This window comes from Schistocerca nitens, chromosome 6, assembly GCF_023898315.1.
Source record: "Schistocerca nitens isolate TAMUIC-IGC-003100 chromosome 6, iqSchNite1.1, whole genome shotgun sequence".
Taxonomy (NCBI): domain Eukaryota; kingdom Metazoa; phylum Arthropoda; class Insecta; order Orthoptera; family Acrididae; genus Schistocerca; species Schistocerca nitens.
The window spans coordinates 64,004,276-64,076,364 of record NC_064619.1 but is presented as its reverse complement, the minus strand read 5'-3'; positions in this window follow the sequence as shown (position 1 = coordinate 64,076,364).

Below are 72,089 nucleotides of genomic sequence, written 5' to 3'. Positions count from 1 at the left end.
AAAAGTGTTCCATAACGGCAGAGGGATAGGCTGTGAACTTTTTGCCCGCACCTTGTTTGTCTTATATGCGTCGTCTGGTTCTTGTCGCACAATGGAACGTTCGCGTTTTTATGAAGAGGAGGCATTTGTCTCCTACGTCGTAATCCTGGGGGTCTAAGGTTGATTGGTGATTTTAACTGCGTTCTGCACCCTGTTGATCGGTCTCCCAAACTGCAGAAAACTTCGCTGTCGTGAAGTTCACAAACGTTGAAGAAATCTAGAGCTACATACATATCTTTCTGCACTCTCCTTTCGTATGTCCAACCTTTATCACATTTTCCCTGGTACTGACAGTTACTCAACGTTTACCCATCCTTTTTTAATGGTCAGCTTCCCGGGCTATTAATGCCATCTCTGTCTGGCCTCAACGTCAACAAGATACCTTTAGCAGTACACCATAAGGTACTCGTATTGTGCTTCAAAGCTCTAGGAGATGGAAAGTTTTGTAAATGAACACACTAGTTCATTGAAACACCATTTCTCAAGAGTTTCTCAGTCAACTACGTTTTCAGTTCCCCGTCACGCTTCTAACAGAAACACGTTCGTAACACAATCCTACCATGCTCTTCAACACGACCACTTCCTTTGGCGGGGCTTAAACCCGTATCCCCGATTCGAACGGCCACAGTGTCTCAAATGGTCCATAGTTCGACATACAGTAAACGTGCCCACTGTAGTCGACAACAACTTCCCGTTCTTTTCATCCACGACGGCGATATTGAATCCATGTGCATTCCTCCGTGTACCATGAACCCACTGTAGGTACCTGAACAGAGTCCAAAGATTGCTCTGTCGGCCTCGCCTGAGAGCCCACTACTCATCTCTTCTGTCGTTGAATGCGCAGTGGAACTCGCTGTCGCTGAACAGAGACCATTCTTCCAGCCAAAGCGGCTATCGTCTCTCGAAGTCCGATTCTTAACACAGCGATAACATCCTACACAGCAGAAGGCATGCTCGGGAATATGAACCAGCGCCACTCATATGACAAAAAATAATCGATTATACAGGGTGAGTCACCTAACGTTACCGCTGGATATATTTCGTAAACCACATCAAATACTGACGAACCGATTCCACAGACCGAACGTGAGGAGAGGGGCTAGTGTAATTGTTTAATACAAACCATACAAAAATGCACGGAAGTATGTTTTTTAACACAAACCTACGCTTTTTTTTAAATGGAACCACGTTAGTTTTGTTAGCACATCTGAACATATAAACAAATACGTAATCAGTGCCGTTTGTTGCATTGTAAAATGTTAATTACATCCGCAGATATTGTAACCTAAAGTTGACGCTTGAAACCTTCGACGTTCAGTTGCGTGTTGTAACAAACACGGGCAACGGTCGGCGAGCAGCATCTGCAGGGACATGTTTACGATGACGACCGTGTTTACGAGTGTGGCTGTAGTGCACTGTTGTGGTTTGGTCTAGCTTTCGCAGTGTCCGCATGTAGCGCTTGCTGCTATTGTTATTTTGCATTCGTCTCCGCACACAGACCAACTGTAGTACACCGGGTTCCAGAGGTCTGAGATCGTGTAGTGTTGTAGGAACTGTGACCATGGTGTATTCGAACTCATCTATGGCGAGTGTCGACGAAATGTAGCTGAAGCCTGCAGGGTGTATGCAGAACGGTACCCGGACAGAGAGCATCCAACGTGCCGCACATTGCAAAACATCTACCGCCAACTGTATGCAACAGGTATGGTCGTAGCTCGCAAACGGGTCCGTAACAGGCCCGTCACAGGAGAAGCGGGTGCAGTTGGTGTGTTATCTCCTGTTGCCATGAACCCACACATGAGTACACGGGACATTGCGAGAGCCGGTGAACTGAGTCAAAGTAGTGTCATGCGCATACTGCATCGTCACCGCTTTCACCCGTTTCATGTGTCGCTACATCAGCAATTACAAGGTGATGACATAAATCATCGAGTGCAATTCTGTCAATGGGCATAAACAGAGAAAGCGTTGCAGTTCTACCTGTTTACCGGTGAAGCGGGTTTAACAAACCACGGGGCAGTGAATCTACGGAACATGAATTACTGGTCCGTGGACAATCCTCACTGGCTGAGACAGGTAGAGCGACAGCGACCGTGGACTGTAAATGTATGGTGCGGAATCATTGGCGACCACCTTATTGGTTCTCACTTCATTGCAGGGGCCCAAACAGCTGCAACAAACATCCCGTTTGTACAGAATAATCTGCCAACGTTGCTCGAAAATGTCCCACTGGAAACGCGTCGACATATGTGGTATCAGCATGATGGAGCACCTGCACATTCCGCAATTAACACTAGGCTGACCCTTGACAGGATGTTCGACGGGCGTTTCATAGGACGTGGAGGACGCATAAAATGGCCAGCCCGTTCTCCTGATCTTACACCTCTGGATTTCTTTCCGTGGGGTACGTTGAAGGAGAATGTGTACCGTGATGTGCCTACAACCACAGAGGATATGAAACAACATATTGTGGCAGCCTGCGGCGACATTACACCAGATGTACTGAAAGGTGGCTACACTGAGCCACAGCGCCAGAGATCGCTAGAGAGCATTGTTCCGCCCGCCTCCACTGGCAGTGATTATTGAGATGTCGTAGTGGTCAGTGCTTGTCGAGGACTGGTAGTAGTCAGTTCGTGTTGAGATGTGCTAGTAGGGAGTGCTTGCTGAGATGTGATACTGAAAAGTTCTTGTTGAGATGTGGTAATAGCGAGTCGGTGTGGAGATACATTGTAATTATGAGAGTGATTTTGGTCAATATATGAAGGTACGAAACTTGATTTATTTTTCATTATTTCCATGTTTTAAATAATGCGTCATTACAGGTTCAGTCAACAAAGCATCTGGCTTGTGTTCTTGGATTAGAGTGTAATTCTGGTTTTCTTGAGTAATTATGGTATTTTTATTTCCTTTAATTAATTCAGTATAAGTGATATTTAAAATTTCTTGTGTTGTTGAAGAAGAACCGTGCCAGATGCGTACGTTGAGTCATACTTCCACACACAGAACAGTTACACTTGTGCTTTGGTTTCGTAGGTTTTATAGTTGCTGGGGACTTAATTAATTAATTGTGTTAATGAAAATTTCCATTTCATTCTTTGTTGTTGTTCTATGCAGTCAGATAGCGTAATAATAACAGTCAGGGCCAACCGTTACGAGACTTCGTAACCGAACAGACAGCTACTAAAGCAAAAATTAAAATTATTTGCATTCCATTTAATTGAGCCCCCATGCACGTGGCGACCGTTGCTTCGGATCGTCCCTTGGAATTCTTCTGATTGTGTAGACAGTAGTATTGTTGTAGTAATTGGTAGTTTAGTAATTGTAGTCTATATTGCATGTGTAGATTTGGTAATTGTCATTCTTCTAATGGTATTTATTTTGCAAAATTTCATTTCTGTTGTCTTGTCTACGGGTTTGACAATTAGTGCAATTATTTCAATTGTTCGATTAATCGTGTTTGAGGGAAACATTTCGTGTGAATGGTATTGTTGGAGATAAAGTGTCATTGTGTGTAATTTTCATATAGTGACGAGTTTGTATGTTTTGTAAATGATTACGCGGTCGATGAAAAAGGCAAAAATGATGGACAGTGAGAATGACGAAATTGTTAACATGGCGAACTCGCCAACAGAGGAAAACAGTATGATGGATAATGAAGTGGAAAACAATGTAATAAGTCGGGAAAATAGTCCGGAACCATTTCAAAATTCTTCTCAATCAGAAAATTTACAGAATACGAGATTAGCGACAGAAGATATGGAGCAGTTGATGAGTGCTATATTAAATTTGGGAGCACGAATGGAAACACGGTTTGACTCACAAATAGGAACAATTAAAACAGAGATTGGAACAATTAAAACAGAGATGGGAACTTTGGGATCTGAATTAAAAACAGTGGGATCACAGTTACGATCTGAAATTAAAACAGAGATGGAAACAATGGAAACACGGTTAGATTCACGAATAGGGACTTGTTTCAAAAACATGAAAGATGAATTAAAGAAAGAAATCAGAGAAGAAGTGCAACCGATTTTGAATTCTCACAATAATAGATTAATTGCAGTAGAGATTAGACAAAGGGAACAGGATAGAGAACAGGAGGAGAGAGATCGCGTGATAGTACAGAAATTTTCAGAGTTAAATTTACAATGTGCACACGATAAGGATGAGATATTTGAGAGAATCGAGGAATCCGTACCAAATGACAGAATAAATAATCTAACACAACAATATGAACAGTTAACTACCAAATGTGTCAACACTGAAACCCGAGTCGCGACACTTACGGAAGACGTAAATAAACAGAAAGAAAAAATAGGTGACTTATCGGAAAGAGTTGAAGAGATTTCAGATAAATTGACAAGTCTTAGTTTACATGGGGGAAGAGATTCGGATGATACAGCTCCATTACCATTTGCAGAAACCGAAGAGTACCAGAACATAAATAAGCATGTTGAAAATCAGGGAAAATTTAATGAACGTGTTAAAAGGGAAGTTGAGGCATTACGAAAGCAAGTCAAACAAATTGAAGGGGAAATTGTAGGAAAAGACAGCGAAAGAAATTTGGAATCACAGATAGCAGAGGGGTTTGAAGAAAATAATTTGTTTCATTTACGGGATGCAACAAGAGAGCGCCAGGCGCGCGAACTTGACAATAATCGACATTGGGACTGGGACAGACGCGGTAGGTCTTTGTCGCCACGAGGCGAAAACTTTGACTATAAACACTTTTTGACTGTTCGGAAATTTAAGATCTTCCGCAATTCTAAGAATGACATACATCCATGTGCATGGTTAGATCAATTTATGTACGCACTCCCACCAAATTGGCCACTAAGTCACAAACTGGAATTTATGTGTGGATATTTAGAAAATGAACCGGCGACGCGGATGCGCGCACTCATTAGAGATTGTAATAATCTGAATGATTTTTATCATGCATTTCTATCGGCATATTGGTCCGAAAACACGCAAGACAGAGTCAAACACAGTCTTATTATGCAGCGTAATTTCAAACAGTCTGAGTTCCGCACGCCAGCGGAATATTTTGAAGACATGATTCGAAAGAATCAGTTCCTGTCCAACCCTTATAGCCCGACTGAATTAATTCGCATTTGTTTAACTAAGCTGCCACAATCCATAAGACAAATTGCTTTAGCTGGAAGATGTAAAGACGACATCGAGACTTTTAAGACTTTGTTACAAGAACTTGAGTATGACAACGACGACGGGACTTCTTGTAACTTTTTCAGTAACAGTAATTACGATAGATTTTCAGAGAAAAGGGATAGTGATCGGAACGGGCGTTATATGGGTAACTTTGAGAATGACAGACGTAACAGACAGGACAATAGATACCAGCCTTATGACAATAACAGACGTTCTAACAGAAATTACACAGACAATTATAATAACGGTAATTCGTACCGGAATGATCAATCATACGGAAACAGTAATCGGTATCATCAAGACAGAAATTTTTCATACGATAATAGAAACTCTTACTACAGAAATAACCAGGGTAGTAGGTCTAACAATAATTTCAGAAGTGACAGTCGAAATTATACAAGAAGTAGTTATGCAGACAGACAGGAAAACAGAAATTTTAATAACAGACACAACCAAGAATTTGCATCTAACAGACAGGAAGGACCTAATTGGCATCCTCCGCGTGACAGAAATTCAGAGAGACAAGTGGAAATAGTAGAAATTGATCCGCGAAATGTCGGGAATAATCAAAGACGTGACGCAAACAATCGACAATGACTAGCAGCTTCGGCTTCTGGCAGCAATATAGACGGTTCAGAAAGTAATGACACTACGACTTTACACTACGTACGCCTGGAAGACATGAGAGACATTTTGCTAGATGAAAAGGAAAATAATATAGATACATTTTTACATCCTGTTATTGAAGTATGTGTGGGTAAGAATAAGTTCACTGCAGTTTTAGATTCTGGGAGCCCATTGAACGTCATTAGTGAATCAGTTTTTCGTATATGTGAAAGAACTATTGCCTGTCCTGTGTTACCTATTTCTAAAACTACAATTCGAGGAGCGATTTCTGGAAAAGGTGTGGAAGTTAAACAACAGACCAACCTAAATTTCATTTGTCAAGGATACGAATTGTCTGCTAATTTTATTATTGTTCCATTACTCAGTACACAAATTATATTAGGTATGGAGTTTCTTAACGCACATAAGGCAATTTTGAACTTTAAAGAAGGAAGTGTGAATTTGACTGTTGCCGGAATGCCGAAATGTTTGAAATTTTTCGAGTGTTTAGCAAGATCTGAATCAGATACAAAATGTTTAAGGTTTCTTACTTCTGATGTTTTCGCTGAGCGTTATGACGACAGTGTGTTTATTCATGACAATGACAATAGATACAGAGACGCGATGGAGGATATAATTAATAGCGAAGAATTAATTAATGAAAAGGTTAAGAAAGCTGAAGTGCCAGATGACGTTGCAAGAGAAGAGCTGCACCACATTTTGACTTCACATGCTACAGTGTTTAGTCATCACACAGGAACTATACAAGGCTTACAATATTTATTTAAAGTAAAAGAACACACACCATTTCGCGGGAAAACGTACGCTATTCCTTTGGCTTACAGAGACAAGGTTAAGAATGAACTTCAATACATGTTAGATCAGGGCATTATTGAGCCAGCAGTCAGCCCTTATACCAGCCCATTACACGTTGTTCTTAAAAAGGATGGGTCAATTCGTTTGGTTCTGGATTCCAGACAGATAAATAATATTATTATTCCTGAAACTGACCGTCCACAAAATTTAGATGAACTTCTTCAACATTTCCATGGAATTAAAGTTTTATCCACGATTGATATGCGCGCAAGTTTTTGGCAAATAGAACTCCACCCTGATTGTAGAAAATATACTGCCTTTTTAGCCTTTGGTAACTGTTACCAGTTTCGGAAATTACCGTTTGGACTTACTGTATCTTCAGCAGCATTCATTCGTAGCTTAAATGAAATTTTACCTGTTTGTCTTCGTGACAATTTTACTTCTTATGTTGACGACATTCTTATTGCTAAACGTTCTTGGAGTGAGCACAACAAAATTTTGGATTCATTATTACGTATTTTTGCACGAGTTGGCATGACAGTGAACTTGGAAAAATCAGAATTTGGTCGTTCTCAGGTGAAATTTCTCGGTCACATTATTTCTACAGAAGGTATTCTTCCCGATCCAGAGAAACTAGATGCTATTCGTAATTATGCTGTTCCTACCACAAAACGTGATGTTCGTAGTTTCCTTGGTGTCTGTAATTTTCTTAGACGCTTTGTTAGATTGGACAATTTGGCCACACCTCGTTTATGTGAACTATCTGGAAAGAATTCTAATTGGTGTTGGGATGAGGAAGCTCAATCAGAATTTGAACAACTTCGTGACGCTTTAGTTGCTGCTCCACTTCTTTCACATCCGGATTTATCTAAAGATTTTTGTTTGGCGACGGACTCATCATACAAAGGCCTAGGTGCACATTTATTTCAAGAGATAGAAGAAAACGGCGTTGTAGTACAGAAGACTATTGCATTTGGAAGTCGTGTTCTCTCTAAATCCGAAAAGAATTATTCGATTACGGAACTTGAAGCTTTGGCTGTTGTATGGGCTTTCACAAAATTTCGCACATTTTTGTTTGGCAGACATACTAAGGTTTACACCGATCATCGAGCTCTGGAATTTCTTATGTCAACAAAATTAACTCACGGCAGATTGTCACGATGGGCGTTGTATCTACAGGAATTTGATTTTAGCATTGTTTACATACAGGGATCTTCAAATATTGTTGCTGATGCTTTATCACGTGCACCTATGGGTTTGAAACAAAGAGCTGAAGAGGACTGCAAAGAAAACCATTATTGTTTGATGTATATTCAAGGTGTTGCGTTTGAGAACTTTATTTCGTCTTCGCTCCAGGACATCGCTAAGGAGCAAAACAAGGATCCAATCTGGAAGGACATTAAGGAGAAGTGGAGGAGAAAGGAAAGCGTAGCGATTAGACAGCATTATTTAGTTCGCAATGATATTCTTTTTAAACGAAAATCGGTCGAAAACTCTGTTTGGTTAGTTTGTATTCCTGATGAGTGGGTCAATAAATTGATTTGGTACACACATTTCAGTTATGCGCACTTTGGTCCCAGAAAATGCTTTCATAAATTACGGGAAAATTGCTACTTCAATAATATGGAAAAACGTATTCGATCTGTTCTTGCCAAATGCAAATTATGTCAGCAGGCTAAGCCGCCAACAGTTTCTCACAGAGCACCGTTGTTTCCTATCATTCCAGCGAAATTAAAGGACATGGCTGCAGTTGATTTGTTCGGTCCAGTGGTTCGTTCTACTAATGGTTTTGCGTACATTTTCGTAGCAGTGGAATTGACATCAAAATATGTGTGTTTTACACCTTTACGCAAGGCAACAGCTCGTTCAGTATCTAATGCTTTCATCAAACATTTTCTTAAAGAAGTTGGTCATGTTGATAAGGTTATATCAGATAATGGATCACAGTTTCGCTCTAAAATTTGGCTTCGTACTCTACGGCGTCGGAAAATTAAACCAATCTTCATTTCACTTTTTCACCCTCAGTCTAATGCTTCAGAGAGATGGATGAAGGAAATCAATAAATTGTGCCGTCTTTATTGTCATCAGAATCACAGAACTTGGGATCAGTATCTTCATATTTTTCAAAACATTCTGAATGAACTTCCTAATGACTCAACTTCTTTACCGCCTCTATTGATATTAAAAAATAAAGTACCAACAAATCGCATTTCTGAAATCGTTCCTTTTCCGCCTTCACGGAAACTGCGGCATTCTGAAGTTGTGAACCTGGCTCTGCAAAATATTGCATCTGCAGCTGCTAGAAGAGAGAAATCAGCTAAGCGTCCTGGTCGTTTAAAAACTTTGTCAGTTGGCCAGAAGGTGTTAATTAAGTCCCACCGTTTGTCTCATAAAGGAAAAGGCTTGTGTCGCAAATTTTTTCTGCTTTATAACGGTCCATATAGAGTTCGCAAAATTATTCATGATAACACTGTTGAAGTAGAAACTCTTAAATCACGACGCTCTAAAGGAATACATCATATATCGAACGTAAAAATTTTTGTGGAATGACATACTTTAGAGAAACTAACAGCTACATGTAAACATGCGGAGAATACAAGGATACCGCGCCGTGTTCCGGCGGCGGCGCCTACTCAAAGCAACAGTCAGTCTGCGCGCCGCACGAGGCAGTCGTTGACCGCAAACAATGAATTCCTACGTCACGCGCCTACAGCTGATCGAGCGCTCAGTGCGAATGCACTGACAGACGTAAACAAATACACAGTCTAATTTCTCGGATTAAATTCAGTATAAAGCTATGGTGACCTCATAAATTATGTTATTAACGTTCAGTATTTTTCAGGATACGGTTGTATAAAGTATTTAAGACCTTCAGGTAAATTCTGTGCGTGTCCGACGTTAAGACGACTTGCTTTGGAGAAAAATTTTCAGGAAGAATGTCATTTCGAAGAAGAAAGTAATAGACAAAAAAAAGGTAACGGTTAATTGAGTTTATTTTTCAGGTAACATAATTCCACTTAGGTACGTACTTTAGACGTAATTTGCTGCTCGCGATTACGTGACTCATACTTTGTGCTAAATTTTATGTTCTATGAATTTACTTGTGAAGCGACGTGCTTGTGTACATTTACTGATTTTGACAATTATTGATTAATGAACAGTGTTATTACTTGTGTATATTATGCATCGCTTGGCTGCTATGCTTTTTCACTGATGTCATATTTTTTTTTATTATGTGCCTGCTGTGCTTATTTATTTAAATTATAATTGTCACCTGATTAATTGTGCTGACTGTAGTTATATGTAAGTTATACTTTGTGATTTGTCTGCTTGCGCCTTCATGTGTACTTATTAAGATTACATATGAACATTTATTTGCTTATGTCGATGTGATGCTAATGACCTGTTTATTGTGTAAGGCATGTTTGCTGCTGTGCGTATGGATTTCATATTTACACATTTCTGTTTTGTTGTCATAACTACTCTTCAATTTAGAATATAGCAATGCTGATGTACAGTGTACGAACATAGAGTTTAGGTTACACTGTGGTATTAATTGTAGATTGTTCGCTTGGCAGAGCCTTGTTATAGGGATTGTGCTGCATCCACTTGTTGACATTCTGTTCTCTACTGGTATATTTACTCGCTATTGCATGTTTTGCTTACGCTCAGTGCCTTATATTTTTAAGATAAGAAAATGAACTGCTATAATTCGACGAACGACATTAGTAAAAGAAAGTCATAGAAGTCACATGAGCTGAGGTTTTATGGAAGCTGTATAAATTTATGCTAATAGGAAGGAAGCTAACGACATGACAGACCAAAACTAGGTTTAGACTATTGACAGTCATTACACTGCATTTTTCGTGAGCAATTGAAATAGGAAGTGACACTTGACACAAAAAATTTTCCACATGTTTGCTTCTGTTTGCCATAATTCTTGAAGTGGTGTACACACTGTGAAATATTATGATTATTCACACTCCGTAATCGTACTTAATTACTGAGAGTTATTCGAACTAAGTCTGTTAGAGGTCATGTATGTATTTCTTTTATTTAATGATGGACAAGGAACCAATATGTATCTTATAATTTATAATGAGTAGAAAATTTGGGTCAGATGGATTACACAGAGGTTGTGTGTGGACACTGTGTCTTCGGATTGTATGGGATGCTGAATTGAAGTTGCACTAGGATTTTGTCTGTACTTGTTCGAGGAGACTGACTAGAGGAAAGAGTTGTTATGGAAGTGAAATGATATTGGCAATAAGGTTTATAGGTATCGACGTATTGAAGATTTATTATTGAGGTATTATTGAGATTATGTGAAGTTGAAGAGGTATTAGTGAAGTATTGAGATAAGATTAAGTGATGATTATTGGAGTTTTCGTGGACAAAAGGTAAGGTAAATGATATTGAAATGATATTGGTGCTGAGGTTTATATGTATCGACGTATTATTGAGGTATTGAGATTAGGTGAAGTTGATGATTATTGGAGTTTTGGTGGATAAGAGGTAAAGTAAATGAGGAGCATATTGTTTTTGTTGGTTTATATGGAACAAGGAGGATGAAGATGGCAGACTAGAACACTAAAGTGGAAGGAAGATTGTCTATACACACACTTTGTTAAATCACTAAGCAGTACATATTTTTTTTGGGAGAGAGGAAGCAATTGCATATCTTGGCTCACTGACAGTTGTTCAGCAACAGTACAATTTGATCTGGCTTGGCAAACATTGGTCTTGACATGATGACTATGACGTTGACTAACTATTATTGACTGTTATACATTGCTGCCACTACTACTTGATACACATGATGAACATAAAATTTTGACAGAATTGCATTTACACAGTTAACACTTTTCAATTACACAGTAGCACTAATGTGGATGAAAGATGAGTGAGTGTGTTTTGTGTGTTTTCCTTTTATAATCCCAGAGAAGTGATCCCAACCTATCTCCTAAATATTATTTCACTTGTTTGTTGTGGCTTGCACTGACACCCATAAATATTATAGGTTAACTGTTATTGTGTACTGTAATAGTTAATGTGACAATTACCTGATATCATTTGTGTGTTTATTATGATTTGTATGTTTAGTGTAAGAGCATTGATTATATTTTGTTAAAGAAATTGTATGTGCATTCAAACTATTGTTCATGACTGAACTGTCTCAGTAGTTATGGTGAATAGTATGGACTGTTACTTGCACTTTTTCTACATGATTGGTGCCACAAGGACATGTTTAATTTCTGCTGATGAACTGTGTGATCAGTGATTGTAAAAAAAATTATGGACTGTTACTTGTACCTTTTCTACAATATTGGTGCCACTAGGACATGTTTAATTTCTGCTTATAAACTCTGATGAACAGTGTGATCAGTGACAGTGTATTTTATTGAACTGCTTCTGCTGAGAAATGTGACTTGTTGATGTGTGTACCTGCTCAACATTGCTGGGTACCACTGATGGACTGTTTCTACTGAAAAGATGTCACCTGTTGCTGTGTGTACCTGCTCAACATTGCTGGGTACCACTGATGGACTGCTTCTACTGAAATGGTGTTACTTGTTGGTGTCTGCACCTGCTCAACATTGCTGGGTGCCACTGATGGATTGCTTCTACTGAAATGAAGTCACCTGTTGCTGTCTGCACCTGCTCAACATTGCTGGGTGCCACTGATGGACTGCTTCTACTGAAAAGATGTCACCTGTTGATGTCTGCACCTGCTCAACATTGCTGGGTGCCACTGATGGATTGCTTCTACTGAAATGAAGTCACCTGTTGCTGTGTGCACCTGATCAACATTGCTGGTGCCACTAATGGACTGCTTCTACTGAAATGGTGTTACTTGTTGGTGTCTGCACCTGCTCAACATTGCTGGGTGCCACTGATGGACTGCTTCTACTGAAAAGATGTCACCTGTTGATGTCTGCACCTGCTCAACATTGCTGGGTGCCACTGATGGATTGCTTCTACTGAAATGAAGTCACCTGTTGCTGTGTGCACCTGCTCAACATTGCTGGGTGCCACTGATGGACTGCTTCTACTGAAATGAAGTCACCTGTCGCTGTGTGCACCTGATCAACATTGCTGGTGCCACTGATGGACTGCTTCTACTGAGATGATGTCACTTGTTGGTGTCAGCACCTGTTGACCATTGCTGGGTGCTACTGCTGGAACTGTCAACTGCTTATTCTTGAGCTATGGAAAGCGTTTATGTGAATATTTGTATAAACAGATTTTTTGTGTATTACTGTTTGTGAAAAGATATGAGACTCTTACCTGCACATATTCGTCATTGCTGACGCTATTGATTGAACTGTTTAACCACATAATACTTGTGTAAACTGTTATGTAAAGTCACATGTATGAAAGAATTTGTATTGCTTACTGTATTTTATATATTAGGTTATTGAAAGGTCAGTGCAAAGCCAAAATTTTATCTAGTTATATGATATTTACGTATTAATATTATCTTTTATTTTTGTCTGTATTTCTTTGACGAATTTGGTGGTATTTTCACCACCAATGCTGGCAAAAATACCATCAAATTCTAGCCGTGGAGGAAGGGCATATGAAAGGTGGCTACACTGAGCCACAGCGCCAGAGATCGCTAGAGAGCATTGTTCCGCCCGCCTCCACTGGCAGTGATTATTGAGATGTCGTAGTGGTCAGTGCTTGTCGAGGACTGGTAGTAGTCAGTTCGTGTTGAGATGTGCTAGTAGGGAGTGCTTGCTGAGATGTGATACTGAAAAGTTCTTGTTGAGATGTGGTAATAGCGAGTCGGTGTGGAGATACATTGTAATTATGAGAGTGATTTTGGTCAATATATGAAGGTACGAAACTTGATTTATTTTTCATTATTTCCATGTTTTAAATAATGCGTCATTACAGGTTCAGTCAACAAAGCATCTGGCTTGTGTTCTTGGATTAGAGTGTAATTCTGGTTTTCTTGAGTAATTATGGTATTTTTATTTCCTTTAATTAATTCAGTATAAGTGATATTTAAAATTTCTTGTGTTGTTGAAGAAGAACCGTGCCAGATGCGTACGTTGAGTCATACTTCCACACACAGAACAGTTACACTTGTGCTTTGGTTTCGTAGGTTTTATAGTTGCTGGGGACTTAATTAATTAATTGTGTTAATGAAAATTTCCATTTCATTCTTTGTTGTTGTTCTATGCAGTCAGATAGCGTAATAATAACAGTCAGGGCCAACCGTTACGAGACTTCGTAACCGAACAGACAGCTACTAAAGCAAAAATTAAAATTTATTTGCATTTTATTTTAATTTAGCCCCCATGCAGTACTGCGGCGTGTACGACATTCATTACGCCAGAGATTGCAATTGTGTGCATCTAATGATGGCAACCACATTGAACATCTATTGGCCTGACATGTCGGGACACACTCTATTCCACTCCGTAATTGAAAACGGAAACCACGTGTGTACGTGTACTTCACCCCTCATGGTAATGTAAATTAGCGTCAGTGAAAAAGACCAATAAAAAGGTGTTAGCATGTGGACGTAATGTGCTGTTCCAGTCTCTTCTGTACCTAAGGTCCATCACCGTTCCCTTTGGATCCCTACGTAATTCGGTGCTCTCCGATACACACGATCGAACAGCGGAGGAGTGGTACTCAAGCGTCAACTTTAGGGTACAATATCTCCGGATGTAATTAACATTTTACAATGCAACAAACGGCACTGATTACGTATTTGTTTATATGTTCAGATGTGCAAACAAAACTAACGGGGCTCCATTTAAAAAAAAAACGTAGTTTTCTGTTAAAAAACATACTTCCGTGCATTTTTTTATGGTTTGTATTAACCAATTACACTAGCCCCTCTCCTCTCGTTCGATCTGTGGAATCGGTTCGTCAGTATTTGATGTGGTTTACGAAATATATCTAGCGGTAATGTTAGGTGACTCACCCTGTATAACACAGTTAAGTTTCGTGTAAGTCGGTCAATTTCGTTGAAGTAATTGAGCAGTGTACTTGTTCTTGTGCACCACAGGACCACATAAGTGGCCGAGGTTCATCAAAGCTTGGCGGAAAACGACTTATGATTTGAACTAAGGAAGTATCGAATGTAGACTAGCGTGAACTCAGATTGCGATCCCAGTTAAATAAGCATACTTTGTAAACCCACAGATTAACAGTATTAATCTCATTTATTCTGTACCACACCCCGTACACGAAATATTTCGGTAGGGCACTACAGTCCTTCTATGTAAACTGCTCCTCTACCGCCACTGAACTCGTCGTTTGAAATTGAACTTCTGACAGCGATAGACGCAGTTACACAGCAAGAGACAGTCATGCACTAATATGCCAAAAAGAATATCTTGTTAGTGTGCTGTAATGGACACTAAGCCGTTGAATTCAAGTTAAATTTCTCGACAGCACTATCCGGCGAGGGCGCTGGGCGATATTCAGGGCACCGACGTCACCACCTCGGCGGAGCTGAAGAGATAACGCGCCGCCACAAAGTGACGTGTACGTAAATAACTGTCAAAAATAGATTTTTTAATATTTGTTTTAAAAATTCTCTGTAGTTTTCTGAACGAGAAAAAGTTTACTTCCAGGAAAATGGACCACAGAAAGTGCCAAAATTAGGGGAATTTAAGTGGCTGCACGCACCACGACGTCCCCAAGGCACACATTCAGCTCTACTAAAAATAAAGTTTCACTCTGATTTGTTTCGTTTTTATGACTTTTTAGTGCCTTAAGATGGCTAACCTGCGTAAGATTTAGTTGCTTATATTTTGTTTACCAGTGTACCGGTATGAAATGTGCGTTAAGATACAAATGTGTCGATAGGGAACATTTGTTTTTTTTTTTTTTTTTTGTTTGGTTGATATGGCATCTGTCAAAGATATTTAGTATACGTCAAGTCATGGAACAAACAACATCATATGTTTTCATCGTGTTAACAATGTCGAATTTTGTACCAGAAAGTTATGATCTGCGGAAAGCATTAATTTTTTGTTTTCATTTGAAAAAAAAAAATGTACTGCAGAGTCGCATCGAATGCTTGTTGAGGCATATGGTGATCATGCTCTATCAGAAGCAACATGCAAAAGATGGTTTCAGCGGTTCAGAAATAATGATTTTGATGTAAGACATGAAGAACGTGGAAGACCACCAAAAAAGATCGAAGACGCCGAATTGCAAGCAATATTGGATGAAGATGATACTTTGAGTCAGAAGCAAATGGCAGCAGTGCTAAATGTTGCACAACAAACAATTTCTGACCTTTTGAAAGCTATGAGAATGATCCAAAAGTGTGGAAAATGGGTGACACATGAATTGAATGAAAGGCAGTTGGAAAACCGAAAAACCATTTGTCAAAAATTACCTCAAACACATGAATGAAAATTAATTTTGCATCGAATTGTTACTGGTGATGAAAAATGGATTTATTTTAAGAATCCTGAACGGGAAAAATCATGGGTTAATCCGAGACAACCATCAACATCGACTGCATAACCAGATCGATTCGGCAAGAAGACAATGCTCTGTGTTTGGTGGGATCAGAAATGTGTGGTGTATCATGAGCTTCTAAAACCCGGTGAAACTGTGAATACTAATCGCTACAGACAACAAATGATCAATTTGAACTATGCATTGATCGAAATAAGAACAGAATGGGCCAGAAGATATAGCAAAGTAATTTTTTTACTCGACAACGCACCTGCACACAAAGCAAAACTGGTTCAGGATACAATCAAAACACTTGGCTGGGAGCTGCTACCCCACCCGCAGTATTTACCAGACTTGACCCCTTCCGACTACCATTTGTTTTCATCAATGGGACACGCATTGGCTGAGGAAAACTTCGATTCCTACGGTGAAGTCAAAAATTGGGTGCCTGGTTGGTTTGCTTCAAAAGACGAACATTTCTATTGGCGTGGTGTCCACAAATTGCCAGAAAGGTGCTCAAGATATATAGAAAGCAATGGTCAGTATTTTGAATAAAATGTTTTTACTTTCCAATTCAAAATTAGTGTTTCATTTTCACAAAAAAACGCTCATTTCATACCGGTACACCTGGTATGCCGAAAGTTTAGTCATTGTTTGCTGTTCTTTTGGCGCGAATATTTTGTTTACAGCGAAGTAACTGTGTGTGTGAGTCTCTTATTGTGCGCGTGAGTTTCTTATTCCACTTGAAAGAAATGGGAAGAATTGAGAAGTTCGGTGTTAAACAACATAGTTTTTTTGGAAATGGGTTAAACAAACGAATAAATTCTTTTAATACTGAAACACAACATGATACAACACAACACTTGAATCAGCTTCAAATACTCCAAGTGATTCGAAGCTAAAACAAATATTTGGACTAAGGGCTCGACGGTATTAATGCTAATAATGTAGAGACGCCAACTATTCATTGAGATTGTGTTATTGTTGAACTCTCTGCTCTATGTGAACTAATAAATAAAGCTTTGCAGTGCAAGGACTGTGGCAACAGTGGCGTGAAAGTAGTTCGTCCGAGATACTTGCTAGAAGGGATTGTGTATCAAAATTAAGAATAGTTTGTAATTTTTGTGATTTAAGCGAATGTGGCTATACTTGTGGCGTAACTAAACAGAGAGTGTATAACACAAATATTGAACTTGCTTGTGCTATGAGGTGTATAGGCAAAGCGACAGAAATGCACAAGCTTTCTGTGCTCTTATGTACTTACCTCTCCGTACAAGGTTGACAGGTATAACAAAATTTTTCTACAGGCTTTAGAAGAAGTAGCAAACGATAGTGTGAAAGATGGTGTTCAGGAATGTGTAGACATAAATGACAGCAAACATGGATGTCTGCAACCCTGGATGCATCCTGGCAACGAAGCGGCCATAGTTCCCTAAAAGGTGTAGCCTCGAGGAGTGGCCTCATGGTTTGAGGCGCCAAGCCACGGATTGCGCGGCCCCTCTCGCCGGAGGTTCGAGTCCTCCCTCGGGCATGGGTGTGTGTGTTTTCTTCGCATGTCGTGTGTAAGTCTAGGGACCGATGACTTCAGCAGCTTGGTCCATTAGGAATGCACATACACATTAGAACAAATGATGTAGTGACAGCTACCTCCTTGGACAATGGTAAAGTCACTGACGTGGAATATATTACCAAGTACTGTTATGGCTATACAATAGGAACTGAAAATCATAAATATTTGCTTAATTTTAATGGTTATAGTGGAGGAATGGAATCTGAGGGTGTTGTGAAGTTATTTCACAGGTCAATGGAGAAATATGGTGTGATGTATACATCTTACCTAGGAGATGGAGACTCAAAGGGGTACCAAAAAGTCTGTGAATCCAAGCCTTACACTGATACAAAAACTGAAAAACTCGAATGTGTGGACATGTGCAGAAAAGGTTAGGTATAAGACTGAAGAGGAATTTGAAGGGAAATAAATTATATGATGGTAAGTGCGTCAGTGGGCGTGGTCGGCTTGCAGACAAAGAAATAGACAGGCTGCAGTATTGTAATGGACAAGCCATAAGACAAACTAAAAATTACCTTGAGGGAATGAAAAAGGCAATTATGGTATACCTTCTTTCATAAATCCTCTACCGATTATAACCCATGTAATGCACTCTGCCCACCTGGCAGTCATTCATGGTGTGGCTACCAGAGGACCGTTACTCAAGGTGAGGCCTACACCCATTGAACATTCTTAGCCATTTGCTATAATGGAAGTTATAAAACCTTTATATGGGGATTTTAGTGACAAAAAATTACTAGAGAAATGTTTACATGGTAGGACTCAAAATCCAAATTAAAGTATCAACAGTTATAAATGGGAACGGATACCGAACACTGTTCTTGTAGGACAAAATACCTTGAAAATAGGTGTGATAGATGCTGTTCTGTGTTTCAATGACGGTGCAGTGTCAGGGCTTAATGTTATGGAACTGATGGGAGTGTCTGATGTACTAAATATGCGTAGAGCTGTAATAGCCATTGACTGAAGGAGAGACTTCGAAGCAGAAAAATTAGTGTTAGAAGCCACCAAAGAAGCAAGAATAAGAAGAAGAAGAGCGAAAAAAAAATAATGGAAGAAGAAAAACACAGGAAACAAGATGAATATGGATCTGGGATGCATTAGTGCCATGCAAGTGTAATAGAAAAAGCAAGCTTTAAGTTGAATTTCCTGGAAGTTGAATTATTTCATGTTCTGGTACCCTTTGGCTAAAAATTATTAAGGATACAGAGCTGAAATTTTTTATACTGTTTTAAAACATGCTTAACTAAAAAGTAGTGTACTCTTCTGACTTAACTTTGAAAATAAAATTCATTTTTGAAGGAAAACCATGAATATGATCCCAAAATTTTTGAGAATCTTACTTGAAGTTTTTCGCAGTGCAATTTATGACTGCACCATATTTTTAATGATCTGCTTTAAAGATAACAGCGTAAAGACCTCACAGGAAAACAATAACTTTGTAGATGTACATAAAAAATGAGCATGGTTTATTTCACTTGCAACAAAAAATACAATTAAAAAATGAATGGGATCTGAAGACGTGGTTCTTACATAAAAATGTTTCCAAAAGATGTCATAAAAGATGGTAAGCATTGTATGGGCTTACAAATCTTATTCCTTGAGTTACGCTGTTTAGAAAACTGACAATTTTATGAAGGTTTCCCTGGCGTTCACGGACCACTCCCTTTAGCACACTTCGGCCTGAGTTGACCGGTCAGCAGCCAGCTGCCTGGTGCATCCACACAGGAAGTGACTGCGCAGGTGCGAGCGGCACTGACTGACTTCATTGCGTCTGCGATGTAGCCACAGAATGCTGTAGATATCCTCCTTTGGCATTTACACGTATTTCGGGTCTGTTGTTATTCGAAGTAATCTGCTTAGGACAGTTCCATTGTGTGGCTACAGTCGCCAGTAGCGATGCAGACAAATAGTAGTAACTAGCTTTAATATTCTGCTGATGGTATGTTACACGTGCCATCACCGATATGCATTATAGAGGTTGTAATTAAGCTGTTGCCGTACCTCAAATTGTTGATATGGATATTTCTTTGTCATGAAAGTCAAATCCTCATTATTAACAAGGTGTTGCTCTATGTTTCGCATTTTACATCTTATTAATTGAATCTTCAATTTTTAAATAGTTTAGTGTCTTCAAAGAAATTTTAATATATCAGTATCATGTGTTTCGCATTCTTCATTTGTGTTCCCAAACTGTCATCAGTTGCTTTACAGTTGTTGAAAGTATTTTAATTTCGTCATCACAACAACAGAACTTGCTCACCAAAGGCGTTTCGTTCTACTGAAATAAAATATTATCAGTAGTCTACAGTTGGAGATGTTTGTAAATAGGATTTATTTCCAGATCTAAAACAGTGCCCTAAAAATGATGTTGCTTTTAGTTTCCCTAACCAATCTTCCATTTTATCATCTCTCATTCTATCTCTCCACCTTTTATTTCACCTCACGATCCTCGCTGCTTTTCTTTCAACACATTCTACATTAGAACACATGAGTCATATGTAGCCCAAAAGATAAGAACAAACAGTACGGTATTGCGGTATGTTTTACATCGAGAAATGCATAGCCCTGCAAAGCAGTTTCGGATTAATCAAAAATCAACAGTGTCAAAAGTAACAATATTTAAAACCTATGCAAGCATACAGCGATTCCTGATCCGAGCGAAATCCAAGCTTGAAATACAGTAAGTAAAATAATATAATTTTTCATAGACTGCTTTAGATCTGAACAGAAAACAATTTTGTAAATATTCCTCCTCACAGACGACTGATGACGTTTTATTTCAGTGAAACGAAACGAGTTGGGTGTCAAAAACACGCTTTTCTTGTAGTTTCAAAGACAGAATTAAAATATCACCTGTAATTATGTACTTTGACTTGTTAAAATATTTAGTTTTCAGTTTGGAGCAAGTACAGCAGTTAATTTTACCTTGACTATTGCTTAATATTTAACAAATTATTTGGATGTTATTGTAAAATATATAGCACATGATCTGCCCACCCAACTTTTCCCTTCTGAACAGTACAGAGAACAATCTCGATTGTTTGCGATCGTGGGTCGAATTCGGCCTAACGTGCTCAAAGATGAGGTTCGAAGTTCATCGGCAGTGTGCTGGAGACAGTATTCTATCCCATTCAGTCTCTGTTCCATGCTCGTATATACACCAGATTCTTTCTGACTTCATCTATATATTCATTTAAAAGTCTGCTGCATATTGCCTAAACCACTCATAAAGCTTCATATTATTCCCAGATTGACAAATCTTTATTGTAAAAAATCAGTATTTCTGAAACACGACCCTTTTTCTAGAAGGAAGAAGAATTAAGTCCATACGTGGACATCAATAAGAAAGAATAGTCCAGATGAGCAACTGGGATAGCTTTATGCAGGCCTAGGATGGGAATTCATCTTTAGACTTTAAATTAAAATACATACTGATAACAGAGTGAAGTACTTTGTAGCACGAGTGTAATATTCGAAAATATTTTCTTTGTTATTTTATTGACAGAAATTACTTACATTTAAAAGTGTCAACGCACGCATTACAACGTCATGTAACTCATTTGCACACTCCCGCACAGGACACTTTTGCCTGTACTACAAGCTGTCAGATGGGTGGAAGCCTATCACCCAGGTCCTCTTCGGTATCAATTGAGTGTTTTGTTCATCAACTACTACAAGTAAGTCCTAGAAAAGGGTCCATAAGACTGACGTATGGCGAACGAACTTGTCATGGCTCCAGCTCACCAGTTTGGGCAACTGTTGTAAAGGTACACATGAAAATTAATATGCAAAGGGCGTCATGTGCCGTCGTGTTGGAAACACGTCATCCTCCAGCAAACAACGCCAGCCACTTCTACAAATGCATCACCACGTCGCGATTGAAAACATGGTAACGTTCACCATTCCAAAATCGTGGAAACAATTACGTAATTGTGGTGCTACTGTTCGATCTTGTACAATTGCAGTCAACAATGTGACAGAGGCTTGTTAGAAACGATATAAGACGAACGTGATGTACGTGTCTTCAGCACAAGGCAACTGAGCACATTATCATCAACGAAAGAGGCCTCATTCGTGACCAATACGAACTGTAGGTATTTCAGTACTGCACTACTCTGCTAGACAATCCTTTGAAAGAACTGGATTGTGGGTTAGCAATAAAATGGCAGCAGTACCTCCACACGTTGTTCACGCAGGGTGTATACGACTCGGGAAACCGGGGATCCGGGTAAACCCGGAAATTTTTTCATCTGGGAGAAAACCGGGAAAAACCCGGCAATTGTTTATAATTTCGGGAATTTTTCGTTGTTTTAGTTTTCAGTTAAATTGTTGTGATTTTGACTGGTAAGAACCAATAATCTAACAAAGGATATTAATGTATCCCGTAACTGCAGAATAATACTGCAGCAACAAAAGATGAACGAGAGAAAAAAAAAACGAAAATAAAACTTAAGTTGCAAAGGAAATGCGCCGTATACAACAACAAAACAGTGCTCATACAAGCGTCTGCCAGCAGCAAAGTGTGTCAAAGGCTTTAGGAAGGCTATACAATGCTTTATAACAACAAACTGCCTCCGATGAGCCTGACGTGACAACTTTTTAAATTAGATTCGTTTGAGCAGTTGTGGGCGGGCTCTTGCGCATACGCAGTTGAGTCACGTATGACTACTACCTTCTCCCTCTTCTGTTTACAGAAGTGTGGCTGGGCGCCACTACTTAGTATTGCCCCGATTCTGAAATATAGTAAATCTGGTGCTCATTCACAGAGCAGTCTGAATTGTGGTGGGGAGGTGGATCGTCTCCACGTGACCTGTGTTTACGTTCAGTGATTTTTTTGTTTCCTCTTCGTTAATTGCTCTCACGTTATATGATAACAAAACGGATTTTTGTGACCAGGAGGTACCAAATACGTTGGCATAATTACAGAAGGCTAAAATATGTTATTAGTTTCAGATTTTATTTCCATCTTTCTGACAGTCAAGCATTAATCGCCTTACAGAACAATGAAGTTATTTTTGCCGGTTTGCTAAAGAGATTTGGCTTTTATTAATCTTCTCTGCTGAGGCAGTAAATTTATTTAAAACGAAGTGTTTAATTTCACACTATTGGCTAGTTTCATCTGTTCGCTGCATTTCAAGTGCACATATGGCATTATGCCGTAATAAAGAACCAAACATGAGATAATACAGTAGTGGTACTCCAAGAAAATTTACATACGAATGTGCATTTTAAGCCGAATTATGCATTTTAGTATGGTTAACGAAAATCCGACGCTTCTGAAGTATCCTCTGATGCCTTGTTTCTTTTATGACATATTGTAAGATCTTTTAATGTTTTACGCATACGTACATAATGGGCTTCCTGCGTCATCGTAGCTGTGCAAGTGCGGTGACGCCTGTTATCTGGCGCTCTCTTGCAACAGCTTAAACGAACCTATTTCTTACGGGTCGCGGGAAACTATTGCGAATGGTGGTTTGAAAAGCGTTACATTCAAAGTAGATTTCCTTTTACGCAAGATGATGTGCGAGAATGCGCGATGAATTTCTTAAATCACAAAGCGTTTGACTCTCATTTAAAAATCAACTCTCTGAGGACGACCATTTAGAAGAATTTCGAGCCCAGAAGATCAGAATCTGGAGCCCAGAAGACCAGACATTTACGTCGTTATTAAAAATTTTACTGGCACATTTGTGTGATGTATCTTAAAGTGTAACACACGCTAAAAAGATCAACATTATATGTGCAAGCTTAGTTTCTCTTCCAGCTTATTAATTTTCGAGACCAATATTATATAAGAATGCCATGTATATTAATTTAAACCATTAACTTTTCTTATTTGTATGTTCGCTCTACTTAAGAGTGATCTTGCTATTGGCTGACTACATCACGTGTCCTATGCTGTCATCAGCTAACGAGATCACGTGACATGACTGGCTTACAAAAGTGCATCGCAATCTCGATTTCAGTGCTTCGGAAAGTGACATGCACTGTTTGGTGGAATTCAAATTTATACCTTCATAATACGAAAATATGCAGCGTACATGTTGCTATACATCAAAGGTTTTTCCAAACGTGTTTTTCCCCCCTGAGTTTCTTTTTCTAAAGTTCCGGGAAATTCTATGTTGGTATATAAAACCATAAACATTCAAAGGATTGATGAGTTTTACAGTGCCGAGGAAGAGTGCACTGTCACTTACCGCTGAAAAAGTGTATTTTCACCAGGGAGAAAGTGTATTTTTAACTGGGAAATCCTTGAAAAATTCGGGAATTGTTTTTCCTTGACCACGTATACACCCTGTCGTGGTAGAGGTGATGTTGCTGCTATATCACCACTTCACACACTAAATCTTCATGTCTCACACGCGCTGTTCATACAAGATGTACTACCCGAGATACTGATTTCTCACCATTGACTCCTTTGCTCTGTACACAGGGTGATTTACGAAGATATGTAAATATTTTAATATGTTATCCTACAAGTAAAACTAAAGAAAAAAGTTCATATAAACATAGGTCTCTAAATGTTTAGTTTTAGAGCTACGACTAATAAAAGATTTTGCCTAAAATTCAGCAATGTCGCTAATATGAAGCCATCGCAAAAGTGTACAAGGTTAAAGTAAAGCAGGATTTCGATTTATTTTGTTGTTATTGATCTGGTGAATCTTTGTAAAACATGTCCCAGACGTGTATATGCAGTAGTTTTCAAGAAAATCCAGAGAAGCAAAGACGTAATTTCCTAATTTTTTTAATTATTAATTACTTGGCTCAGTTTGTTTCTCAAATTACAGACAAGTGCACAAGGTTTCTGTAGAAGTAGTATATAATTTAATTTAGGAAAAATTATGGTAATAACGTTAACTGAAACTGTATGAATGTGTCAGACAATCTGTTCTTATCAAGACGGAAGCATACTTGAATTCAGGTTATACCGGAAAAGACAAAGCTCAATGTTAAGGAAGTGGTCCAGTGTACGTACAAATTCACAATACATTCACAGTAAATGTTCAAAAATGTCTCCAACGAGTTCAATGCATTTAGCTGTACGTGTGCGAACAAATTTTATTTCCCGTTTTAGTTTCATAGGGATGTTTTTAATTTCGTCTATTGCATTCGTAATGCGACCAAGTAATGTCTCACGTGTATTGAATTTGTCCTCATAAACTGAACAATACAGAAAACTAACTCGTTTCAGTGTTAGGAAAAGATTGAAACAATTCACTAACGGCTGTCAACAATGAAATAAAAGTTTTTATATTCTTAATGGAAAGTAAACAAATTTACTTGTATAATAATCTTTGCTTCTCAGGAAGTTCTGGAAAACTACCGCAGATAGATGTCTGGGACATGTTTTATTGGATTCAGCAGACCAATTATAAGAAAAGAAATGGAAATCGCGCTTTACTTTAATCCCATACAGTTTTGCGATTGTTTCATATTAGCGAAGTTGCTAAATTTCAGACAAAATTTTTTATTAGCCATAACTCCGTAACCAAACATTTGCGGGCTTATGTTTATAAGAACTTTTTTCTTTAGTTTTACTTGTAGAATAACATATTAAAATGTTTGCATATCTTCGTTGATCAGCGTGTAGTTTAGGATGTTTCCTTCTGTCTGCGTAATTTTGACCCCCAAGGTTTGGGACAGCCTCCAAGAAATGAGGTTAATGATGATAGACATTTAAGTAGAGCGCCTGCTTCGTAATGTAAACAAATGAAAACCTAGAAATTTCTCGTGCAGGACGTTATACGGAGCTCAGAGGACTGTAAAATCTGGATGAACGACAAGAACTTCGGCGAGAACATTTTAGCTAGGCAGTGGCTATTGTCTACTGTGTCTCCTCTTTTTTTTTTACTTTTTTGTGAAGAGAGAGATGGCACGGGTCGCAGCGGAAGTATGTCACTTCTTCCTGTGGCGCTCAACTGACGATGTTTCCAAACAAAGGTCGGCCGAGTAAAAAAGCGGCGCAGTGACTGGTACAGCCGGCGGGGGGTGGAGGGAGGGAAGGAAAGGGGGGTGGCTCGACGAGTGGACAGTCAGAGCGTCCGGAACGTTGGCCCCGGGTCAGCTATTCATTCCAGTACAGCTACAGCGCTATCACGCTGCCAGAGAGGTTGTGGCAGTTGCCGAAGGCCCACAGAAAACGTATCACACAATGCAGGAAAAAAGAAAAGAACAACGGCGCTATCTCGATGGTAACTAACATGGGAGACAATGAACATGCCCAGAAATATGTCTTGGTAGCCTTTTTTTAATGCTGTACTGAGGCAAACTAGTTACCGGTACTGCATATGAGTGGAATTCGTATGTGTAATTCGCTGTGTTTTATTAAACACAGGAAGGTTCTCCTATCGTTGACAGTGTACCTCCCGAATCTGACCAAAGGATTCGACGTTTATCTTCATCTCGTGACATTTCACCCCTTGACTTTCCTACCAAAGTGAAGTTAACCTCTTTCGGCTGCCTTGAACACTAACCCATCCAACATAGATAATTAAATAATTATGTGGCTAGCTGCACTAAAAAATGTTGATCCTGTGAGACAAGCATAACACCCTAAATGTGATCACTACTGCCTCCTGATTGCGCAGCGATTGTGCCAGACAAATACCACAAAGTTTTTCAACACAAAAAAACGCTATCAATGTCAGACACAGAAACTATGTTGCATCACAGTTAACTCTATGTGTGACAGTAGTTTCAAGTGTTGTTTGTCCTCGAAATATTATGTCTTGTGATAACTAACAAACGAAACAATTTAATTTTGGATGCATGCTCGAATTTTGACACTTATAATCAGTGATCTGAAATCACACCTGCACATTATGACAAGCAGATTGCTTGTTTTTTGTACACATATGGGTACTCTCTATTGCAATCACCCTTATGTATGATGACAAGCAACCTACATAAGTTTTGTGCACGTACTGCTACTGTCTGCCACACAACATCTACTTATGGAGGAAATGTGGTGCTGTTTGTATTTATCAGTGTCTAGCCCTCACTGTATTTTTACATGCGAAATGTCACTCCCAAGCAAATGTTACATTCCACCCAGCAGCTGCATAGATAATCAAAGTAAAAAAAAAAAAAAAACAACAAAACCGTTAGTGCCAATCAACTGTTTACATCAGAAGTTAAACTAGCATGGAGTCACTGCAATGCATGGTGATGTGCAAAATTTGTGGTAATATGATGATACATGCAATAATTTGTTACAATAGTATCATATCCTTACATGTAACTGAAAATATTATTTGCGATCTAGTAACACCACACTGCATGGGGAAATTTGTTAAAATTTTTTCCAGAATAGCTAAATGTCATGTGCTCTCCATAGTACAACAGCATTATAGCCTGAACAGGATGAAACAGTTTGCACCATGACATATTCCCCCCTAGCATGTAGGTCACTATAATGTACGAATGTTTTGATATCCGGTTTTAGTCGAATGAAGACACTTTTTTGACAAAATGGTACAGACAAATTGCAGAGAAGTATAACATGCTTGTCAGTACATCTCCATACAAAAAAGGTAACACAGATGAGTAGGGAACTTAAATTGAATTGCTTGGAAGAATAATGACATAATTGTCATTAAATCAGGGGGTCTGAACATTGGATTGGTAGAAAGACACTGGCAGTAGAAGTGACTCCAACCACCCAAAACGAAATGGTTGTACACTGTAGAGTGCATAATACAGCGAATTTTCGTATAACCTTTTGAAAATTTATTGCCTCTCCTCCAAAATTGTAGTATCACTGTGTAATTTTATGTACAGCGCTGGCTATTATCAATAGATATATGCATGCTCATGAAACGAAATGTGAAAGCCATAGGTTTTGTGGTACAGGTGCTCACACTTTCATCCAGCTACTGTCGAGTATGTTCTTCGCCCTCCTGATCAGTTGTCCAATGTCCCACATTCTACATCGTTTCTCCCTGTGATAACGGTAGAAACAGTTCGCCTGTGTTAAGTATAGAATCCAAGATGGAACCTGAAACAATTAAAGTGTTCATTAAGCTTAAAATCCAAAATGGCAAATCATAACACATTTCTGACATCACAATCCAAGATGGTAATCCAGGATGTCAGCAACAACATGAGAGTTCAAGATGGCAACACATGATATATGACCTAGAGACACAGGCATAGCTTGCAATTTTGCCAGTCCTCAATATTGTACCAGTTTTAGTGGCACTGACATCCTGAAATCCACAGCGTCCAAGTTGGCCAGCCATCAAACTGACCTGTCACTTGTGCTCTGAACATCAACGTAGAAGACTGATTACATGAAGCCTCATCAGAGACTTATCGCATCCAGACAAGGAAACAACTGTCCTACACAGTCAAATGTAACTATTAATCATTCTCTGTCTCTCACTTTTTTTGTTCTTCACTGTGAATGTTTATGCATTTTCATAGTTTTCATTAATTCCTTCTCCCTCATTGAAACAGTATTCAAATATACTGGAGGAAAATCCAATTCAGCATGAAGACAGTCTACCTAATACAGAACTTGATATACTGATCACAATACACATTGGTTTCAGATTTTGAGTAAAAAACACATATAACACTATCCTCACATATAGCGTTTCCATTACAGCACCAAAGCATATGTATTCTGATTACTTCTTCTGTATTCTGTTTTTTTTCTAAGTTTATCTGTTTTACGTATAAATCAGCAAAACATTACTACAGTGAGAATTGTAAAGGATTTTGTCACGTGGGTTTAGGCAGCATAAATTCTTACAGTAGCTATGTTAGTTTTCCACAAGGAGCGAAATATTACTAATATAATATGGTGGGTTTATGTGTAGACAGTGTGGTAGCAGAATCATGTATTTTCTATGCGATGTATCAAATGAAGTGCTGTCCTTAGTCGTCCTACTACTGATGTCAGTTTAGTATAGTATGACCTGTTATGTATAAATGAGCTCTTTCAATTTTGCTTGAACCAGTATCTGGGGTTATATTTTATCTCAATATCGGTAAAGTGTGACTCATATGTATTTGGGATATGTGATATTGCAAGGCACACAGTTACAGATAATACTGAACTGTAGAAGAACTAGCCTGTATGTCTTAACAGCATTACTCCGCATATTTGTGTTTAGAATATGGCAACTTCAAGGCATTTGTTTATGGATGGTATTGAACTGTGTAGTACTGGTCTCAATGTCTTAAGAATATTATTCTGCATGATATAAAAATGCAGATGGATGGTGTCTTTACAACCCTGTGAAAGACTAAATCTATAATTCTCATACTTTTTGGTAGTACAATTTGGTACCTAACGTCTTAACGTTGTGTAGCGTTATGTGCCGCTGTAGGTAATGGCGGATTGAGAGATCCCAATCTCGAAATATGCATTGCCTACTGTCCCTTGACAATGTTTATTCGGAAACTAGTTGAGGTAGAGAAGCCTTAGCCTACAACAGCACTTCTTCCCAGTTAATTACTTTGAATCTGATATTTATTCCATTATAGTCAACTTACTAAGGTTGCGAATACCTCCAGTACTAAAGTACAAACATATTGCATTACTCACGGTGCTTGTTGTTCCCCTATGATGACGTCTGTTAAATATCTGGTAGCTCTGGTCGCTCTTACTGCAATACTTAGTGTTTGCTGTATCAGTAATACCGTTGTCCATCCAGGTACCTCTATTTCTATACGGTTTTTAATGCGTTTACAAACAATGTACTAACCAATCTGCTACAGTAGCCTACACGTTAGGAGTGAGCTCTGCACTGCAGAATCATAGTTCGGAAGTAGCCATAAAAATGTGTGTGTCAGTGTACGGGACGCAGTCGCCTTACAGTGTGCTAGGCTACTACCACTGAACACTGGACTTAGACCACAGCAACTGTACTGGCAATCACAATAATATAAAACGAGCTGACCCTCTGATTTTCTTTCGATGTACCCTGTCAGTCGTATCTGGTAAGGATCCAATACCTCATGGGAGTCCTCTAGAAGAGGACTGACAAAGGTTGTGTACACAGTCTGTGTAGTTGATTTGCTGAATCTCCTGAGTGTTCTACCAATAAAACGCAGCCTGTGGTTTGTCTTCCCCCAGAGCATTTCACATGTCCTTCCATATGAGCTAGGCACTGCTGATCCAAACGAAGAGGACTGTCACGATTTTTGGCCGTTGTTGTATGTGAAAGATTCGTCAACGCAGGATTAGCACCTGTTTCATGTAAAGAAATTATTCAACACACGAAACACACTAAGTAACGTGTAATTTGCTATTAGATTAAACTATAAACTGGAAAGTTATTACACAGTCCACAACTGATGATTGCGTGTTTGTGATTTCACAGATTAGTGTGGCCTGAAAGTTAAACATGATGGTGTCATTACGCTATGGCAGGTGAGAAACATACGAAACATTCAACATCTAACGTGCATCGATACTCCACAGTCCACCTTACTGCGAGGGGTGGAGTGTACTCAGTACCACTAATAGTCATTTCCTTTCCTGTTCCAACCGCAAATAGAACGAGGGAAAAACGACTGTCTATATGCCAGCATGTGAGCCAAAATTTGTCATGTCTTATCTCTGGTATCCTTACACGCATTGTTTGTTGGAGGCAACAGAATCGTTATCAGTCAGCTTCAAATGAAGGTTTTCTGAATTTTCTCAGTAGTGTTTCCCCAAAAGAGCACTGCCTTCCCTCCAGGGATTCCCACATCAGTTCCCGGAGCATATCCGTAACACTTACGTGTCGTTAGATGCTACCGATAACAAATCTAGCAGCCTCCCTCTGAACTGCTTCGATGTCTTCCTTTAATTGGACCTAGTTCGAATCCCAAACACCAGAGCAGTACTCAAGAATAGGTCACACTAGCATCCTATATGTGGTCTCCTTTACAGATGATCTAGACATTCTTGTTGCATTTCACCTCGCTTGCAACGCTACACCCAGATATTTAAACAACGTAATTGTATCAATCAGGAAACTACTAATGATGTGTCTGAACATCAACGGTTTGTTTTACCTACTCATCTGCATTAGCTTACATTTTTCTATATGTAGAGCTGGCTGGCAATCATCCGACTAACTATAAATTTTATCTGAGTCTCCAGGTTTTCGTGGCTGTTGTCACTAAAGTTAAAAATCTTCTGTGTTGTTAAGTTGCGTCATGTTTCCTCGAAAATAGTCGACGTTTCGAGCCCTCTGCTGCGATCTTCTTCAGGATCTTTCGGTTTCCAATACTGTTAGTGTTCTAGCACGTAACACTACAGGTCTTACCAAACGTGTCCGGCGGGGTGCCAGTAACTATTTCGGATGAGTTTAATAATTCTTCACTGTAGGTTTAGGCGCGGCAAGCTCTCGATAGCACACAACACAGTTAAAACCTTCAGTCGGTATCTTTTCCGTGATACATTGTTGTCCGGTGGGCCCCGCACGGAGCCGATCTTTCGCGAAATGTGGCGGACAAGCCGGCTAGTGCGACGTCGCAAGTTGGTTGCGAGGCACGCCTTTCTCTTGCATCCCGATGGCATCGCGATGACGTACCGATAACCTACCGTCGGCCACAGCATCTCGAACTACAGGGAAATAAAAGGAGGCAGAATCAATCCAAAAATAAAACACATGCCGCCGTATCGGAAAAGAAGTGAACATCACCTTTAATTTTCACGGCGTGTTACTTCTTCTAGTAATTTTCGGGTGTGAAGCCGGATCTCGTCGACATGTTGACACGATATTTCGGCCCAGAGATGTCCGGCCATCTGTAGGTGGGTAGACAACTGGTGAATAGCGCATTTTTCTTTTTCTTTTTTTTTTTTTTCGTCTGGAAGTTTCAATACGTCATCAGTGGATCCCGGTCTTACTGTCTTCGTGGATGGTAAAACTATTCCATTCTACATTGATGTCGTTCCAAAGACATCAATGGATTGCATGTTGAAGGTGTGGCTAGAAGCCATAACAGGGCTATCGGTAGCCATGGCCGGAATCTGAGTCCCAAAGGACGGTGAGGGGAAAAGGGTGGCGGTGCCAGTACCGGGGAGTCGTGGTACCAGTGTTTTGTAAGCCAGTGAACATGTCGCGTAGGGCTTCCACTTCGGTTTCTCTCGCATCGACGTCACCAGACTGTCCATATCCGTTTCCTAGTAGAGGGTAACTACCTTGTCAGGGGAGGTGCATGCACGCTCCACTGAAGCACTTATTCTGCAGGCGCTGGAGGTTCTGCTTCCGGGAGGCACTAATCACAGTCCACGCAGTGGAGCCATAGGTGAGGGAAGTGTGGACAACCATACAACCATCGTGTACAGTCGGAGCTTGGTTTTGAAGTTCAGTACCCTGTGGTTGAACATTGGGTATAACGCCTTTATCAGCTTGTGTCCTTTTTGGGTGACGTATTCTGCATGGCTATAAAAGAGCAGTTTTTCATCCGTCTGGACACCTAGATATTTGGTATCCGGGGCCATGGGACTTGGACGCCTGCTGTGGCGTGCTGTATTGTTTGATTTGACTGCGTGTTGTACAGTTTCAGCAAGACAACAATAAAACTAGTTACTTATTATTAATGTAACATGTTGTTGTTTTGGTCTTCAGTCCTGTAACATGATGTTTTATTTAATCACTGCTTTCCCCGGTTAATGATTGTTATTTTGCTAAAGAAATCTCCATCTGGCAACGTGTAGCAATGTTGTCTATCAAGCAGTGTAAATGGCGCTAAGTTCATGCACAAAAATAATCATATATAACCAGCAACAAGCTAAATGTATGATAAACAATTTGAACTAAACAAGAGTAATGATTTATAGTAATCTTCAGTGCTGTTGCATAATAGACTCTTTACTAGCAGCAGATCGCTTATCGAATTTAACGCTACTGTTATTGAAGGTGGCAACACTTTTCTTTAAGCAAAATGAACAGTTTTGTCGCACAGTAGTACATGCACACAACAGTAATGTGCTTTTTTCTGTCAAAATATTTCATAAAAGTGGTTACGAAATAACCAGGCTTCACTACATTTAGAGATTATTCAGAGTCTAACTAGAATTTACTACCTCAGACTGGGTTCTGGGCCACCAATATACAATTATTATCGCAATTCTGACCAGCAAAATTTATGTCTGCATAGAAAATCAATTTAAAAATGCCACTGCAATTTTTCACTAAGATGGCGGCTAGTATAAGACAAAACTTATCGACTCTCCTTCAGGCTCTGTTTTATACTAACAAATAATGTATATTAAATCCTTTTGTAACTTCACCATACGCATTAACATTTGAAAATGTTTCTCAGTGTGAATCAGTTATTAATCAGCATTTACCAAAAAACCGCAATGTGGAGCAAAAGCGCTAATTGATGCAGTCCATTGTAGCTGATCAGAAAACTTAACATTTATATAGGATGAGAATAACAATTAAATAAAACTCCAAACAATGTAGATCACTTAAATGACATATAAACTCTATTTTTCAAATATTAAATGAGCAGCATAATACAATTTTTACACACCTCTGTGTTTACGAGACACCAATCAAATCCAACCAGTATAACAGGTCGAATAAGAAGAAAGATTATTCTAGAAGAATCCTAGATAACGAAAGACTGAAATTTTCATTGTCTTTTTCCGTGGGTATTGCCTGAGATACATTTTTTAAAAAAATATTAAGTTATGTAAGTGACAATAATTAAATATTATTTTATTAATGATGTAGTCCTTTTTATTAATATCACGAGAATATTCATTCACATTCCAAACACAACGCTGTCGCGACTATTATTCTGAATAAAATATAGACGTTGATATTAAACTACAATACTGATGTTGTGGTGGTGGATGGGACGCTGTTTAGTGCAGTAGACAGCCGCAGTTTTGGAGCCATTGAGGGCAATCTTGTCTGAACGACTCGAGGTCACTGTCACGTCCACCTGTCTCTGGAGATGAGCAATGAGCTGGTCTGTGTTTCGGCCCGTGGTATACAGCGCCGTATCATCAGTGTATTGTGCCAAGTGACGGTGTGGGAGGACTGACATATCATTAACATAAATGTTAAAGAGGATGGGAGACAACTCAGACCCTTGAAGGGTACCCATGCACATGCGACATAAGCTGGAGCAGTGACCATGCTGTGTCACCATGAAGGTCCTATAGTGGAGGAAGTTATGCATGATCTTGACATAGATGTTCAGGATGGTCATCTGAGTCAGCATTTTGTACTCAAGATTGTCCAACCAAATTTTGTCATTTGTGTTTTGCAGATCCAAGAAAACCACTGGCGTCTGCATGATGCGGTTAAAAAATCCCTTGCTGACATGTCCCTTGATCCTAAGGAGTTGGAGTTCAGCTGACAGATGGGAAGCGAATCCAAACTGCTCCAGACAGCTGGTCACAGCCACCACCAAAGGTTGGCTCATGCGATGGATGATGAAAGATTCTAGAACCTGTGCCATGGTAATCAGAAGGCTAATGGCCCTGTTGTTAGTAGGAACCATAGGATCCTTTGAGGGCTTGGGAATGGCAATCTTTTTGGTTTGCTTCCACTGTTGGGGGAAAAAGGCCAGATGTGAGACAGATGCCGGTAAATAAGACCAGCGGCTCGCATGGGAGTTGACGTGTTCGTTTAAGATGCCATCCAAACATAAAGCCGACTGCCCATGCTTCTGCTGGAGGACCTGTTGGATATCCATGGGGGACGTAAGGTGAGGGGCAGTCAGAGGTGGCATTTGTCTGAAAGCGACAACGCCCGCCAGAATATTGCATTGGAGTTCATCAGGCATGAGGCCCTGGGTGAGCAATTGGTTGTGGGTCTCAAACGCATTGGCCACAGTTTCTACCACATGGAGGGCATCATACATTAAGCGATCCACATTTTGTCCTCCCATTGATCCGTTTTCCAATCGGAGAACTGGTGGTAGAATTCGTATTGGAGATGCTTCATGCAATGCTTATCCCGAGGGCCATGAAACTGCTTCCACCACCTGCAGTAGTGGTTCTTCTAGATTTTGAGTTCTCACAATAGGGGTGGCAAGGCATCTAGTGCAATTATAGCCCTTGGGACAATGGGACTAGAGGCCTTCACCGCCTTCTGGATTTTTGTAGTTGGGTAATCAACTGCACTAACAAGACTGGGAAAAGTTGTCAGATGGAGATGTTGCCAAATGGTGTTAATGAAGATCCTGGAAAATTTGTCCCAGTCCATGATGGTCAAGGGAGAAAGACGTCATTAATGTGCAGGGGCATGGGGTTGTGGTCAGAGGCCAGTTCGTAGAGTATTTCTAACGAAAACTGCACCACGTTTTTCTTGAAAATGGCCATGTACAGAACGTCTGGCTGGCAGTCAGAGTGGACCAGTATATGAGTGGGAGCATGTGGTCCATAGACTGACAGCAATAGAGGCTCTTCCAGGTCTACCATTGAGATTCGCAACATGAGAATGCCAAGCTGGATGCTTCGCATTGAGATATGCCCCAACAATGAATATGTGAAATGGTGTCAAGGTACAGAGGTTTTGCTTCAAGAGGTGGTATGTTAGGGCTCAAATTCGCCACAGCAAATGGTATATCACCAAGGCAGGTAGAAACAGTGACTGCTGTAGCCTCTATATGTTCTAGTTGTTGGAGAACCTCATTATTATGGACAAATGTCTTATGCAGCAACACTGCCATGTACCCACCTTGGCGATTGAATCTCTCAGTGCGATAGCAAACCATGTTGCAGAGACGAGAATGGTTTTTGGGTTTCAGGTGGGTTTCTGGGACAAGTAAAGTGTCCACATGGTGTATCGTAGAAGGAAGTGTTCCGTTCAGTCTTCATACCTTGAAGGCTATTAGCACTAAAAATACAGAAAGCTAGGTCCCAAGGGAGATGATGGTTAAGCAGTGGGTGATTCACCATTATTGCAAAATCTGGCTGAGCCTGACAACAAGGGCAATGACGTTAAGGAGCCTGTCCTCCGACTGACGGATCTTTTGAGCTGTTTCACAAATGACAGCCCTGATGTGGGGCTGCGTGAACAGAAAGATGACCTGGAGGATCCTCAGCATCTCAACCCAGAAAGAATATCCCAGGTGGGATGCTTCACCCTGCGATAAGCAGAGGTGGGCATGGTGGCCGGTGGACAAAGTGTCGCAATGGAGGTCTGTGGCACTTCAGAAGGTGGGCGTGTGGAGGCCCCAGACAGTCTTTCAGTTTAGTGGGCTTTGGTATGCGTCACAGACGACAGACGAGGAGGAGACGACCGAGCAGCAGCAGCGAAAGTGGTCGTAGGGGATATAGCCAGAGGGGGCTCCTGTGTCGAAGATGCATCACGCACCTGAGCGTCACTGATGGAATGGTCGTTGGGATTAGCCCTTAAGATGGGGAAATGGTTGCAATACTGCAGAGGCGATGGTGGCCCATTCGTCTGTGGTTTCCTTCTTGGAGGGTGGGAGGACTTCATAATCTTCTACTGGATAGGGCAGTCCTTCCAGGAAGTCAGATGGTGGGGATCGTGAGAAGTACCCAAACAACGGGCACATGTGGGTTTTCCTGAGGCCAGGAGTTCGTAGTCCTTGACACATGCAAGCCTGCACACTTGACACACTGAAAAGGCGGTGAACAGTAATTGCTGGTGGGTCGCAAACGTTGACACCTACAGCAGATGGAGGGGCCGTTGTAGCCCTCATGTGATTCAATACTCGCCTTGGTGCACAGGGGATACCTGATTTGGTAAATGCGTTCAACATCCTCTCTCCTAATGAGGGAGACCAAATGGGTGCCCATAGGGATTAATTTCCGGGTCTCAGGGTTCCTCTTGCTGTATTGAAGGACCAGAGGGTCCAGGAACTTGAGACAGAGTAATTCATTGCTTATGTATGTTTCTGCAACTTCGCAGGGAAGGTCTTTGAAGACGATTTTTGCTCTTCTGCGGCCAGAAGCTTGATGAGTGTAGTAATCGATAGCCTCTGACTTCACGAAACTGAGGACTTGGAGATAATCGTTCGTTGTGTCAAGCAGATACTTGATATGGTCTTTCAGGTATACTGCCCGCAGTTGCCCTGCTGTAATGCGTTCCAGTTCGGTATTCAGTTTAATATAGTTCGTGGGATTGTAAACAATGATAGGAGGGAGCTTCTCCTTCTTTGGTGGTGGTGGTGGCGGCGGATTTGAGAAGAGGAGTCGTGAAGGGGACCCATCTCCTAGTTCATCGCACCAACAGGTGCCGCTGCTCCAGATGTGGAGGCATCTGAATCCGTGTCACGGCCGCTGAGACGGGCGCGAGCGGAAAACCGTTTAGATTGTCGACCAAGGGGAGAACCGACAGGGTCAGAATCGCCCGGAGATGGTGTAGATGAAACAGCACCTGTCGAGGTGTCAATGAGGTGGTCTGTTGTATCAGTGATGTGGTATGACATGGCTTGACAGTCACTGGGTGAGAGGTCAGTTACCAGCGGCCTTGGGACTCGTCAGATGACGAGCAGAAAGATCGGTTCCTCAAGCGAAGCTTTGGACAGGGTTCACGTGAATCGGTATCATTCTCACTGGTTATCGGTGACTTGTGGCGGTAGGCACGATGCCCTCGGTCCTTAGGCCGTTGGGTGGTGTCAGTAGCAGCGCTGCCGGCAGCTTGCCGGGACGGCCGTCGAGCGGCCGGTGTCCCATTGGCGAGACAAGGGTTGGCGGAGGAGTCGCCTAGCCGTGGATTGCTGTCCTTGGCTCTTTTCATGCTTTGCCTCGGCCCGACTGATGTAGTCAGGGCGCTGGCTGGCTATATACACCAGCGCCTGTCGCCTTTACATACCCGGCACAATGGGACATGTTCGAAACAACAACGCTACCTTAGAAGGCAAACGACAAATCAACATCGACTCAGACACTACGACTAAACAACGCTGAACAACACTCGTGACCGTAATGAACAATGGGCATGTACTAGCAAGTAAACACTGTCAGGGCTCCAACCTGACTGACGAAGAGCGAAGGTTTTTTTTTTCTTTATTGTATTTCATCCATTTATACAAGTTCGACCACAGCGACTAATATATGCCGCTCTTCGGCCAATAGAAAAACAGACATGGAACACATTAACATAGAAACAGATACACATGAATGTTAAAAGCAGTGATACACAGAAGAAATGTAATGGAGCCGTTCACCGGAAGGCACTGGTTTCATAGGGGAGGTCAACAATGTACACAAACGAAGACAAACAGTTGAACACGCGAATGAAGGAGCACACCGAAGAGAACAATGACGCACAGAAACGGAGAAAACACTGTTGCACAATACACTGATAATGTTCTTCGGCACTGAAAATACGAGATGCATTCAAGTTCTAAGGCCTCCGATTTTTTTTCTAATTAACTACTCATCCGAAATCGATGAAACTGGCGTTACTTCTTGACGTAATCGCCCTGCAGACGTACACATTTTTCACAACGCTGACGCCATGATTCCATGGCAGCGGCGAAGGCTTCATTAGGAGTCTGTTTTGACCACTGGAAAATCGCTGAGGCAATAGCAGCACGGCTGGTGAATGTGCGGCCACGGAGAGTGTCTTTCATTGTTGGAAAAAGCCAAAAGTCACTAGGAGCCAGGTCAGGTGAGTAGGGAGCATGAGGAATCACTTCAAAGTTGTTATCACGAAGAAACTGTTGCGTAACGTTAGCTCGATGTGCGGGTGCGTTGTCTTGGTGAAACAGCACATGCGCAGCCCTTCCCGGACGTTTTTGTTGCAGTGCAGGAAGGAATTTGTTCTTCGAAACATTTTTGTAGGATGCACCTGTTACCGTAGTGCCCTTTGGAACGCAATGGGTAACGATTACGCCCTCGCTGTCCCAGAACAAGGACACCATCATTTTTTCAGCACTGGTGGTTACCCGTAATTTTTTTGGTGGCGGTGAATCTGTGTGCTTCCATTGAGGTGACTGGCGCTTTGTTTCTGGATTGAAAAATGGCATCCACGTCTCATCCATTGTCACAACCGACGAAAAGACAGTCCAATTCATGCTGTCGTTGCGCATCAACATTGCTTGGCAACATGCTACACGGGCAGCCATGTGGTCGTCCGTCAGCATTCGTGGCACCCACCCGGATGACACTTTTCGCATTTTCAGGTCGTCATGCAGGATTGTGTGCACAGAACCCACAAAAATGCCAACTCTGGAGGCGATCTGTTCAACACTCATTTGGCGATCCCCCAAAACAATTCTCTCCACTTTCTCGATCATGTCGTCAGATCGGCTTGTGCAAGCCCGAGGTTGTTTCGGTTTGTTGTCACACGATGTTCTGCCTTCATTAAACTGTCGCACCCACGAACGCACTTTCAGCACATCCATAACTCCATCACCACATGTCTACTTCAACTGTCGATGAATTTCAATTGGTTTCACACCACGCAAATTAAGAAAACAAATGATTGCATGCTGTTCAAGTAACGTAAACGTCGCCATTTTAAGTATTTAAAACAGTTCTCATTCTCGCCGCTGGCGGTAAAATTCCATCTGCCGTACGGTGCTGCCATCTCTGGGACGTATTGACAATGAACGCGGCCTCATTTTAAAACAATGCGCATGTTTCTATCTCTTTCCAGTCCAGAGAAAAAGAATCTGAGGCCTTAGAACTTGAATGCACCTCGTACTGAACACACTAAAGAGATGAATAGGGCCTGCCACTGGGTGTAGGGGACAAGCAGGGGAAGGAGGATGGAAAGAGCCCAGGTGCATTCACGGTATTTAGGCCGAATCTCGCGCATGCGAAATTTGCTGGCGTCTTTCTGCACATGCGTCAGATGATGACAAGCGCGTGAGAGCTGCTAGCTTTATGTGCTGCCCTCTGTGGTGGATGTGAGATATGATCTAATCATTGAGTATCGCATGACCTCTGTCGATTCCGCTGTGAGTGGATAACCTTAATTATAGGGTTCCAGTATATTTTACCAGTTTAAAACCCTTGTCACGGTTTATAAGATTATAGACAAGTCGTATTTCCACCCATTCTTTGATTACTGAATCCCAAATTTGGCAACTGGAGCTAAAATATCTGTTCGGCTGTATTCCATTGAGTGTCTCTTGGAAATACAGTGTTCTGCTACTGCTGATTTCAATGGTTGCAGAGGACGGATGTACGAGGGCAGTTCAATAAGTAATGCAACACATTTTTTTTCTGAAACAGGGGTTGTTTTATTCAGCATTGAAATACACCAGGTTATTCCCCAATCTTTTAGCTACACAACACTATTTTTCAACGTAATCTCCATTCAATGCTACGGCCTTACGCCACCTTGAAATGAGGGCCTGTATGCCTGCACGGTACCATTCCACTGGTCGATGTCGGAGCCAACGTCGTACTGCATCAATAACTTCTTCATCATCCGCGTAGTGCGTCCCACGGATTGCGTCCTTCATTGGGCCAAACATATGGAAATCCGACGGTGCGAGATCGGGGCTGTAGGGTGCATGAGGAAGAACAGTCCACTGAAGTTTTGTGAGCTCCTCTCGGGTGCGAAGACTTGTGTGAGGTCTTGCGTTGTCATGAAGATGGAGAAGTTCGTTCTGATTTTTGTGCCTACGAACACGCTGAAGTCGTTTCTTCAATTTCTGAAGAGTAGCACAATACACTTCAGAGTTGATCGTTTGACCATGGGGAAGGACATCGAACAGAATAACCCCTTCAGCGTCCCAGAAGACTGTAACCATGACTTTACCGGCTGAGGGTATGGCTTTAAACTTTTTCTTGGTAGGGGAGTGGGTGTGGCGCCACTCCATTGATTGCCGTTTTGTTTCAGGTTCGAAGTGATGAACCCATGTTTCATCGCCTGTAACAATCTTTGACAAGAAACTGTCACCCTCAGCCACATGACAAGCAAGCAATTCCGCACAGATGGTTCTCCTTTGCTCTTTATGGTGTTCAGTTAGACAACGAGGGACCCAGCGGGAACAAACCTTTGAATATCCCAACTGGTGAACAATTGTGACAGCACTACCAACAGAGATGTCAAGTTGAGCACTGAGTTGTTTGATGGTGATCCGTCGATCATCTCGAACGAGTGTGTTCGCACGCTCCGCCATTGCAGGAGTCGTCACAGCTGTGCACGGCCGGCCCGCACGCGGGAGATCAGACAGTCTTGCTTGACCTTGCGGCGATGATGACACACGCTTTACCCAACGACTCACCGTGCTTTTTTCCACTGCCAGATCACCGTAGACATTCTGCAAACGCCTATGAATATCTGAGATGCCCTGGTTTTCCGCCAAAAGAAACTCGATCACTGCCCGTTGTTTGCAACGCACATCCGTTACAGAAGCCATTTTAACAGCTCCGTACAGGGCTGCCACCTGTCGGAAGTCAATGAAACTATACGAGACGAAGCGGGAATGTTTGAAAATATTCCACAAGAAATTTCCGGTTTTTTCAACCAAAATTGGCCGAGAAAAAAAAATGTGTTGCATTACTTATTGAACTGCCCTCGTATCTTTCGTGTTCTGTACACGTTCCTGGACAGTTCGTGTCGTTGGGCCTATATATGCAGCAACGGTGTAAATCGTCTTGCGGATAATATTATAAATCGTGACAACGGCTTTCAACTGGATAAAAGTAGGATTATTAAGGTTATCCAGTCACAACGAAATCGACGGGATCAATCGATATTCGGTAACTAAATCATCGCTCAATTCCACGACCGAGGGCAGCACAAACAACTTGGCTCTCCTGCGCGTCTCATCACCTGACGTTTTCGCCAAAACACACGAGCACATTTCGCACGCTCAAGATTCAGCATAAATACCGTGATTACACGTGGTATTTTCAGTAGTTTACTCCCCTGTAGATGGTCGGACGTCTCTGGGTTGAAATATAGTGGCAGAATGCCGACGGGATCCGGCTGCACATCCGAAAATTGTTAGGAGAAGTGGATAACAGTCATACGCCAAAAATTGTTTCAAACAGTGCAACGACGTACCTTTAAATACGCTGTATTAGGAAAACACTAATAAACTTCTACGCAAGTCACAGTTCTAAAAGTTGCCACGAGGTGTTATCACTCGCCAGTAACGATGAAATTTCTTCCTCTTTCTTTTCCAGCAACTTTTCCTCTTCTCCTTTCGGACATTAGCTTACCATATTCGTTGATTTTTGGCATACTTGTCGTGGCTAAGTAAATTACGTACGTTATTCTGCCGGTCCTCGGACAAATATTAACACGAGAAACTGGTTTCGAAGCGTATTGAAGTCGTAAATTTTTTCATACCGAACTTTCCCACTGTGCAATTAGTACATTTCCTCCTTCACTTTAGTGAAAGATCGAATTTTTTTTATTGACTAACAAGAAGCGAAAGCGGAAATATTTTAATGAAGGGAGCAGGGACGCGATTCAGGGTCATCAATAACTGTTGGTTCGTTACTGACGGGATGATACGTGGGCGTGGGAAGAAATATCTGTATTCTTAACGCTAGTAGTGACGTTGTATTGCAGTTATCCTTTGAGAGGCATCGGATTTCGGAAATGTAATCAAGAATAAATACAGGTTCTTTTACTGACCACGCAGTATGTATACAAGACTACAGTAATGGCGGCCGATCAATAACATCAGCGTATTAGCAACTCCAAACTTCGTCCGATGCTGATAGTTGCAAAGCTGTAAAAACATTTAGTACCCAAGTAACGGGAATGAATAATAAGAATGTTAAGTAAAGGTAATGTAATTTGAATAAGCTACAGTATTATTAATCTAACAGACAGGAGAGGTGGAAGGAAGAAAGAGACATATGAAGCTGACCCAGTGACAGTTTCTAAAATAAATCTAAGTGAAAAGATTACGAATCTTATTTATTACTAAAGACATTTATAATATTACCTCGGAGCAGGAGAGCTGTGGATACTCATGCATAATGTTCTAATATATCACAAGCATACATCAGCTGTATACCAAAAACCATCGACCGAGCGAGGTGGCGCAGTGGTTAGCACACTGGACTCGCATTCGGGAGAACGACGGTTCAATCCCGTCTCCGGCCATCCTGATTTAGGTTTTCCGTGATTTCTCTAAATCACTTCAGGTAAATGCCGGGATGGTTCCTTTGAAAGGACACGGCCGATTTCCTTCCCCATCCTTCCCTCACCCGAGCTCGCGCTCCGTCTCTAATGACCTCGTTGTCGACGGGACGTTAAACACTAATATCCTCCTCCTCCTCCAAAAATCCATCTTGCCTGCCTCATTAGACTTCGGTCAAGACTGCGTTGGAACATCAGTTGTCATTGTAACTCCCTTACATTGAGAATGCCATATACTCTCGTGTCAAACTTCGATGACTTTCGGCTCTGGCACTTATATTTTGCACTGATAAATTTTTCTGGCTCTTTTGCAATAACTGTAAATCAGTCGAATGTCGTCATACATTATAAATCAGCGTGGCATCGGAATTGATTTCGTCACATGACCTTTGCATGTCAACTATAGTGTCATGAATTGTGAGATTTATTGATACTGAACTTCAGCCACCTCGCATTCTCTGTCTTCACTTCGCCGTTTAATGTGTTGAGTAGTGTGAAAATGTTCGTTATTCTTTGGCCTTGTAATCTCGGATTTCCAGATGTAAGTCTTTAAAGTGGTTACAATTAAATATTACATTTGGGCCAAACTGTAGTTCAAACCTAATTGCCGTTTTTCGCTGTTGTCATCTAGTTTTCTGTTCAAATGTTTCTTATTAATGTGAAGTGATTTGTTAAAATTTTTGTTAACTACCTTTGGTTCTCGTAACAACTGCGATGTCATATCATCTCTTTCAACGTTATAAGCACAATTATTGTTTATCATGTTTCTCTCAATTCAGCATTCATGTTCAGATTTGAACTTTCACTTTCATTTACTTTTCATTTGCATTCTGTTACGTAATCATTCATTAATGAGATCCATCTCGGCGCTCTCCTAAATAACGTTGTTTATTCCATTAATTATATCACCATTCTTGTTTTGACACACTATAGTAGTTGATGTACGTACACTGCGCACACAGCTCATAACTGATACTATACGTCTACATCTTTATTTCTCTCTACATCTACATCTACATCTACATCCATACTCCGCAAGCCACCTGACGGTGTGTGGCGGAGGGTACCTTGAGTACCTCTATCGGTTCTCCCTTCTATTCCAGTCTCGTATTGTTCGTGGCAAGAAGGATTGTCGGCATGCCTCTGTGTGGGCTCTAATCTCTCTGATTTTATCCTCATGGTCCCTTCGCGAGATATACGTAGGAGGGAGCAATATACTGCTGGACTCTTCGGTGAAGGTATGTTCTCGAAACTTTAACAAAAGCCCGTACCGAGCTACTGAGCGTCTCTCCTGCAGAGTCTTCCATTGGAGTTTATCAATCATATCCGTAACGCTTTCGTGATTGCTAAATGATCCTATAACGAAGCGCGCTGCTCTCCGTTGGATCTTCTCTATCTCTTCTATCAACCCTATCTGGTATGGATCCCACACCGCTGAGCAGTATTCAAGCAGTGGGCGAACGAGCGTACTGTAACCTACTTCCTTTGTTTTCGGATTGCATTTCCTTAGGATTCTTCCAATGAATCTCAGTCTGGCATCTGCTTTACCGACGATCAACTTTATGTGATCACTCTATTTTAAATCACTCCTAATGCGTACTCCCAGATAATTTATGGAATGAACTGCTTACAGTTGCTGACCTGCTACTTTGTAGCTAAATGATAAGAGATCTATCTTTCTGTGTATTCGCAGCACATTACGCTTGTCTACATTGAGATTCAATTCTACATCTACATCTACATCTATACTCCGCGAGCCACCTTACGGTGTGTGGCGGAGGGTACTTATTGTACCACTATCTGATCCCCCCTTCCCTGTTCCATTCACGAATTGTGCGTGGGAAGAACGACTGCTTGTAAGTCTCCGTATTTGCTCTAATTTCTCGGATATTTTCGTTGTGATCATTACGCGAGATATATGTGGGCGGTAGTAATATGTTGCCCATCTCTTCCCGGAATGTGCTCTCTCGTAATTTCGATAATAAACCTCTCCGTATTGCGTAACGCCTTTCTTGAAGTGTCTGCCACTGGAGCTTGTTCAGCATCTCCGTAACGCTCTCGCGCTGACTAAATGTCCCCATGACGAATCGCGCTGCTTTTCGCTGGATCATGTCTATCTCTTCTATTAATCCAACCTGGTAAGGGTCCCATACTGATGAGCAATACTCAAGAATCGGACGAACAAGCGTTTTGTAAGCTACTTCTTTCGTCGATGAGTCACATTTTCTTAGAATTCTTCCTATGAATCTCAACCTGGCGCCTGCTTTTCCCACTATTTGTTTTATGTGATCATTCCACTTCAGATCGCTCCGGATAGTAACTCCTAAGTATTTTACGGTCGTTACCGCTTCCAATGATTTACCACCTATGGCATAATCGTACTGGAATGGATTTCTGCCCCTATGTATGCGCATTATATTACATTTATCTACATTTAGGGAAAGCTGCCAGCTGTCGCACCATTCATTAATCCTCTGCAGGTCTTCCTGGAGTACGTACGAGTCTTCTGATGTTGCTATTTTCTTGTAGACAACCGTGTCATCTGCAAATAGCCTCACGGAGCTACCGATGTTGTCAACTAAGTCATTTATGTATATTGTAAACAATAAAGGTCCTATCACGCTTCCTTGCGGTACTCCCGAAATTACCTCTACATCTGCAGATTTTGAACCGTTAAGAATGACATGTTGTGTTCTTTCTTCTAGGAAATCCTGAATCCAATCACAAACCTGGTCCGATATTCCGTAAGCACGTATTTTTTTCACTAAACGTAAGTGCGGAACCGTATCAAATGCCTTCCTGAAGTCCAGGAATACGGCATCAATCTGCTCGCCAGTGTCTACGGCACTGTGAATTTCTTGGGCAAATAGGGCGAGCTGGGTTTCACATGATCTCTGTTTGCGGAATCCATGTTGGTTATGATGAAGGAGATTTGTATTATCTAAGAACGTCATAATACGAGAACACAAAACATGTTCCATTATTCTACAACAGATTGACGTAAGTGAAATAGGCCTATAATTATTCGCATCTGATTTATGACCCTTCTTGAAAATGGGAACGACCTGTGCTTTCTTCCAGTCGCTAGGTACTTTACGTTCTTCCAGAGATCTACGATAAATTGCTGATAGAAAGGGGGCAAGTTCTTTAGCATAATCACTGTAGAATCTTACGGGTATCTCGTCTGGTCCGGATGCTTTTCCGCTACTAAGTGATAGCAGTTGTTTTTCAATTCCGATATCGTTTATTTCAATATTTTCCATTTTGGCGTCCGTGCGACGGCTGAAGTCAGGGACCGTGTTACGATTTTCCGCAGTGAAACAGTTTCGGAACACTGAATTCAGTATTTCTGCCTTTCTTCGGTCGTCCTCTGTTTCGGTGCCATCGTGGTCAACGAGTGACTGAATAGGGGATTTAGATCCGCTTACCGATTTTACATATGACCAAAACTTTTTAGGGTTCTTGTTTAGATTGTTTGCCAATGTTTTATGTTCGAATTCGTTGAATGCTTCTCTCATTGCTCTCTTTACGCTCTTTTTCGCTTCGTTCAGCTTTTCCTTATCAGCTATGATTCGACTACTCTTAAACCTATGGTGAAGCTTTCTTTGTTTCCGTAGTACCTTTCGTACATGATTGTTATACCACGGTGGATCTTTCCCCTCGCTTTGGACCTTAGTCGGTACGAACTTATCTAAGGCGTACTGGACGATGTTTCTGAATTTTTTCCATTTTTGTTCCACATCCTCTTCCTCAGAAATGAACGTTTGATGGTGGTCACTCAGATATTCTGCGATTTGTGCCCTATCACTCTTGTTAAGCAAATAGATTTTCCTTCCTTTCTTGGCATTTCTTATTACACTTGTAGTCATTGATGCAACCACTGACTTATGATCACTGATACCCTCTTCTACATTCACGGAGTCGAAAAGTTCCGGTCTATTTGTTGCTATGAGGTCTAAAACGTTAGCTTCACGAGTTGGTTCTCTAACTATCTGCTCGAAGTAATTCTCGGACAAGGCAGTCAGGATAATGTCACAAGAGTCTCTGTCCCTGGCTCCAGTTCTGATTGTGTGACTATCCCATTCTATACCTGGTAGATTGAAGTCTCCCCCTATTACAATAGTATGATCACGAAACTTCTTCACGACGTTCTGCAGGTTCTCTCTGAGGCGCTCAACTACTACGGTTGCTGATGCAGGTGGCCTATAGAAGCATCCGACTATCATATCTGACCCACCTTTGATACTTAACTTAACCCAGATTATTTCACATTCGCATTCGCTAATAACTTCACTGGATATTATTGAATTCTTTATTGCTATAAATACTCCTCCACCATTGGCGTTTATCCTATCCTTGCGGTATATAATCCATTCTGTGTCTAGGATTTCGTTACTGTTCACTTCCGGTTTTAACCAACTTTCCGTTCCTAATACTATATGCGCACTATTTCCTTCAATAAGAGATACTAATTCAGGAACCTTGCCCTGGATACTCCTGCAGTTTACCAATATTACGTTAACTTTTCCTGTTTTTGGTCTCTGAGGACGGACGTTCTTTATCAACGATGATAATGTTCTCTCTGGTAAGCCGTCAGGTATTTTATCGTTTCGCCCAAGGGGGGGTCCCTCTAACCTAAAAAACCCCCGTGTGCACGCCACACGTACTCTGCTACCCTAGTAGCTGCTTCCGGTGTGTAGTGCACGCCTGACCTGTCTAGGGGGGCCCTACAGTTCTCCACCCAATAACGGAGGTCGATGAATTTGCAACCATTATAGTCGCAGAGTCGTCTGAGCCTCTGGTTTAGACCCTCCACACGGCTCCAAACCAGAGGACCGCGATCGACTCTGGGCACTATGCTGCAGATATTAAGCTCAGCTTGCACTCCGCGTGCGATGCTGGTTGTCTTCACCAAATCAGCCAGCCGCCGGAAGGAACCAAGGATGGCCTCAGAACCCAAGCGGCAGGCGTCATTCGTTCCGACATGTGCTACTATCTGCAGCCGGTCACACCCAGTGCGTTCAATAGCTGCCGGAAGGGCCTCCTCCACATTACGGACGAGACCCCCCGGCAAGCACACCGAGTGCACACTGGCATTCTTCCCCGACCTACCCGCTATTTTCCTGAGGGGCTCCATAACCCGCCTAACGTTGGAGCTCCCTATAACTAATAGGCCCGCCCTCTGTGACTGTCGGGACCTTGCCGGAGAATCGGCCACTGGCCCAACAGGCGAGGCATCCTGTGGTGGCTCGGAAACGATGTCATCACCACTAGGAAGCACCCCGTACCTGTTGGAAAGGGGTAAGGCAGCCGCCACGCGGCCAGATCCCACCTTCGCCTTTCGGCCAGGCACGCGCGAGCCCACCACTGTCCGCCATTCACCCTGGAGTGATGGCTGACCGGTAAGATGCTCACTGCCGGAAGACGCAGCGACATCAGGGGTTCCATGTGATTCCAAGGCCACCGAAGTAGGCATAGGTCTCACCACAGTTGCCCCAACGCCACTACGAGCCGACGCCTGCGCCTCGAGCTCGATGAGCCTAACAGACAAAGCCTCCACCTGCCCCCGAAGAGTGGCCAATTCTCCTTGCGTCCGCTCACAACAACCACAGTCCCTACACATGACTATGTTTACCCTACTCTATACGGTGACAAATTCCCAAGATAATCTTCTGATGAGCTACTCTGATAATCAAGAAACACTCACTGAAATACGAGACGCGAAAACTACGCTAGGTTTTCCCAGAAAAACTATTTAAAAGCTAAGCGCAGCAAATAAGTACAAAAACACTGTTATTGAAATAAAAGGTTCTACCTAGTAAGCACTCGAACACGCAAGAAATTACAAAAATAAACTAGTAATTACACAGATAACTGAAAATAAGTCGCTGCTGTTTGTAAAATATGTAAGAAGCAAACGGTGTACTCGCCTTAGTAGTAGCAGGAGCTAGCGATGCGCTCTCGCTGACGGTCTAACTGACACTGACTGAGCTGCTCTAACCAAACATACAAGCCTGCACGATACGAGAGTCGATACAACGGTCGATAGCAATGGCGGTACTGTACACTACACTGTTATTGAAATAAAAGGTTCTACCTAGTAAGCACTCGAACACGCAAGAAATTACAAAAATAAACTAGTAATTACACAGATAACTGAAAATAAGTCGCTGCTGTTTGTAAAATATGTAAGAAGCAAACGGTGTACTCGCCTTAGTAGTAGCAGGAGCTAGCGATGCGCTCTCGCTGACGGTCTAACTGACACTGACTGAGCTGCTCTAACCAAAAATACAAGCCTGCACGATACGAGAGTCGATACAACGGTCGATAGCAATGGCGGTACTGTACACTACACTGTTATTGAAATAAAAGGTTCTACCTAGTAAGCACTCGAACACGCAAGAAATTACAAAAATAAACTAGTAATTACACAGATAACTGAAAATAAGTCGCTGCTGTTTGTAAAATATGTAAGAAGCAAACGGTGTACTCGCCTTAGTAGTAGCAGGAGCTAGCGATGCGCTCTCGCTGACGGTCTAATTGCCATTCCCTGCACCATGCGTCAATTCGCTGCAGATCCTCCTGCATTTCAGTACAATTTTCCAATGTTACAACCTCTCGATACACCACAGCATCATCTGCAAAAAGCCTCAGTGAACTTCCGATGTCATCCACCAGGTCATTTACGTATATTGTAAACAGCAACGGTCCCTTGACACTCCCCTGTGGCACACCTGAAATCACTTTTACTTCGGAAGACTTCTCTCCATTGAGAATGACATGCTGCGTTCTGTTATCTAGGAACTCCTCAATCCAATCACACAATTGATCTGATAGTCCATATGCTCTTACTTTGTTCATTAAACGACTGTGGGGAACTGTATCGAACGCCTTGCGGAAGTCAAGAAACACGGCATCTGCCTGTGAACCCGTGTCTATGGCCCTCTGAGTCTCGTGGACGAATAGCGCGAGCTGGGTTTCACACGACCGTCTTTTTCGAAACCCATGCTGATTCCTAGAGAGTAGATTTCTAGTTTCCAGGAAAGTCATTATACTCGAACACAATACGTGTTCCAAAATTCTACAACTGATCGACGTTAGAGATATAGGTCTATAGTTCTGCACATCTGTTCGACGTCCCTTACTGAAAACGGGGATGACCTGTGCCCTTTTCCAATCCTTTGGAACGCTACGCTCTTCTAGAGACCTACGGTACACCGCTGCAAGAAGGGGGGCAAGTTCCTTCGCGTACTCGGTGTAAAATCGAACTGGTATCCCATCAGGTCCAGCGGCCTTTCCTCTTTTGAGCGATTTTAATTGTTTCTCTATCCCTCTGTCGTCTATTTCGATATCTACCATTTTGTCATCTGTGCGACAATCTAGAGAAGGAACTACAGTGCGATCTTCCTCTGTGAAACAGCTTTGGAAAAAGACATTTAGTATTTCGGCCTTTAGTCTGTCATCCTCTGTTTCAGTACCATTTTGGTCACAGAGTGTCTGGACATTTTGTTTTGATCCACCTACCGCTTTGACATAAGACCAGAATTTCTTAGGATTTTCTGCCAAGTCAGTACATAGAACTTTACTTTCGAATTCATTGAACGCCTCTCGCATAGCCCTCCTCACACTACATTTCGCTTCGCGTAATTTTTGTTTGTCTGCAAGGCTTTGGCTATGTTTATGTTTGCTGTGAAATTCCCTTTGCTTCCGCAGCAGTTTTCTAACTCGGTTGTTGTACCACGGTGGCTCTTTTCCATCTCTTACGATCTTGCTTGGCACATACTCATCTAACGCATATTGTACGATGGTTTTGAACTTTGTCCACTTATCCTCAACACTATCAGTACTTGAGACAAAACTTTTGTGTTGAGCCGTCAGGTACTCTGTAATCTGCTTTTTGTCACTTTTGCTAAACAGAAAAATCTTCCTACCTTTTTTAATATTTCTATTTACGGCTGAAATCATCGATGCCGTAACCGCTTTATGATCGCTGATTCCCTGTTCTGCGTTAACTGTTTCAAATAGTTCGGGTCTGTTTGTCACCAGAAGGTCTAATATGTTATCGCCACGAGTCGGTTCTCTGTTTAACTGCTCAAGGTAGTTTTCAGATAAAGCACTTAAAAAAATATCACTGAATGCTTTGTCCCTGCCACCCGTTATGAACGTTTGAGTCTTCCAGTCTATATCCGGCAAATTAAAATCTCCACCCAGAACTATAACATGGTGGGGAAATCTACTCGAAATATTTTCCAAATTATCCTTCAGGTGCTCAGCCACAACAGCTGCTGAGCCAGGGGGCCTATAAAGACATCCAATTACCATGTCTGAGCCTGCTTTAACCGTGACCTTCACCCAAATCATTTCACATTTCGGATCTCCGTCAATTTCCTTCTTATTACCATAAACAGCATTGCTTGAAAAATTGAGGCTCGCCTGAAAATCCTAGATCACCATACGCACACACTAGTAGCTGTTGAAGGATCCGACCCCCTTTCCCCTGGCCCCCATGTGTAACACAACTTGTTGTTGCGGTATATTAAACAGTGCTGCTTCCTCTCTCTACTAATTTAAACAAAATAAGGTTGAATATCTATCTAAATAAATTTTTACAACTAAAAACCGTCCAAGCTTGTAAGTAGGCGGCTTAGGTTTTTATGCTGGTAACGCCACGTAGCGCTCTATATGAAAATCACTGATTGTGCTGTGTGCAGTCTGTGGCTGGTTGGTGTTGTTGGAACATTCGCTATTGTAGCGTTGCGCAGTTAGAGGTGAGCCGCCAGCAGTGGTGGGTGTGGGGAGAAAAAAAAAAAAAAGGATTCAAATGGCTCTGAGCACTATGGGACTTAACATCTATGGTCATCAGTCCCCTAGAACTTAGAACTACTTAAACCTAACTAACCTAAGGACATCATACAACACCCAGTCATCACGAGGCAGAGAAAATCCCTGACCCCGCCGGGAATCGAACCCGGGAACCCGGGCGTCGGAAGCGAGATGTGGGGAGAGAGATGGCGGAGTTTTAAGAGCGGATGATCTGGACGTGTGTCCATCAGAGACAGTAAATTTGTAGGACTGGATGTCATGAACTTATATATATATATATATATATAATGATTTTGTGCACTATTAAGGTAAGTACATTGTATGTTCCTATCAAAATCTTTCATTTGCTAAGTGTGCCTATCAGTAGTTAGTGCCTTCTGTAGTTAGATTCCTTTATTTAGCTGGCAATATTGGCTCTCGATGTATTGCAGTAGTTGGAGTAACGAAGATTTTTGTGAGGTAAGTGATTCATGAAAGGTATAGGTTATTGTTAGTCAGGGCCATTCTTTTGTAGAGATTATTGAAAGCCAGGTTGCGTTGCGCTAAAAATATTGTGTGTCAGTTTAGTGTTAATCAGAATAAGTAAAGAGAGAAATGTCTGAGTATGTTCAGTTCTGCTCAGCTGTTTGAAAATCAAATAATGTAAGAGGTTTATTGGCACAATAATTCATAATTTTTTCTAAGGGGACGTTTCGAGCTCAATAAAAACGTTTATTTTGCTACTCTACACATTCTGACTGTAGGTAGGGCATCAGTGTATTCTCTAGTCGACTTTCAAATGACCTTTTGTGTCATACTACAGCTGAGGCAATTACCCACATATTCGAGGTCACCTCCCGAACCCCTCACCTTCCCATTCCACCTTTCCACCTTTCTGTCCCCTCCCACACCTCATCCCACGCCGTCCCTTTCCACACTCCCCTTCCCCTCCCCTCCCCCACTTTACACTCCACCAATAGGTGCCATTTCATGACTGTATGCAGCAGAGAAAGGACTGTCATCAGCACAGATTTCTGAGGAAGAGGATGTGGAACAAAAATGGAAAAAATTCAGAAACATCGTCCAGTACGCCTTAGATAAGTTCGTACCGACTAAGGTCCAAAGCGAGGGGAAAGATCCACCGTGGTATAACAATCATGTACGAAAGGTACTACGGAAACAAAGAAAGCTTCACCATAGGTTTAAGAGTAGTCGAATCATAGCTGATAAGGAAAAGCTGAACGAAGCGAAAAAGAGCGTAAAGAGAGCAATGAGAGAAGCATTCAACGAATTCGAACATAAAACATTGGCAAACAATCTAAACAAGAACCCTAAAAAGTTTTGGTCATATGTAAAATCGGTAAGCGGATCTAAATCCCCTATTCAGTCACTCGTTGACCACGATGGCACCGAAACAGAGGACGACCGAAGAAAGGCAGAAATACTGAATTCAGTGTTCCGAAACTGTTTCACTGCGGAAAATCGTAACACGGTCCCTGACTTCAGCCGTCGCACGGACGCCAAAATGGAAAATATTGAAATAAACGATATCGGAATTGAAAAACAACTGCTATCACTTAGTAGCGGAAAAGAATCCGGACCAGACGAGATACCCTTAAGATTCTACAGTGATTATGCTAAAGAACTTGCCCCCTTTCTATCAGCAATTTATCGTAGATCTCTGGAAGAACGTAAAGTACCTAGCGACTGGAAGAAAGCACAGGTCGTTCCCATTTTCAAGAAGGGTCATAAATCAGATGCGAATAATTATAGGCCTATTTCACTTACGTCAATCTGTTGTAGAATAATGGAACATGTTTTGTGTTCTCGTATTATGACGTTCTTAGATAATACAAATCTCCTTCATCATAACCAACATGGATTCCGCAAACAGAGATCATGTGAAACCCAGCTCGCCCTATTTGCCCAAGAAATTCACAGTGCCGTAGACACTGGCGAGCAGATTGATGCCGTATTCCTGGACTTCAGGAAGGCATTTGATACGGTTCCGCACTTACGTTTAGTGAAAAAAATACGTGCTTACGGAATATCGGACCAGGTTTGTGATTGGATTCAGGATTTCCTAGAAGAAAGAACACAACATGTCATTCTTAACGGTTCAAAATCTGCAGATGTAGAGGTAATTTCGGGAGTACCGCAAGGAAGCGTGATAGGACCTTTATTGTTTACAATATACATAAATGACTTAGTTGACAACATCGGTAGCTCCGTGAGGCTATTTGCAGATGACACGGTTGTCTACAAGAAAGTAGCAACATCAGAAGACTCGTACGTACTCCAGGAAGACCTGCAGAGGATTAATGAATGGTGCGACAGCTGGCAGCTTTCCCTAAATGTAGATAAATGTAATATAATGCGCATACATAGGGGCAGAAATCCATTCCAGTACGATTATGCCATAGGTGGTAAATCATTGGAAGCGGTAACGACCGTAAAATACTTAGGAGTTACTATCCGGAGCGATCTGAAGTGGAATGATCACATAAAACAAATAGTGGGAAAAGCAGGCGCCAGGTTGAGATTCATAGGAAGAATTCTAAGAAAATGTGACTCATCGACGAAAGAAGTAGCTTACAAAACGCTTGTTCGTCCGATTCTTGAGTATTGCTCATCAGTATGGGACCCTTACCAGGTTGGATTAATAGAAGAGATAGAAATGATCCAGCGAAAAGCAGCGCGATTCGTCATGGGGACATTTAGTCAGCGCGAGAGCGTTACGGAGATGCTGAACAAGCTCCAGTGGCAGACACTTCAAGAAAGGCGTTACGCAATACGGAGAGGTTTATTATCGAAATTACGAGAGAGCACATTCCGGGAAGAGATGGGCAACATATTACTACCGCCCACATATATCTCGCGTAATGATCACAACGAAAAGATCCGAGAAATTAGAGCACATACGGAGACTTACAAGCAGTCGTTCTTCCCACGCACAATTCGTGAATGGAACAGGGAAGGGGGGATCAGATAGTGGTACAATAAGTACCCTCCGCCACACACCGTAAGGTGGCTCGCGGAGTATAGATGTAGATGTAGATTGTCCAAAAACCAGAACAAGACTTACACCAATTATTAATATATTTATTAATAATATCTTCTATTATACTTACGATATATTTTCTCCAGTAACACGATGGGCCCCAGCTGAAATGCAGTAGCAAACTCTAAGCGCCTTCCTTATTTATTGGACCCACTGTCCTAGCATCATCCTGTACAGCCACAAGAGCTTCCTCAACTCTCCAAAACTCAGTTAAACCCACAGGAGTACTGCTATTGGCCAACACAGTCACTCTCAATGCTATTGGATCTAAATATATGAATGCATGTCTAGCACTCGACAGTGGCTTTTAAATGGTAACTGAAGTAGAGAACATTCAAGTTTTGTGGCTAAAGTGCAGTATTCATGCTATGAGTGGGACTATCACTGCAGCTTGAGGGAGGATGTGCAGAAAGACATGACAGCAGAATATTATGTATCTCATAAACCAATTGAAATTCATGTGTTTGGAAAGAAGATTTCAATAGTGGGTACTTACAGAGAGGCTGTGCTTGATTTAACCACAGGGAACACACACATTGAAGTAAAACATTCGACTGCTGTGAATTTATATGACCTATACTATGCATTAATGATAACAGAGCCCTAAGTATAATGACATACACCATAATAACAATAATTATAGAGGGAAGAACACTTACTGACAAGTATTGCAACTGCTTGCACTGGAGAGCCCAATCAGGTAACACATTCTGATCCCATTAATCTGCAAAAGATCTTGATCCCTTCACTACAGAGCATATATGTAAATGCAGCTACATTTAAAAGGCAGCTAGGTACTTACACCCATTTGTATTTTGGTCTGTTCTACCAATTCTACGGTCAATTTACCAATTTGTAGCCAATTTTTACAGCCGGTGAAAGGGGGTCACCACCCTGCTTGAGCAAATGTAATCTCGATGTATTGCTCACTTGCTTAAACGACAATTCACAGGCGCTGCCTGAGACATAAAATATCTTTACCCCTATTAAAAGAGAGCTGCAATAGAGTCGCAGGTCAGAGCAGTCTCTGCGGTAGTTGCAGTCGCTCGCTGCTACAGTGTAGTTGTGGACTGTCGCTGGTACAGCGCAGTTTACAGGTAGTAGTTGTTAAAGTCACAGTGCAGAACAAATTGTAAAATTTTACTGTATGGACTTGAATAATAATTGTGATCAGCCACAGAGCTAAATGATACCATCGAGTGAGATGATGATGAATAAATGAATAATTGTTAATATAATGAAAAATCAACAGTGTAATTAAGTCAACCATCTATTGTAAGGTTAATTTTATAATTTTTTGGCATGCGCGTAGTTAAGTCACTTGTCTGAGATGTTAATATGAATTTGTTCCAGTCTTTTCTTTTGTGATTCGTCAGCGCCAGTAGACCCAGATTTGTAATATATTCAATTTTCCCATGTAATTGATTGTAGATCTTTATTAATAACGTAAAAAAAATTTCAGAATATAATTGTTTTTACCAGTCAACTATAAAAGTATAATTTCCCCTTAAGTCATTGCCAGTCCCGATCCAGTCATTTATCTAAATTAAAATATTGCAGAACTTTCGTCACATCACAGTCATGTGCTCTTTAGTAATCGGGCGACCAGCTGTGCAGCTGTGTCACTAAGTTAAGTCAGTTTTTCTCGTAATTCAGATCTCAGACAAACGTTATCCAGTATTAGTAGACAGGCCAGCGTTGCACTAAGCTGTGCCATTTACGAGCATATATACAGACAGCGTTATCCGGCGACACCATCACGAGGTAAGAATATATCTGTTTATTACTCACGGACAGATTCAGATTGATTTCACAGGGCCAAGGCATAGCGCTGCTTACGTCAAAATTTATCAGTTTATCACTAGTTAAGATTTATCAGTTTTCATACGTCAGAAGTTAATTATCCAAATTTAATGGTTTCTATTTTCTGTTCGAAAAGGTTACACATCATTATATTATACGAGGCCTGTTCAGAAAGTAAGCTCCGATTGATTGCCAAATTGAAACCACAGTGAACATCAGAAATGTTTTACTTGTAACAATTAGCTACACCTTTCAACTACTTCTCTACGTAGTCGCCGTTCTGACTTAGACTTTTGTCATAGCGTTGTACCAACTTTTCAATAGCCTCATCATAGAAGGCAGCCGCCAGTGCTTTCCGCCAATTCTCCATGCTGGCCTACACCTCGTTGTCTGTGTCAAAATGTTGTCTTCAAAGACAGCAGTTCATGTGACCAGAGATGAAACTCAGGGGGAGACAATTGCGGACTGTATTGTGGGTAATCTCACATTTCCATTTGAAAACGACGCAGGAGCATCTTCATTGCCCCTGCAGAATGCGGCTGAGAATTGTCTTGAAGAAGAAACAGCACGACAGTTATGTAATGTTAGCTGCATAGCTTCAGGGGAAATTTCTCACCAGGCCCCCGTACTTGGCGGCAGACACTATTTTCTAGACATCTTTACGCACTCACTGCGAGCTCAGAAATGAGAAGAGCGACTTGATGCTAACTGGGGTTATACTAGAGACGCTACCCAACACATCTGTGCAAAGCTTTATCGGATTTTCATAGTCGTTTCCATTTCGCGACCGATCGGAGCTTACTTTCTGAACGCCCCTCGTATTTCTTTATTTATACATGAAGGTTATACTAGTCTACCAATTTTATGGCAAGTTTGCCAGATTCACGCCAGTTTCTCGTGGAGAATTTCATTATGATTCCCTATTGGTTTTCTTTTTATAAACGTTTAGTTATTTTGCTATTATTTACTAACAAATACCTCACTCAAAGGGCTACTGTCTTCATGTTGGGGTTGTGGAGAATAAGAAAATTTTGTATGAAAATATTATTATTATTGTTATACTTGTACACCAGTAATAACTATACCTAATTTATCATCTATAAATTTCATCCACTGATACGTTTTTCACTGATGAGTGCTCATGGTAGCAACCGTTGTTACGCCACTACGCGTTCTGGTTTTGTAGTTGAGCTGCTGTGGTGAAAAAAACAATAATATGAGTGTAAATTGTTATGGTAATAATAATAATGAGAATAATAATAATAATAATAATAATAATAATAATGGATATAGAGAGCTATTGTACTTTTCAGATGCGGCTAGGAGGTCCTATCTGTGCTACAAAAGTCACTCATTTCAGAACGGAGAGGTAGCTACAGCATAAGTAACTCATTGTCGTGGAGAGCTCACACGTCTTCAGTTCAATTACATCCCTTTGTGTCTAGGCAATCCAGAGAAATTGTCACTATCATGTGTTTTCTTTCCTGATGTACTCAGTGCTACTTCTTTCATGGTGGAAGAAGTATCCTTGGTTAAGATTACAATCAAGGTAGGTAATTACGGCGAATGCTTAACCAAGTTAAAATTCGAACATCGAGTCTGTAAGACCACCAGCATCTCGTTGTTATCTCTCAGTTTGTGCTCAGTCTTCACAGTCTTAGTTGAGTCATTACGCTGCCTTGCAGGATTATACATCACTTACACTCGGCTTACACTTTCTTAAAGTCAAAATTATCGATAACATTCTTGGAAACAGCTATCTTGTAAGCTATGTAAAATGAGTAAAAAAACAGTCTAGATCGCGATGGTAATTTTGTTACAGTGACCGGTTTGGGCCTAATTTTGGGGGCATCTTCAAATAAGCACCTTTAGCTGAAGGTCTACTGACTGTTCTAGACAGCTCCAGCTTCAGCTGATGGTGCTTATCTGAAGATGGCCTAAACTGGGCCGAAACCGCTCATTGTAGCAAAATTACATCGCGATCTAGACTGTGTTTTCACTGATTTTACTTTCTTAAAGAGACAAGGAGATTCTCGGATTCCCGTACGATGTGTGTGTGTGTGTGTGTGTGTGTGTGTGTGTGTGTGTGTGTGTAAAAGCGCGCTCAACCCTTCTATATTCGAATTCAGAGTATCTTTCGCTGACAGCTAGCTGCTAATATAAAAAACTGAACACGGTTCCGATAGTCGAACGATGTACTCGTTGCTAGACTCCGTAATAAACTTCTGGCACCGGTAATTGTACTTCAGTGACAATTTTATCTTATTATTGTGTTCAGGAACGGCGGTAGGGAGAAAGGGGTAAAGGAAATCTGTATACCAGTGCAAGGAATAAATTATTGATCATGTTAGTTCCGTTTGAATCAAGCATGGCAGCCGCTTCTCCAGCTACCAACATCGAATCGTCCCCAGCCCTTCCAGTCAACCCCGTTCTACTGCAATAGTTCACTTTCTCTACCAACAATCTCATAAAGCTGAAAAGAAACCAAACAGACTCTACAAAACAGAACAGATATCCAAGGTACTTGAAATTAATATTTTTGAAAGGTATATCACTCTTAAAACATACGCAGATAATGTTATTGATTAAATAAGTTACCGTGATACGTTATTAAAAACGAACCGGAGATTACACGATACGCAAGTGAATTACTCAGGTAACGTTGTCATCTCTGTTTCTTAAAGAATAGTAATAAATCTCTCAAAGTAATGATGTTGAAATACGTTATCAATATTTCAGAAGGGAAAAATTAAATAGATGCCTTATAAATATACCGTTTTAGAGGAAAGAAAAGTAGGAATACCGAAATTTGGCCTTGCCTCTAACAGTCTTCCCATCTCTCTGTTTTCTCCCTATTACCAGCTGTAAGTCATTTTCTCTACCTTAACATCTAAGAGAATGGAGGTTCCGTGGAAATACAGCTTCCTCGTACCCAGTGGAACTGTTTGACAGCGCTGAGGGTATAAGATACAGAATGGGTGAGCGTAATTTTACAGAAGAGTATTTTTCGTACTTGTCTCTCAACCATAATGAGTTATTCTTGACAGATTTATTCCTGACATGTATTACTCAACAAGTAAGCCTAATGCATATCACGAGAAAAGTCTCATTATATGAAATTGCATGCAAATTTTGCGAAATTCTGTTGGCAAAACATTGTCGCCGTTGGCGGTGGTGGCATTTCGCTTATTAGAATTTCATCTGTTCCAATTGTAAGATTCTTGCACACCACGTAACAGTTGCGTCAGCAAAGAATCTCACTCAAGGTTCTATGTCCTCTGCAATGTACCAAAACTGTTAATGTATGCTACTATTAATTTCCGTATCTAGATTAAGGGTTCAGCATTCTACAGCGTGAGAAGGAAAGATAAAACGGATTCGTTGAGTGAAGATAACGACCGTGATAAACTTCGTAGCTACGGATGTGTCGTCAACAGCACTGAACATCTATGTGCAGTTGAAAACTCAAATTCTTATCTCACTAAAAATATTCTTAAACTCTTAAAAAAACGATCACTTTCTGTTATAATATTCTGTCAATACGTTCCCTATCTTCACAGAACGCACAAAAAAGAAACCACGTAATAAACAATTTTCATCATCGTCATAAGTCAGTACATTACTTTAGACTGTCATATAACTTTATTCGAATAAAAACCTCTTAATCTCGCTCAATTTCAACTTTTATTATCTTCAAAGCTGACCTAACGAAGTCTCAAGATAATCTCGATATAGACAGTATAGTAATTATCCAACTCTATTAACGTAAAATTACAAATTCACTGTAACGGAAAGAAACGGGGACAATATGTGATCATTACTCTAAGGCGGGTTACGGCTTGTGATACTAGAAAGTGTGGTGCCTCTCCTAATCGTTGAAAGCACTGAGCGTGTTTCAATCATTTTCAGTCACCGAAAACTACCACAGATTAACACATGCAGTCAAGACACTCACTGCTGCGGAAATTGTTGCCATCCGACAGATGGAAAGACACTAGCGCCCTAGTAGTGGAGAAACCAGCCAAAAAATTAATTTTTTAAAAATTGTTTTCTGCTTCATAATTATTATATTTTTGCGTTCTAATCGTTAGTAAATGATCCTAGACATGAAGGATCACGAAGTAACTGTAAAACCTGCCAATCTCATTAATTCTGTGACGTATGTCGCAACTTACTCATGAAGAAATACTTTCGAATATGTGGATGATGACGGCTTTCTCCCGTCGAGAATGGAAAAACGTACTTCATGCACGAGAAGCAAATATTTCTGTTTTTGTCCTTTCTTTTAGCGATAGACACTTACTACGACAAGTAACAGTTTTGTACGGAGTCTAATAATCTGCACATCACTCGGCTTTCTATTACGTGAATATTTATGTAAATGGAATTACGTTTTTGTCAAAAGACGACTATGCTGAAAATCCTTGCCGTTTGTGGCTTACAGTTAGCAACATTGTAGGACTGATTTCTTCTCTGTTGGGAAAAAGTTGTATTGTTTTTGACGTTTTAATACCACGCTTGTGTGGGTTTCCCTTCAGCTACAGTCGTGATTTCTTTGTTACTTGCAATACAAGCTTCATACGTTCCACATTCACTGATTTGACGGGAAGTATAGTGAAAAAACCTTCACGTTCTTGAGTAGATAAACGACGTTTTCCTTGCAAAACATAAGGCCTTCTGCTGTTTACTAGCCTTTTTTTGTGCTTAAAAGTAAACCACATTCATTTAATAGTTGTAGGCTATAAGGGAATCGTAAATAAATTGCCTTGTAATCTAGCGTTTCATACTGTCAGGGTTCTTTGGATACTAAACAAAGACAAATAAGACACAGTGGTTTAGTTCTTAACGATTCGTATGGCACTCCCTACTCTTCCAGTTGTAAGAAGTCCGTTATTATTCAACATGAACAACACAATTCGCACTCATCTGATATGGTATTCAGAAGTATAGCTCCGTCCGCTTGGAGCGCTGATGTCACTCGCTACAATAAAGCTGAGCAAGAGTGTCGTCACTTCTTTGCGTTGGATAGTGATAGTACCGTGTATATGTATTATGAACCACGTTAAGAAAAAGAAAATGAAATCTTAAAATCAGTGTGCCTTAGTCTTTACGCCTCTGATATTTTTTCTCCAGCTCACACGATGAATAATTTACGGCAAGGAACAAATTCAGAAAGAGCAAATACTGAGAACTTAATTCGAGCGAAAGTCTGATTTAAATCCATTATTCACGACGTTCATACGATTTCAAAAAAATTGAATGTAGACTTTCTCATGCATTACTTGGGGCGTGACGACAGACTTCACAGACCGCTTCGCTTGGCAAAATTCCTCCGTCTCTGTGATTCTTCTTTCGTGCTCTCCCTAGCGTCGACCTTTCTCGAAAGATCCCAAGAGTTTTAAAACAGCCCTCTACGTACGAGAGCCGGCACAATGTTGGTTAAATAAGATAAAGCGGAGACCTCCCACGCGGAAATCCCCGCGGGAACCCCAAAATGCGTGAGCAGAATGGAACACAGATGCTCGCCGACTCCTTCCAGCAGCCTCCAGCTGATACCCCACCCCTACCCCCCCCCGCCCCTTCTCCGCCCTTTTCAAGGGAACGTAGCGCAGTACTCTATTAGCGTAATCACATAAAGTTCCGCAAGTGTGGATTCGAAGAGAAGAAGATGCTGCGCAAAACGGATGTGAGCATTATTGGTTTCAGGAGAGGAAATTTAAAGTCATTGTTTCCCCTCTTTTATTCCGTTTTACAGTCGAGAAGATTCTGAATGGTGCATCTTCCTTACTATAGACTAGCTGCAAACCGCATTAAATTCAAGATACAGTGTAGTTACTTTTGACCTCTGTTTGCAAGGAAGCACCGTAATAAATTTTAGATACTAGACTTGATCAAACTGATGCTATGCAGTAACTTTATGTCACCACACTGATCAGAAAAGAAGGGAAAAATCGACAACTTCCTCGAATAAGAATAAGCTGTGGATCGTGTAGTTTCTAATATAATGAAACGGATATAATGCAACGGCACTAATATTCACGGACGGAATTCCCAGTTCTAATATAGGTGATACGTGTCATAATGTTATTAGATTACGTCTCTACAGTTATGCTAACAGGAAGTTAGTTGAAGGTGAGACCGATTGTGTTTCACTCGGAGTCGTGAATGGCAGCACGAATTAACTAAAAATAAACAACAAATTTGAGTGAGATTTGTTTATTTCGCATCGTGTCTTGTGCAAAATTCTATTGCTAATGATGGCAATGCAAAATACAGAAGACGGATTGTGTGTGTATGTGTGTGTTTGCGGATTATGGGCACACAGAGTCATTGCTATCAGCGCCCTTACGAATTCGCCATAAAATGCCTAAAACATTATAAAAGAAGTAGGAGTACCAAGTCTTACATAATTATACTCACTCTCTCGCAAAGTCACACACAGTCATCCGCACAATATCAAATTTCCTGGCGCATGAAAACTGTATGCCGGACCGAGACTCGATCTCGGGACCTTTGCCTTTTCCGGGCATCTGCTCCATCAAACTGAGCTACCCAAGCACGACTCACGACCCATCCTCAAAGTACCTCGTCCCTTACCGTCCGAACTTCACAGAAGCTCTCCTGCAGACCTTGCAGAATTAGCACTACTCGAAGAAAGGATATTGCGGAGACATGGCTTAGCCAGAGCCTGGGGGAAGTTCCGAGAGAGCAAAGGTCCCGAGATCAAGTCTCGGTCCGGCACACATTTTGATCTGCCAGGAATTTTCAAATCAGCGCACACTCCGCTGCAGAGTGAAAATTTCTTTCACTATCATAATCCTTTAAGACGGCGTAAATATGGTCAGATGTTCTAAAACAGGCAAGTAAAACAAAAGTAATACAAATGGAAGGTCAAAATAAAGGTGTCTGGTTGACCGCTTATAAAATCATGGATGAGCCACACTCACTGACATCAATTTACAAACTAGTGCTTAAAATGTTAGGGATCAAGTCGGAAATAGCACTGAACCTCAAAAGTCGTACCACATTCGTGTCACAGGAGAAATCTGTCGATAAATTAGAGTTTACAAAACAGAGTCTACTAAAATGTGGCGCACTGCGATCTGTACGCTACAACCACGACACATTGGAGTGTCCTCGCACACATCCAAGATGCCCTGCGTCGTACTGCTACTTTAACTGCTTGATGCATGTGTTATAGAGTGTTCCGGGCACTCAGACGATCAGAATAGACGAGGATTATTGCAGTCGCAACACGTCCCATCTGCTACAATGCTAGCCGGCCGCGGTGGTCTCGCGGTTCTAGGCGCGCAGTCCGGAACCGTGCGACTGCTACGGTCGCAGGTTCGAATCCTGCCTCGGGCATGGATGTGTGTGATGTCCTTAGGTTAGTTAGGTTTAAGTAGTTCTAAGTTCTAGGGGACTAATGACCACAGCAGTTGAGTCCCATAGTGCTCAGAGCCATTTGAACCATTTTTTGCTACAATGCTCTGAAGATCACGCATAATTCTGCATCGAACACAGTGAATTTTCGAAGTAACCAGATCTTGAGGACACGATCAGGGAAACCAATAGAGCAGCGAAGGGAGTCCCCCTTTCTACACCCATCTGCGAGGTCAGTTACGTATCTGGGATTCTCATTGAAAAAACCGTAAAATATTGTACTTAAAAATGACGCAGGAGGTCAGCGTCACCTGTGTTGCATTAAATCTAAAATTATTCCAGACCTGTGCAGTAACCAGGTAGTGATATTTGTTCCATCCCTGAATCTGAGTGTGTACCTGCATCACAGAAAGTGACTGCAGCACATGATTCAGACAGATCCCTAACAGACTTGTTGCTCATGGACGATTTTAGAAGAGGTGTTCCATAGCTGGACGTGCCACCGTATGGTACACTGGTGAATTGGGAGCACCGATAAATTTACGAGCCTGACGCACCATGTGGAGTTATGACCGTGTGTCGAGATGCGGTTCCCCAGCTCCACTGCAGAGACTGTGTATTGGGCTGGTCGTGAAAGCATCCGTGGCCGACAAGATCCCCTCATGGATGATGGCACCATCTTCAGTTACGGTGGACTCGCTTATCCGGACACTTTTCACCAATAATCGTAGCTGCAATCTCACGAAAGCCATTCGAAACTGTCGCAGACACGCCGTGTGTGCACCATGAGACCTGTGGCTTAGGCACTTTAAGACATTTAGTGCTTTTTGGGTCCTTGCCTTTGTGTCCTCTAGTTGTGGTAATCACGAAAGTTCTGAAAAAAATTCGACCTAGAGACCAGACAGAGTATTTAAAATGTAGAATGGTGTTCCTCATAAACAAGCCAGATAAATTAAAAATACGACGAGAGGGATTTAAATTAACACTCGTATACTTATCTACAGACAATTAAAAATCAATCTTAGGAGCCTACTGCTCAAAGTTTTTCACAAGTTACTGTTGCAGTGCTGTAGGAGAAAAAAAAAAAATAAAACTGCATAGTCATTCAGGAATGCGGAGCATCACACAGGACTCGTTAGCGTAGACGTTACATTGTTTACAGCTATCGGTAGAGGGTAACACTTAAAACGCATCCATGGGCAACATCATTTTCCTGCTCAGAACTATTCAAAAACATGTTACCAACTTGGTACCTAAAAAGTGCTTCGTCAAGGACAGAATGAATATGGCGTGGCGGCCACGAATGCCACATTGTTACAGCTGTCCTAGAATAATGTGCCTCCAAGCAGTGTAGTACACCTTAGTGACGCCAATAGAATTCGTTTCTTGCCAAATTACAATACGACTGCCACGAAATGTCACACGAACGTACAGTGAAAATACTTTTTGATTCTCCTCGCACATTAGCCTGTTCACAGCATATTGATAAAAAGTTCAAAGCGAGAAATATGTAAAGAATTATTCTTACATGCAGACCGGTGGGAATTTTTCATAATTATAACATTGCAAATCATGCAGATGACAACAATCTGCGGGCGCATCTAAGTACAATGCTCTCGGATCAAGTAGTATATAAATCACTGGATGGGATTCATCAGCCAACAGTTGAAGCTGTCTCTTGCTGTTTTCCTGTACGTTTGCCGTAACTGCGTCATACTTTTTGTAACCAACCAGAGCTTTTAATGTCGCGAATACAGAATAAATGTTTTCGCCAGTTTTACCAATCCTCAAGTGAAGCTTCCATACAAAAGCACGAAGTTTACCTCCAAAGATAAATAGATTATGTGATGAAACGTATCCGGACACCTGGCTGGAAAAGACTTAAAAGTTCTTGGCGCCTTCCATCGGTAATGCTGGAATTCAGATTTGGTGTTGGCCCATCGTTAGCCTTGATGACTGCTTCCACTCTCGCAGGTATACATTCAATCAGGTGCTGGAAGGTTTCTTGGGGAATGGCAGCCCATTCTTCTCGGAGTGCTGCACTGAGGAAAGGTATCGATGTTGGTCGGTGACGCCTGGCACGGAGTAGGCGTTCCAGAACCTCCCAAAGGAGTTCTATAGGATTCAGGTCAGGACTCTGTGCAGGCCAGTCCATTAAAGGCATGTTATTGTCGTGTAACCACTCCGCCACAGGCCGTGCATTATGAACAGGTGCTCGATCGTGTTGAAAGATGCAATAGCCATCCCCGAATTGCTCTTCTACAGTGGGAAGCAAAAAGGCGCTTAAAACATCAATGTAGGCCTTTGCTGTGATAGTTCCATGCAAAGCAACGAGGGGTGCAAGCCCCTCCATGAAAAACACGATGGTCCCGGCGGAGTTTCGAGTCCTCCCTCGTGAGTGGGTGTGTGTGTTTGTCCTTAGGATAATTTAGGTTAAGTAATGTGTAAGCTTAGGGACTGATGACCTTAGCAGTTAAGTTCCATAAGATTTCACACACATTTGAACATTTTGAACAAAAACACGACTACACCATAACACCAACACCTCCGAATTTTACTGGTGGCATTACACACGTGGGAGATGACGTTCATCGGGCGTTCGCTAAAACCACGCCCTGCCATCGGATCGCCAGATTATGTACCGTGATCCGTCACTCCACACAACAGTTTCCACTGTTCAGTCGTCCAATGTTTACGCTCCTTAAACCAAACGACGCGTCGTTTGGAATTTGCCGGCGTGATGTGTGGCTTATAAGCGGCCGCACGACCATAAAACCCAAGTTTTCTCACCTCCCACCTAACTGTTATAGTACTTGCAGTGGATCCTGATTCAGTCTGGAATTCCTGTAGTATGGTCTGGATAATGTACGCTTTTGTGCCGTACGTGGCCTTTCACGTTTCCAGTTCACTATCACATCGAAAACAGTGGACCTAGGGATCATTAGGAGTGTAGAAATGTCGCGCACAGACGTATGACACAAGTGTCACCCAATCACGTCACGATGTTCGTAGTCCGTGAGTTCCGCGAAGCACCCCATTCTGCTGTCTCACGATATCTGATGCCTCTGAGGTGGCAGCACAGTGCACCTAATGCGAGAAACATATGTTTTTGGGGCGTCAGGATACTTTTAATCACGTATGTACATTTGCAACATCTAAATGGCTGCTTCCGGAGCCTTGCAGTTGCAAGTTCGGCCTATTGAAGTGTGAGAAAATATCTACAAGATAAGCGAAATACATCTGAGATGCCAGACCAGAAAACTGCTCTAATAAGCCTTTCTATTTAGTCTCATCGAGAAACAATTCAGTCTCTCCACTGGGTTCTACAAATCTTCCCAGCATGTTATATTTCAACAGGCTCTTGTGTGAAAGCGAAGGCTCTCATGGTCGGATGTTATACCAGTGCAAAGTTTTTAAAGAGATGCCTGTTTAGGGCGCTGCTTTTGATAACATTTAACACATTTATGGGGAACTGCATTGTATTATGAATGCATTCATGAAGAGCCTTGGTAGCTAACCCTTGGCGATGTTTGATACAATGGGTTGTGAATACCGAATGAATCTTGTGCTTAATTAACGTAGCTCGACTGGAGCGTTATCCTAACATATGTGGATGGCCATCCGCACAGAAACCGTCGACCTTTTCTCCGGATAATTTCCTGTTCCCGAAAATATCCCGTAATTATTTTCATAACGTCCATACATTTCCATGTCTTTTTCAGTCCTCTCGAAATCATCGTCTTAAAAGCGGGCAAACACGAGTAAATGGCAAGAATCAGAAATGTCAGTCGATTCATCATACTGCAAAGCGGGTCGAGTTGATTTTTTAAGTCTTGAAACAAGTTGCTCCTCGATATGACTTGAATTTAGTTCGATTAGAGCTCGTTGTACGATTGGAGTGTTTCCTGTAAGGTTTCCTTTTTTTTCTATTTTGCCTCTAACCCTAAAACTTCTTTGACGTCTTCGATCACACAAAGTTTCCCTAGCGTTTCTTCTATCGTATGAGGCTGTTTTTATTGAACTGTCAGCTTCAGTGTCTCAAACGACGCTACTAACATTTAAATAACACAACAACAAATAAATAAACTTACTTTTACTTCCTTTATTTTTAATTGTATATCGTTTGTGGTCAACAAATGTACCTACCTGTTGCGAACTTTTTGTAGTACACTCAAACATAGATATAGTCACGCCTTTTCTGTTGTAACGCCTAGTTTTGAATAAAAGATTTTTAACACAGAAAAATCAATCCATACATCTTTCAAGTAAGTGGAAAATTGATGACAGTGTTGAGGAGTTAACAGACCGTGAAACCACTGATGCCGGCAAACCACTAAACAGGCCAATAGGATCACTGACACCGCCGAGCAATGTAAAAGAAAGCTTGCAGTGCGACCGGGTGACGATATCGTGCCACGCTGTGACGTCGAGCTCTCTCCTGCCGCTGTGTGGATGACGCCATTATATTAGTGAAAGGAGATCGAAGGAATGTTGACGACACATAGGAGAGAATGAGTGCTATTCGCGCAAAAACTAAATTTACAGTTGAGCGCGAAATGAAGGATCCACCAATTATTTCGATATAACGATTACGAGGGGGCTAGCAAATATCGTTTTAGCGTGTACAGGAAACCTAGTGTGCAGACATTATTATTGATTCACATTTTTGGCACCCTGAAAGAATTTAGACGATATACTTTCTGTGGTGTCACCGCCAGACACCACACTTGCTAGGTGGTAGCCTTTAAATCGGCCGCGGTCCGGTAGTATACGTCGGACCCGCGTGTCGCCACTATCAGTGATTGCAGACTGAGCGCCGCCACACGGCAGGTCTAGAGAGTCTTCCTAGCACTCGCCCCAGTTGTACAGCCGGCTTTGCTAGCGATGGTTCACTGACAAATTGCGCTCTCATTTGCCGAGACGATAGTTAGCATAGCCTTCAGCTACGTCATTTGCTACGACCTAGCAAGGCACCATTATCATTTGCTATTTATCTTGTGATGCATGTACCGTCAGACCGACGTTTACCAATTATGGATTAAAGTTAAGTATTCCAGAAGTTACGTACTTTTTTTTTACTAGACTCAACTCCTATAACTGTTCCAGACCTTAAACGCGTGCCTTTCGGCTACCTCATAGTGGCTTGGCTGTCTTGCCAAGTCACAACACTTTCTATGTAATTAACTGGCTACCAAAACTGCCATTAAACAAGCGAGAGAGGACCAAAGAAATAGCTACTGTGAAACTAGTTGCTATAACCAACAGATATCACTCCCAACAGAAACTAAGTTACTACAGAAAATTAAATGGCAACAACAACACAGAATCAGTGGTAATGCGCTAAAAACTGAACTGCAAGACAAGAAATGCTACATGCCCTTGAATTATAAAGGACGGGTTTTCAGATATTATTGTTAGAAAATTTTCGCAACACAAATTATCGCACAGCGTTTAAGTAAGAGTAGTGGCATTATTCGCTTCAGGCTGCAGCCTCGAAATTCGCGGTAGCGCATGTATATAAACTAAGGTGGGAAAAAATGTCCAAACGTTCACGTAGATCAGGGAGGCAGGATGTCTGAAATAAGTTTCCGAGAGAACACTTGAATTCACAACAATAAAACCGGGTTCAATGGACATCTTATAACAAGGAAGGTGGCTCTTGGAACCAATGATACGCATTTGGAAGTGCCACTCAGTGACTCTAAGAGACGCTAGCTGAAAATGTTGGAAGAATTTGAGATTCCTACACACCGTTTACGAGAGACTGTAAGTCAGAAGTGTAGAACATTCTTAGTAACTGTGAAGGCCTCTTCCAGTCGTCCACGTCGACGCAGAGCGCGAATGTTCAACAGTCCCACTCACCCAGAAAAGACAGCGGCACGGCATATGCTCACACACCGTCTTTTAGCAGCAGCCAAGACTGCTACCGAAAATACTATACAATTGCGCGCCGTACATCACCACCAGACGGGAGCTAATGCAGTGAACCATAACTGTTATATCCTGTTCTCCGTAACATTAGTTGCTGCACATAGATACTCTATTTCCACTTGTATAATTTACTGTTTATGACTTTTTGTGTTATGAATGTTTATTGGTCTACACTTTTAATATTTTAACGGAAAATATAAATTAAGAGTGAGACCACTGTTACTTTTGATAGTTCCCGTACCCAGAAACAGATGGGAACACGTATCTCGAGGCTTTTACATTTGAGGGTTAGCCCGTTTTTCCGCGCATGTCTTCAATTATAGTGTAACATTCTCTCTTGTTAAACTTGTAACATATCTATCACCACCTCCCCCCGCCTCCCCTCCCAAATGTCTGCCTTCTTTCCGATTTTGCAGTCCCCCTCGGCCCATTTTATAATTTAACTACAGTATGTTATAACTTCCACAATTTACATACCGATTGCTCCATACACCTACTATCTTAAGGAGAATTTTTACTTTGTTAAAGATGTTCATAAGTTTAAAGACCCTCTCTTGTCAAACTCCTGAGAACCCTACCGCTCCATCTTCCCCCTCGCCCGATCGCCATCGCTCCATTTCCCTCTTATCCCCTGTTTCCCTCCTTTCCCCCACCACTCTGCCTCATTTCCACCACATACTAATTTGAAACACCGACCGCCCAGGCAAAACACAGTACTATTATATCAGGCTCCAAAACAGACGCAACGGGTTGCTGACGCTATGACATCGGTGAATTTGGCATTTATGCACAATTCTTCTCTGCGTAGTGTAAAAAATAGACAGTACGTATTTAGTTTTATTTTGTTGTCTGAAGATGATCAAAGAAGATGTAACGTGTCACGTGTATTAAAAATGCGCAACTGAGATTGGTGAATAAACGAGAATTTTTTAGAACTTAAAAATATGGTACCAGTTAATTAACTCGGTAGAAAAACGCCCAAAAAACATTTCAAAATTTGTAAGCGTGGTGGAAAAGGCAGGCCTTTTGATGAATGCAAGATAAAGAAAATCATCATACCAAAAGCTAATCGTCATAATTAGGAACACAAGCAGTGATGGACAACAAGCGACCGGCGAAATAATTTCGGAAGGTTTGGTGGAATTTTCCTTTATATTATTGTCTTCACTTATCGATTAATATGTACAACACAATGATATTTGGTGCAGTCTGCTTACAATGCTTACATTTGAGTGTGCCTATACAGGAGAGTGAAATATACTGGATAAGCGTATGGACAAAGCTTAAAATTTGATGTTTTTTTCTTTTTTTTGGGGGAGGGGGGTCTTTCAGTAGCGTTGGTGCAGTCTGTTACGAAGCCATTTTGCAATAGCAGCACAACAGTACGAACAAATGTTGCGCAAAGCAAAATAAATCTTAGTGACCATAGTTCTTCATTAATTCAACATTCTTTGTCACCAATTTCAGTCAAGATCATACGAGATACCAAACGCCATTTTTTAAAAAGCCTCTGAAGCGTATGTTCGAAGTACAAGGTGCTTTTGAACGCAATCTGCCAGTACTAGCGATTTAATGACATTCAAACTCTTCAGGTCTCTTGCAGGTAAATAAATCTTAAGCTGGCAGGGAATGTTTGCTGAGAACAGAAATACTATTCTACGCTTCTGCATGATCTATCCAGAGATGTTTGTGTTTAATACCGTAGAGTAGAAGTAACTATGGTGTTTGCTGACAACAGAAATACTATTCTACGCTGCTGCATGATCTCTCCAGAGATGTTTGTGTTTATTACCATAGAGTAAAAGTAGCTATGGTGTGTGCATAGTACTTTTGCCTACCGAAATCATAGTACCGAAATAGTCAATCGAAGTTGACCTAATGCTCTTCTTGTATTTTGAGATAAGACCAAAAGTATAACTTTATACCTCTTTGGCTTGTTTCAACATACTTACTTGTAAGTAATAGCAATGGCGAATAATATTGTTGCTACTGCTGGTGCAAACAGAGGTTCCTGAAAAGAGAAATACTTAGTTTTCGTAGGTGGGCACTACAAGGATCTAATTATACTAATAATGCTAGTAAACGACACTTTATATATTAATTAATATCGAAACGGGGTATAATGAAGGCACAAAATCATAGGGTTAATTTATGTGACTGTATAGTTATATATTTACGAGAAGAATGGTAGATAAATTATGTATTGTAGGAATGTGTTGCCTATCAGTCTGTTGAATGTATATATTCATTTCGAAGAGTGGTCACTTGGAATTAATATATGTACTTGGGAGTCTGAGTCATTTCCAATGGTAGAAATCTGAAAGCCAATACACCTGTTTTAAAGCAGACCCACTTGGTACCAGTATTAGTAGCATCTCTGGCATGAAGAACACGTACGATTAATGTTTTAGATGCCTTAAACTTGAACTAAGTTCAAACATATGACAGCTGTAAGAAAAACCAGAAG